The sequence below is a fragment of the Pleurodeles waltl genome, chromosome 7, assembly GCF_031143425.1.
Source record: "Pleurodeles waltl isolate 20211129_DDA chromosome 7, aPleWal1.hap1.20221129, whole genome shotgun sequence".
Taxonomy (NCBI): domain Eukaryota; kingdom Metazoa; phylum Chordata; class Amphibia; order Caudata; family Salamandridae; genus Pleurodeles; species Pleurodeles waltl.
Window position 1 is genome coordinate 918,931,013 of NC_090446.1, and position 72,089 is coordinate 919,003,101.

Consider the following 72,089-nt stretch of genomic DNA (forward strand, 5'->3'; position numbering starts at 1 on the left):
AATGACCGCCGCGGTCTTTTGACCGCGGTACGGTCTTCTGGCGGTCCCAGCCAGGCCGGCGGCTACCGCCGCCGGCCGGGGTCAGAATGACCCCCTTTATGTCAATTTTTTCCTAAAAGATTTAGTAAGGCAATTGTGTCATACCTACAGTCATCTCTTGTCCTGGATGCAATCAGTAAGTCATCAATGTACTGCACTAGAGTCGAGTTAAAAGGCAGTACTAAGGATTCTAGGTCCTTTTTCAATATCTGATTGAAGATGGACGGCGATTCAGAAAACCCTTGAGGAATTCTGCACCAACTGTACACCTTGTCCAGGAATTTGAAACTGAATAAAAATTGGCTGTCCTCGCGAAGAGGTATCAAAAAGAAGGCTTGTGACAGGTCTACAACAGTGAACCATTCAGCATCACACGGGACTTGAAACATAATCACTGCTGGATTGGGTACTATGGGGCAACATTTTACCACAATCTCGTTTATTTTTCTCAAGTCCTGCACAATTCGAACTTTCCCACAAGGCTTCTTCAGACCCATTATCAGTGAATTACATGGGCTGCTCAACACTTCCTTCAGGACTCCCTGTTTCACAAAGTCTGCAATTATTTGGGCTACTTGGATAAGAACGTCTTGTGCCATGTGATATTGCGGCACCTGGGGAAACACTGCATTTGGCTTTACCTGTACCTTAACTGGTTCCACTCCTTTTATCAAGCCCATTTCTTTTCCTGTCAAATCCCACACTTTCACTGTCACTGTCCCTTGTAATTCAGCAGGTAAGTCGATTACTGTAAGCATCGGGAATAATGTAATCAAAGGATAATCTTCATTTGCAGTTCCTGTCTCTAACTCTGAGAACTGACCATCATCCCCTTCATCATCACTGTTTGTCTGCACTTCGATTCCATCATTGGAACAGGTAATCTAACATTTTGTCTTGCACAGTAAGTCTCTTCCCAGTAAGGATACTGGACTCGAATCACAGACTAAAAACGTATGCAGTCCCTGGAAGTTGCCGATCTTAACTTGCACTGGATCTGTAATCAGATTTGTCAGGTACTGGTTTGCTACTCCGACCACCCTTGTGGTATGCCCCGAAAGTGGCAATTTCGGAACCTCTGCACTTCTGACTCTAGAGTGTGTAGCTCCGGTATCAACCAATAATGAAACTTTGTGACCCATTACCTTTCCCTCTACATAGGGTCCCCTCTGATCTACCTCTAGGGACGCAGCAAGCCTGCACTCTTCGCTATCTGAGCTGTCATCCGACCACTCTTCATTCATTCCATCTTTACCACGCAATGGGAATTGCTGTACTGTATTATTTTGACTCATCACCTGACCTGTGACCTGCTGAGGAAGCATCACCTGCTGCTGTCCCATCGGAGCCATTGGTAATCGCATTTGATGTCTAGGTACCATGGGAACCTGCTGTTGTACTTGCTGCATTTGCGCTGGTTGAACGCGCGGCATCTGCATTTGCTGCATGGGCTGTAACCCTTGCATCTGAACCATGTTATTTTGGAAGTTCGGGATTTGATTTCTCAACTTTGGACCTCTCATATTTTGCAATGTACCAACATTAGTGCTTTGTTGAACGACACCATCCTGCACCACATTCGGGTATTCCTGCTTCCAATGCCCCACGCCCCTGCACGCGTGACATGGTGACATCCTTTTCATCCCTTGTGTATCATTTTGAACCACAACAGTATTCAAGTCTGGACCGCGGTTCGCAAAACCTCAACCTCGACTTCTCGGTTGTGCCTGAAACACACCATTCACTTGTGGTTGCTGTTGTATGATCTGTTGAACTCCATTTCCCTGCATACCAGCCTGCGCTGCCCTTATCCGCATCACTTTCTCCTTTAACTTTTTATGCTTCAGCTCAATTTCATCACTACAGTATTTTGCATACTGCAACACCTCATCAATCGGCTTCGCTTGCCAACAAATCAACAAATCTGACTAACTTCTGGTCTTAGCCCTTCAACAAACCTGAACACAAGATGGTTCATACCTTCTGGCTCAATGGTCTCAGTACCACTGTAATGTTTGAATGCCTTCAACAATCTCTCATAATAAGCATGAATTGATTCTTTAACCGCCTGCAAGGTCCGGTCGATTTTCTGCCAATCAGTCACCTTCGGCGACACTTTCTGCTTCAAAAACTCAATCACCTTATGATAGTACTTCATCACCTCCTCAGAGGGTGCTCCAGTTAGCTTATCCCTTGCCGGCTCCTTCGTCGGCCAGTCTACCCCTCTCTTGCACTCGAGGCACAAATCAGGCGGAACAATGATCTCAAACAGGGTATCCAAGTCTTCCCAGAGACACTTTGCAAGCTTCACAAATCTGTTTGTTGATACCACTCGATCGGTTTCTCCCTCAATCTGGGATAATCATTTGTAAACAATAGGATGTCTCCTCTGGACCACGGCACATGAATTAAAACTCCACCAGCTGTTTCTCTCATTGGTAGTATTTTAACTGATTCCGTATCGGGTGAAGCTTTAGCCTGACTTGACCCCGGACTGTCACCTTTCTCCTTATCTCTTTTCTTTGCCCATCTGCCTTCCCACTTTTCTAATGCTCCCCAAATTTGCGCACTCTGCAGTATTTCTTTTAGATGCGCTTTCATTCCGGCAGACCTCATATGCTCAAAGCCTAACCTGTAACTTCTTTTCAAATGTTTAGTGTTCTCAATATCAATGTTGTACTTGTCTGCCAGGTTTGCTAATCTCTGATGTACCTTGCCTACCTCTTTAGTAATCTTAGGGCACAGGTATCTCAAGTCTGCTTCTGTGTATGACTCTAATCTGTTCACCCCCATTGTTCCTTTTACTAGTTCAGCAGCTTCCCCCCCCAGTCTCACAAAATGTAGGTAATCATCTTTCTCTGCCGCTATTGCAGCAAGTGGTGAAGGTTTATTATTTCCCAACCACTTGTTTAGTTGCTGCACAGAAAAACCTTGTATTGAGATATTTCTTGTCTGCATTATTGGAGTCTGTGATTTTTCCACACTCATTGTCTGAGGGGCTAACACGCTTGACCCTACTTGTCTTATCGCCTCGACAGGAGCCCCAATCGGACTAAGGCTTATCAGAGACTTGAGGTGCTCAGTTGTGATCTTGGTGATATTGATCGAGGAGTCCCTGTGAATTCCCCTCCCATTAGATCCTGGGTTATTGCTCCCTGATCACGTACACCAGTTTTACCTTGTGCATACAATGGTACCGGTGGACCAACAGTAATTGGTAACGATATTGCGGCAGGTGTCTAACCTGGTCCCAAGCTTCTTGGAGCTGCTGCTCCAAAATTATCCTCTGAAGCCGGGGCAGGTATTAATGGAGAACCTGCTACTGGGTTATATCCTGGTATCAGTTGTGGTTGCGGCTGGGGCAGCAATTGTGGAGTTGGCTCAATCTGCACTAACCTCGATTTTGTATATATCGGGTCTGGCGGCACTATCAGGTTCGTAGTAGGCTCTAGCACTGGGACGTCTGGATAGATTCTCTGTATCTGCGGTGGAGGTTGCAACTGTATCTGCATGTCTGGCGCAGTTGGTACACTGACACCATTCTGATCGAAGCCGTATCACTAGTCTGTGCCGTATCAGTAACTCCCTTCTCCTGCGTCTAGTTCCCAGGACCCGTGCTAGTACTCGGGACATTATCGCTTGCCGCATAAGGTGGCGGGCGATCATGTAATATCCAATCCATGAATTCTTCATGGTCTGAATCATCTTCCTCTTCCCAAGGTCTCTGTGTTTCCTTAGGCTTACTAGAGTCTTTGTCTGTTTTACAGGTGGCTTTCTTTCCCTGCGTCTCTTCTCCCTGTGTTATTGCTGGGAACAATTTCAACCCGTCAACTATTCCCCGTCTCCACATCTTGCTCTCATTATCCCACCTAGCTTCTGCATGCGTCTTTTCTGCCCTTTTTTATTCTTCTTTGGAATTTCTCTTGTCTCTGTTTAAGAGCCATTAGATCCCAAATCGCTAAAGCCTCATACTGAGCTGGCCTCGGAGGTGGTTTCTGTACGCTTAACATCCACCTCAAATTCTCTAGCACCCTCGTATTGAACGTCCCATGTTCTGGGAACGCTAAACATCCCTCTTTCTCTGTTAATTTGCGCCACTGTTTTATCCATAAACAAGGCGCGACACCTTTCTCCTCCATAACTATGTAAGGTGGAGTACCCTCAGGCGGTGTAGGCTCCCCTTCACTCGCCATAATGTATTCATCTCCTTTCAGAGCACCCTTAAAAGCTTTGACAAAATTCATCTTTGCGTTTTCTCTTATTTGTATTTAATCAGAAGTGACTTTAGTTCCCAGGACACTCTTCACCCACCTTTCTCAACCTATTGCCTCTCATGGACGGCAGCCAATCCGTGCGTGACCCCTCTCGACAGCTGACCTATCTCAGCGCGGCACCACTGACGTCACACTCACACACTGCAGCTAACAAAGTCTTGCGGCTCGTCCGCCCCTTACTGGATTCACACCAAACTAATGCAAAATTTGACTGCGAGCACCTTAACAACAACACAAATCTGCCGGTTTACTACAGGAAGGGTAACACATTCGCTTCAGAATTTTCCAGCGATTTAACTTGAAGCCTCGGCCGCTACTTTCTCCTTCTCAATTCCCACATACGCAAGCAGAATTCGACCCGCAAATCCTACTCTCGACTTGTCAATGGTTCGTCCTAGTGCACTTTAGAACTTGCCAAATCTCCATCGAAGGTTTCACACATACAATTTGACTCTAACTCAACTTGTCAACAACGCCCGATTGACCTATTAAACCGCACAGATTACAACACAAACCCAAGTGTCTCCTACACTTGTCAATATACTCCGGAGTCTTAGACCACGACGGGTCCGTACCTGAACAACCAACCACGTGGATATTTTTGAGCACAAAATGCCACACTCATATGAAGTACGCCTACTTCCCTACTCTCATACTGCGGAGTACGCCCACTCCTTCTAAAACAGCATTTACCTGGCCTAAATACACACAGATTTCACAATCTCCTGCAAAAAGGCATAGGCTGAGCAAGTGCAAAACCCTATACCACACACGCTATGACGCCGAGAACATTCCCAACTCACTTAGGCAGGCTCTGAGATCCCGGGAAAGTCATGGTGAATTTAGAAACACATCATACCTCCAATTTGCATTATCTTAGAAAAGCGATTTAAACAATGATTCTCCGTCCTAGGGCCCCAAAGGGCTAAACCATCCTCTGCTACCAGAACTGTTAACATGTCCCTTTATGATATTTTATTACACATCAGGACTCGTTTTAGGCCAATGAATCTTTTGACCAGTTGAGAGGCACCGTAGGACGAGATAGCTAATCAATATATCAATCAATACATCAATAATGTCATCAATATTTATCACAACAATGCATTTCACTTTATTCAAAGTCATTAATCATTTTGATGACACTACCATGACCTTTCAGTCATGAATAACCACACCAGTTTAGTAGAATTTTATGAGTTTTATTCCCTATTAATCACAATCTGAGAGCAAGTGCGTTAATCTCAATACCAAGAAACATAATAGCATAGTCACGATATGGCAATTTTGATAAGATTTCATTAAAGCGAGAATCACAAACATCAGAACATAACACAGCGTGAACATAGATCAAGTTGAGCAGAGTGTCAATACTGCGTCAGTTTCAACAAAGCATAGTCTCGGTCGTTTGTCTATTTGCGTCACTTTGATGAACCCCTGTCCTAACCACTGATTAGCATTCGCATGTTGGGCTTTGTAGTAATATAACCAAGTTAAGCCGAAGTTGATAGATGTAGAGTTTATTTCAATGACAAGGATCAGCGCTCCCTCTTGCCGGCTCCCTGTAACTGCCGCTGCAACATGGACTCGTCTCCGTGGCAACCCGGCATCGGAACCGTCAAGAGCTCGCGCTCCTCCAGAGCTCACGCGCCCCTCCCGAGCTTGCGCGCTCTACAATAACATTACAACATATCTTCTTCCTTTCATTGTTTAAGCTGAATTATTACAATATTGAATATTAAAACTTAATGAATTAACAACATAAACAGTAACTCACTGAAACACAGATACTACCTTAACCATACTTGAAAATAAAATAGAATACATTTTTTTTTAACTTTATATAATCAGCCAAATACGCTGGTGCTTTCTTAACTCTATGTGGTCTCTCCCTCACAACTTCATTCCTGAATTCACTAAACTCTTGTTTCCCACCATCCTTCATACAACCAGGCAGCACATCACTTGTACCACTTGAATACTGTGCAACAGGTTTCATTACAAAATCATCGAACATACATCCACTGCATCCCTCACTAATCTTATCTTCTGCACTCATATTTTTTGTATAATTACACTTTGCCACTCTCCTGAGATTCCATCTCTCACCATTGCTCAAAATCACATACAAAGGATGAACTTCCTTGACTTGAAACGGCCCTTGGAATTTATTCAACCCTCTAACAATTCTCCCAGACTTGACCTTCACCCAATCACCCGGACAAGCTCTTATTTTTTCCACCATCTGCAGAATTCTCAAATTTATTCTCACTCTCAAATATTCCTATATTATTGCTAGCAAGTTCTCTCAACCAAAACGGAGTCAATTTAGAATTCGGCCTTCTACCCCGCATCATAAAAAACGGTGAACATCCAGTAACACCATTAACAGTGGTGCGATATGCCCACACTACATCCGCAACCATACCTTCTACATCCATGCCACTAGTCTGTGCTTGTTGTATAGCCCCCTTAACCATCCTGTTGGCTCTTTCCACCATTCCATTTCCTTGCGGATTACATAATGCAGTTCTTGAATGTTTAACACCCATCAATAATAAAAACTTTCTCATTTCATGAGAAGTAAGTTGCGTACCATTATCCGTCACCAAACATACCGGGCATCCTTCTTCCTTAAATATTTCAGACAAAACTCTTACTGTGGATGCTGTGGTTATCTCTGACATAAATTTCACTTTAATCCATTTCGAATGAACATCTATCAAAACAAATGCAAACCTAGACGTGTGTTTTACTCCACCTAAAGGACGAATGAAGTCTCCACATACCATATGCCATGCTTGACCAGGATCCTCAATGTGACCCATCAAGGATTGTTTGCCTACTTTCAGACTCTTTTCACTGCATACACACACATCACATCTCTCCACCCAGTGTACAATGTCATCATCCATCCCTGGCCGCCAAAAATTTTCTCTGAGTCTCCTCTTCATCAACGTTTGCCCTAAATGTCCCTCATGTGCAATATTAAAAATTTTCCTCCTCACACTTACAGGAGGAACAAACTTTTCACCACGAACAACAATATGTTCACCCACACATGAGAGTTCATCTAATATCTTACCATACGTCCATAAGTTTTTTGGCAGTGTACTCTCTCTACGTCTACCACTCACAATCATATTGATCACTTCCCTCATCTCCTCATCACATGCCATAGCCTGACACCATTCCTCTTTACTTAATGCTCCCGATGACCATTGCACTACATCTCCGACACTTGCAACTAGATCCTCACACGCTTGAATACTACCATGCTCTTCATCCAACATTTCCCAGTCTTGTGATAGGCGTGAAAGACAGTCAGCTTGTACATTTCTCCATCCCGGTATATACTCTACAGTATAATTGTACTCCTGAGACCTCGCAGCCAATCTTATCAGTCTAGAAGAAACTTTTTCAGCTCCACCTGGGGTCAACACCTTCACCAAAGGTTTGTGATCGGTTCGCAACTTGAATCGTTTTCCCCAAATGTACATTCTGAAATGTTCCATGCTCCAAGTCGCAGCTAATGCCTCCTTCTCTATTACCGAGTAGTTGCGCTCTGTCGGTGTCAAAGAACGTGATGCAAACGCAATTGTACTTTCCTTTGAACCCTGTTTTTGTGATAAAATTGCACCAATACCTGTGGCGCTAGCATCTACTGTAATAATCGATTCTTTTTCCCCATCAAAAGGCACCAGAATGTCAGCTTCACAAATTTCCTTCTTGATTGATTCAAAACACCGTTCTTGTGCTGTGCCCCAATCAAAAACCACACCTTTTCTCAGTAATTTTTTAAGATCCTCCGTCTTCGAAGCAAAATTCTCCACGAACTTGGAGTAGTACTCTACTAATCCCAAAAACGATTTTAACTGGTCATTATTCACAGGACATGGTGCCAATTTGATGGCTCTCAATAAATCTCTCTTTGGCTTCACTCCATCTTGCGACAATGTGTGACCCAGATATTCCACTTCCTTGGCTAAAAATATGCACTTCTCTTTTCTCAGTGTTAAGCCTGATTTTAAAATTTTATCTAGAACCAGTCTCAGAGTCAAATTATGATTTTCCACTGTATCTCCAAGAATTAGTATGTCATCCTGAAAGTATATGACATTCGGAATTTCTTTGAGTAAGTCATTCATCACTCTCTGAAAGACACTTGCGGCTGAGCACAAACCAAAAGGCATTCTGGTAAACTGAAACGTGCCCTCCATTGTGATAAATGTTGTCAAGATTTTTGACTCAGGATGTAATTTTACTTGATGATAAGCATGCTTCAAGTCCAATTTTGAAAAAAACGTTCCCCCTTTCAGCATCAAAACAAGTTCATTGATGTTAGGTAGAGGAAAACTGTCCATCACCACATTCTGATTCAAGCTTCTCAAATCAACACAAAAACGAAGCTTTCCATCAGACTTCCTCGTTATCACAACTGGAGATACCCAATTTGATGCCTCAACAGGCTCAATGACTCCATAAAACAGCATTTCTCTTATCAAGTCTTTGACCTGTCCTCTAGCTAATATTGGTATTCTCCTGACTTTATGTCGTACAGGAATTGCACCGTCTTTGAGGTTAATTTTGTGACAATACCCCTTTAGTTGCCCCATTTCCTCTCGAAAAACATCATTCGCCTCTCTGAGAATATCTTGTAATGTTACTTCCTCTACAACTAATATTTGTGTTTTAGCTCGAGGATTGATGATGATATGAAGATCATATTGATGAATCCATCCCAGGATTGGTGGACCCGATTCAGCTACATACACTTTTCCTTTAGTGTTTCTTCCTCCAAATTTGATATCAGCCATCATATAACCAATAAGATCTATCTTCTCGCCTTGATATCCCCCAGGACTTATATCTCTAGGCAATAATCTTACTTGTGGCCATTCAGAAGTGAACAAACTTCTTGGAATAATGGTATATAAGGATCCGGAATCCACCATCAACTGAACTGGTTTTCCTCGAATCACAAATTGTGCCTTGGGTCTTTGTTTTTTCCATCCTTCATCCCCAACAGCCAATATTCTGTCTGAACTTATATTTGTCTCACACAGGCTATCATCCACCTCTTCTTGCAAGAGTGTTGCCACGTTCTTATTTCTCCTCAAACCCTGACACATTCTTGCAAAGTGACCCCTGAGCCCACACTTCCTACACTCCTTCCCAATAGCAAAACAAAACTTTGCTTCTGACGTGTGATTGAAACTTCCACATTTGTTACATCTTTTACTCTCTGCTTCTCTTATAGGTTTACTGTTGCCAATTCTGACTTTGCTTGAAAAACTGTCCTGTTGCTTGCTTATAGCTGCTACCTCATCCTTTGTCTCCCGTTTCTCCATTGCTCTCATACAATATTCCGATTCTTCCACAACTTTGGCCAAGTCAACTGCATCCTTCAAAGTAGGATTCCTTGCTGCCCATAACCTCTCTTGTATCTTCCTGCTTCTACATTGGACGATCAATTGATCACGAATCATTTCATCCTCCATCTGACCAAATTGACACTTGACCGCTAACTCTCTCAACCTAGATATAAAATCATCTATCGATTCTCCATCTCTTTGAGGTTGAGTATAAAATTTGTGTCGCCTCATCACAACATTTTGAGCCTTAGCAAATCTTAAATCTAATTTTTTCCTGGCATCTGCGTACACATCCACTTCTACTTCATCACCCTGAAGTTGTAAATCTGGCAGGTATTTATAAATGTGTTGACCTTCTTTTCCTAAAGCATTTAATAAAATAGCTTTTTTCCTACTAGGGCGGAATCTTTGTCCATCCAAGGCTTCTAAGTAATTATCAAAAATGTCCAGCCATTCCTCCCACTCTATTGCTGGCCGCCCTGGTATTGACAAGAATGGAGGAGGTGCTGTGATTGTTGGCATATCCATATTTCTTAGATCAATGTACAGTTTGCACCTTTAATCGCATTCACGACTTTCAAATCTCCTCCTTATTACTTTCTTCTAATATCTCTCTGAATTTTCCTTTTATAATCCTTTAATCCTTTCACTAGAGAAATACTTCACTGGGTACTTCCCTCTAAAATTAGTTCTCGTTCGAGGCAGTCGAGATATCTTCAGTAACCTGCACAGGTAATGAACGCAGCCTTTGTTACCTTTAAAATGAGAGCAACGCCGTCAAAGAGCTACAACACGCGTAGTTCACATCTGCTGATGCCTTGCCACTGATTTCCAGAGCCAGCAACTCGTCGCCAAAATGTAGTAATATAACCAAGTTAAGCCGAAGTTGATAGATGTAGAGTTTATTTCAATGACAAGGATCAGCGCTTCCCTCTTGCCGGCTCCCCGTAACTGCCGCTGCAACACGGACTCGTCTCCGTGGCAACCCGGCATCGGAACCGTCAAGAGCTCGCGCTCCTCCAGAGCTCACGCGCCCCTCCCGAGCTCGCGCGCTCTACAATAACATTACAACAGGCTTCATGCAAAACAATTTAGAACACCAATTTAGAAAACATCTAGCTATGGTCTCTGTCAAAAGCAAGCAGTTGGTACCTAGAAAGGAAAAGCAAACAGACAAATTACAAATGCATTGTCATAATTACCCTCCAAGGATTAGGTCAGCGCACAGGTTCAGTCTTCGTCTTCAGGACATCAGTCAAATCGCCATCAGTCAGGACTCAGCTCTGGGGCAAAAGGGCACTTCCCTCATAAGGAGGTAAAGTGTAAATGGACAAACTAAGGGCAAGGATGGTCTTAATAAAAATCTCAAGTCATCAAACAGAGTGACAGAGTTTCCGGATAAAATCAATAGCATTCCCTAACCCGCCTAAATGACCTCTCTGTGACATGGGTTTTTATCCCTTTTTCATTGTACATTCCCCTAAAATTCTATTGGACATTTGCTATACCCCACTATCTTTAACCTATCATAGAGTACATTAGGTAATCCTAATCTTCACCCCATATTATTTTACAAGTCTTTGATTGGTCTTTGTAATTGACGTCTTCAGAGGTGGCATGTCCGGTGTGACTTCATCCCTTTGTAATTCTTTGTACATCTTTTGGCCAGCAGTTCCATTGTCTTCACCTGTTTGAATGACTTTGTACATTATATTAATCTACACTGTTTCAATTTATTTTAATATTTATTTTTCAAGACGATGAGAAGCAGTGGGAAACGGATCTACATGGTTACATTCATCTTCCAAGTCAAAGAAAAAGAATAAACAGGGTCATGGCCCTTTGTGAGTCAGCACACTGAAAAATAGAAAAATGCATTTAATATGAGAGCCAAGCAGCTAAGCTGCAGCTCATGCTAAATTAAGGCCTATGAGGTTTTCAATACAGTTTTAATAACACAAATGTTAGTATAAACTTATTTAAACGTAGTAAAACATTTTAATTATCATTATTAGTTTGCGTATACATTGGTGGCCACTCTTCGTGGTCATAATTCAAGCGCACGTTTAAGCAAAATTACTACTATTATAGTTTCAATGCGGCAGCATCACACATTAATTCATAAACATTTCATGTTAACATAGATTATATAAGCAACGCTCTCTCACTACTATTGCTGATAAGTGATGGGAGGGGGGGCTGGGGTGAGTGGGAGGGCAGGGGGACGCGGTCAGGTATTGGCGTGCGTGGGTGAGGGCGGTGTTGGGAGGAGTGGGAGCAAATAAAAAAAGAAAGAAAGAAGTACTTACCTGCCGCCATCTGAGTCTTCATCTGCTCCGACCTGACTCCCGATTCATGGACGCCAATCACAACACTGCTCTCATGCTGGTAATACTGTTTACCAGCATGAGAGCTGTGCTGTGATTGGCCTGACCAGGCTGGTTAAACTCTCGCTCAGGGCCTGGGATCCTCTGCCTGTCCTCCACCCTGCTGTTCAGGATAGCTAGGTGGCACATATAGGTTTGGCTGACCTTACCCAGCCGGTCAGACTGACAAGCGCACTGCTCCGTCCCCTTCTTTCAAAATAGCCCCGCTCTAGACTCGGCTGGCACTAGCACCAGTAAGAAAAATAAAATGATAATAAATGCTTTTATTATCATTTTATTTTTCACGTTTCCCTCTGCTGGCTGTCATCAGGGGGGCAGACTCTCCTCCGCCATAATGGAGGAGCAGCCGTGCAGCCTACCAGGGATTACTCTTCACTAATGGCCATAGCTTTGAACGTGTCTCGTGAGGGATCCGAGGTCCGTTGCAATGGACACTCTGCTCAGAAGTTGAAGTGAGGATGACTGGACACAGAGCTGGCCCTTGCTCGGATAGCACCCTTGGCAAAATTATATTTGGAGCCCTTGCATTGGTGGACAAAATGAAGCAGCAGGATTTGTTTGTGGGGGGGGCGGGGATTTTGTGTTCACAGGTCAGTTTTGGGGTGATTACATCAAAGCAGTGACTGGCCTCTGAACACAAAATCTCAACACTCCCCCCTCTTATTTTCTCACAGCTTAGCACCAAAAAACTTGCAACAAGTTGTTGTTGGGTCCGATTAACCCCTTCGCTTCCAGGCCTTTCCCCCCTCAGGTGCCATGCCTTTTTTGGGCTATTTGGGGCAGTTCGCGCTTAGGACTCATAACTTTTTGTCCACATAAGTTACACACGCCAAATTTGCATCCTTTTTTTCCCCAACATCGTAGGGGTTCTAGAGGTACCCACAGTTTGTGGGTTCCCCTGAAGGAAACCAAGAAATCATCCAAAGTACAGTGAAAATTTCGTTTTTTTTTTTTATGAGCAAAAAGGGCTGCAGAAGAAGGCTTGTGTTTTTTTCCCTAGAAATGGCATCAACAAAGGGTTTGTGGTGGTAAAATCACCATCTTCCCAGCTTTCAGGAACAGGCAGACTTGAATCAGAAAAACATATTTGTCAACACAATTTTGGCATTTTACTGGGACATACCCCATTTTTACTATTTTTAGTGCTTTCAGCCTCCTTCCAGTTAGTGACAGAAATGGGTATGTAAATAATGCTGGATCCTAGAAAGCCAAGCATTTCTGAAAAGTAGAGAAAATTCTGAATTCACCAAGGGGTCATTTGTGGAGATCCTACAAGGTTTTCCTACAGAAAATAACAGCTGACATAAACAAAAATATTGAAATTGAGGTAAAAAAACTGCCATTTTTCTCCACGTTTTACTCTGTAACTTTTTCCTGTTATGTCAGAATTTTTAAAGCAATATACCGTTACATCTGCTGGACTCTTCTGGTTGCGGGGCTGTATAGGGATTGTAGGTTTGTCAAGAACTCTAGGTACCCAGAGCCAATAAATGAGCTGCACCTTGCAGTGAGTTTTCATTCTATACCGGGTATACAGCAATTCATTTGCTGAAATATAAAGAGTGAAAAATAGGTATCAAGAAAACCTTTCTATTTCAAAAATGGTCACGAGATACAGTGTTGAGAAGCAGTGGTTATTTGCACATCTCTGAATTCCGGGGTCCCCATATTAGCATGTGAATTACAGTGCATTTCTCAAATAGACGTCTTTTTTACACACTGTCTTACATTTGGAAGGAAAAAATGTTGAGAAAGATAAGGGGCAATAACACTTCTTCTATTCTGTTTTTCCCCAAATCTCCTCATAAAAATGGTACCTCACTTGTGTGGGTAGGCCTAGTTCCTGCGACAGGAAATGCAACATGGACACATCACATTTTTACACTGAAATCTGAGGTGTTTATTGCTAAGTGCATAGCTGTGAATTTTGGCCTCTAGCTCAGCCGGAACCTAGGGAAACTTACCAAACCTGTGCATTTTTTAAAACTAGACACATAGGGGAATCCAGTTTTGGATGACATTGGGGCTTTCTTCAGGTTCTGTTATCCAGAATCCTTTGCAAACCCCAAAATGTGGCCAAAAAATCACTTTTTTCTCACATTTCGGTGATAGAAAGTTCTGGAATCTGAGAGGAGCCACAAATTTCCTCCCACCCAGCATTCTTCCAAGTCTTCCAATAAAAATGGTACCTCACTTGTGTGGGTAGGCCTAGTGCAGTGAAAGGAAATGCCCCAAAACACTATGTGAACACATCAAAATTATCAAATACAAAACTACCTATTTATGCGGGGGCATCTGCGTTTTTGGTCCTGGGCTCAACAGCCATATAGGCAAACCTACCAAACCCAAATATTTCTGAAAACTCTAGGGAGTCCAGGGAGGTGTGGCTTTGCGTGGATCCCCAAGTGTTTTCTTACCCAGAGCCCTCATCAAACCTCAAATTTAGCTAAGAAATCACATTTTCCCACATTTCTGTGTGGGATCACCACACCAGCACAAATTTCCTACCACCCAACCTTCCCCTCAGTCTCCTTGTAAAAATGATACCTCACTTGTGTAGGTGGGGCAAGTGCCTGTGACAGGGAAGAGCCAAAAACATGTCAAAATTGAGGGGGAACCAAAGCGGGTCCAAAAGAGCAGTCTGAAAAAAAACATTTTTTGGCTGACAAGTGGGGCAGAATTTTTATTGGTATGAATGCGACAATGCTGGGTGGTAGGAATTTTGTGGACTCCTGCAGATTCCGGAAGGTTCCATCACAAAAATGTGTGGAAAATGTGTGATTTCCAGCAAAGTTGGAGGTTTGCAGGGCATTGTGGGTAAGAAAATTGTGTGGGGTGCATGTGAAGCACATCATCCTGGACTCATCCAGATGTTTAGTTTCCAGATGTTTCTAGGTCTTGTGGATTTTTCTACATGTCAGCGTCCCAAAGTCCAAAAAGTGCAGCCCTCACCATTCCAAATGGGACGATTTTGAGAGTTAGACAAGTTCTCATGGCCCAAATGTAAAACCAAACCCGAAAATAATCAAATGGCCTCTTGCTTGCTGTTGGAGAAGATGTTTTAGTGTGCGGAGGGGGGAGGTGAAACACTCTCACCCCTTCAGTTGGGGTAGGGGCATAACCACCCCCATACTGGTTGGTAGGCACCACGCCACTATTTTTTTTTTATTCCATGGCATCTAGTAGGCTTTCTGCCCCCCCTGGGGAGTGGATCGGGGGTAATTGCCCCATCTGCCCACTGGTGGGCAGAACAAATTTGGCCCGATTTATTTGAGGTGAGGGTATGGCCATACCCCTCCCTCTTTAAAAAAAAATATATCTTCCCTGGTCTCTGGTGGGCTTTCTGACCCCCTTTGGGCAGATGTGCCTTCCAAAAATAGGTTGATCTGCCCCCAAGGGGGGCGGATATGGCCAACAGTAATGTGCCCCCATGGGGAGCGACCCTTGCCCAAGGGGCTGCCCCCCCCCAAATAAAACACACACATTCACACACACCAATCCCTGTTGCCTAAGTGGTTTTGCCCCCCCCCCCGGGGGGGGGCAGAGATGGCCTAAGATAAATTTGCCCCCCAGGGGAGCGACCCTTGCCTAAGGGCTCGCTCACCTTGTGTGAAACTGACATAAAAAATTAAAATCCCTGGTGTCTAGTGGTTTCTGCCTCCCTTGGGGGCAGATTGTAGGAGGCTGGCCTGGCTTATAGTGGGTACCTGATGGTAACTACACCTTGTGCCAGGTCCAGTTATCCCTTATTAGTAGATAAGTAGTGTTCTAGCAGCTTAGGCTGGTAGAGGTAGCTATAGCAGAGCAGCTTAGGCTGAACTAGGAGACATGGAAAACACCTACTATACCACTTACGTCATATAGCACTATATCATAAGAAACACAATACTCAGAGTTACTAAAAATAAAGGTACTTTATTTTAGTGACAATGTGTCAGAAATATCTCAGAGGATATACTCCCTTAGGAGGTAAGTAAAATACACAAAATATACCCACAAACCAAAATCAGGTAAGTATACAGTTAGAAAAGTAGTGCAAACACTGTAGAATACAATAGGATGCAATAGGCCTGGGGCAACACAGACCATATACTCTAAAAGTGGAATGCAAACCACGAATGGACCCCAGGCCTAGTGTAGTGTGTAGAGGGTCGCTGGGAGTGTAAGAAAACACTAAGGGTGTCCAAGATACCCCACCCCAAGACCCTGAAAAGTAGGAGTAAGGTTAACCTACTTCCCCAGAAACACATTAAAGTCATGATAGGAGATTCTGCAAAGGCAACAACTGACTGCAAAGCACTGAAGATGGATTCCTGGACCTGAGGACCTGTAAAGGAAGGGGACCAAGTCCAAGAGTCACGCAAGTGTCCGGGGTGGGGGGCAGGAGCCCACTAAACCCCGGATGAAGGTGCAAAAGGGCTGCCTCCGGGTGGAAGAAGCTGAAGGTTCTGCAACAACGCAAGATGCCAGGAACTTCTCCTTTACACAGAAGATGTCCCATGTCGTGCTGGGGGATGCAGAGTTGTTTTCACGCATAAAGACCACAAACAAGCCTTGCTAGCTGCAAGAGTCGTGGTTGAAGAAAAGGGTGCTGCCCGGGCCCAGGAAGGACCAAGAGGCTGCCCCTTGGAGGAGGAGACAGAGGGGGCGCTCAGTAGCACAGAGAGCCCACGCAGAAGCAGGAAGCACCCACAGAAGCACTTGAACAGGTGTTCAACAAATCTGAGCATGGCAGTCGTCTCAACACTACAAAAGAGGGTCCCACGAAGTCGGTGGTCAACTCAGCAAGTTGAACAATGCAGGACAGAGTGCTGGAGACCTGGGCTATGCTGTGCACGAAGGATTCCTTGCAAAAGTGCACAGAAGCCCTAGCAGCTGCAGTTCACGCAGTACACAGGATTACTGTCTGATGGGGGGAGGCAAGGACTTACCTCCACCAAATTTGGACAGAAGGACCACTGGACTGTTGAGGTGATTTGGATCCAGCTCCTGTGTTCCAGGGACCACGCTCGTTGAGATGAGAGGTGAACCAGAGGACTGGTGAAGCAGAAGTTTGGTGCCTGCGTTAGCAGGGGGAAGATTCCATCGACCCACAGGATATTTCTTCTTGGCTTCCAGTGCAGGGTGAAGGCAGACAGCCCTCAGAGCATGCACCACCAGGAAACAGTCGAGAAAGCCGGCAGGATAAGGCCCTACAATGTTGCTGGTAGTTGTCTTGCTACTTTGTTGCGGTTTTGCAGGCGTCCTGGAGCAGTCAGAGGTCAATCCTTGGCAGAAGCCGAAGAGGTAAATGCAGAGGAACTCTGGTGAGCTCTTGCATTCGTTATCTGACGAGAATCCCACAGTAGAGACCCTAAAAAGCCCTCAGAGGAGCATTGGCCACCTAACCAGGTAAGCACCTGTCAGGAGGGGTCTCTGACATCACCTGCTGGCACTGGCCACTCAGAGGCCTCCATTGTGCCCTTACACCTCTGCATTCAAGATGGCAGAGGTCTGGGACACACTTGAGGAGCTCTGGGCACCACCCCTGGGGTGGTGATGGACAGGGGAGTGGTCACTCCCCATTCCTTTGTCCGGTTTCGCACCAGAGCAGGGGCTGGGGGATCCCTGAACCGGTGTAGACTGGCTTATGCAAGGAGGGCACCATCTGTGCCCTTCAAACATTTCCAGAGGCTGGGGGAGGCTACTCCTCCCCAGTCCTTAACACCTATTTCCAAAGGGAGAGGGTGTAACACCCTCTCTCAGAGGAAATTCTTTGTTCTGCCTTCCTGGGACTGGGCTGCCGTGAAAACCCCAGAGAGCTAGTTTGGCAGTACCCGGGGTCCATGCTGGAGCCCCGGGGATGCATGGGATTGGCACCCCAATACCAGATTTGGCATGGGGGGACAATTGCATGATCTTAGACATGTTACATGGCCGTATTCGGAGTTACCATTGTGAAGCTACATATAGGTATTGACCTATATGTAGTGCACGCGTGTAATGGTGTCCCCGCACTCACAAAGTCCGGGGAAATTGCCCTGAACAATGTGGGGGCACCTTGGCTAGTGCCAGGATGCCCTCACACTTAGTAACTTTGCACTTAACCTTCACTAGGTGAGGGTTAGACATATAGGTGACTTATAAGTTACTTAAGTGCAGTGTAAAATGACTGTGAAATAACGTGGACGTTATTTCACTCAGGCTGCAGCAGCAGTCCTGTGTAATATTGGTCTGAGCTCCCTATGAGAGGCAAAAGAAATGCTGCAGCCCATAGGGATCTCCCTGTACCCCAATACCCTGGGTACCTTGGTACCATATACTAGGGAATTATAAGGGTGTTCCAGTGTGCCAATCAGAATTGGTGAAAATGGTCACTAGCCTGCAGTGACAATTTTTAAAGCAGAGAGAGCATAAGCACTGAGGTTCTGGTTAGCAGAGCCTCAGTGACACAGTTAGGCACCACAGAGGGAACACATTTAGGCCAAAACTATGAGCACTGGGATCCTGGCTATCAGGATCCCAGTGACACAGGGAAAAGCAAACTGACACACAAGTAAAAATGGGGGTAACATGCCAGGCAATATGGTACTTTCCTACACAGATTGGCCTAATTAAAATAGGCCCATCTGCCCCTGAGGGGGAAGAAATGGCCTAATAACAATTGCCTGCCAGGGGAGTGACCCTTGTTCAAGGGGTGGCTTCTCCTGATTCTTAACGTAAAAAAACAAACTCCCTGGCATCTAGCGGCTTCTGCCCCCGGGAGCAGAAATGTCCTAATAAAATATTGCCCCCAGGGGAGCAACCCTTGCTCGAAGGGTCGCTCCCCTTAACTCCTAACGTAAAGAAAAAGAAAATTCCCTGGCGTCTATTGGCTTCTGCCCCCCGTGGGCAGATCGTCCTAATTAAATTAGGCCGATCTGCCCCCGGGGGGGCAGAAAAGGCCTAATAATATATTCCCCTTGGGGAGCGTCCCTTGCCTAAGGGGTTGCTCCCCTTATGCATAAATCATACGACAAAAAAATAAACAAAACATCCCTGGTGTCTAGTGACCATTTCTGTGCCTCCCCTAGCCCTGGGAATGAAAGAGAAATGATCGTGATTGCGCACTGATGTCATTAGACGTCACAGGGGTGGGTGGCCGGAGGTGGAAGGGGAAACGATTCCTGTTCCATCCCTGCCCATGGGAGTGGAGAGGGAGGCTAATGGATGTAACGGTTTTGTCCATGGCGCCTCATTACGTCCATGGTGGGGAAGGGGTTAAGTTGTTGGTGCATGGGTGGCAGAGGTGAGAGAGTGATGGGCGGGGAGAAAGAGGGTAAACAGGAAGTTAAAAATGTCACCTGTGGTAAGTAAAAACAATTGATAAAAAACAGTTTAATCTGAACCACTGGAGCCAACTGAGAGGAATGCTGCTGCTTGCAAGACATTAATGCAATCAGCTCTGTACGACATTCTGAGGATTGGCACCGTGGGCCTGTGCAAAGCACACCCATGTCAAAAGCTGGCCCTGACAGGACATTTCACTTTCTATCTCTTTGTTAGACTTTTCATCCTTGGCGTGGTCTCCCTTAAATTTTTGCCTCTGTTCCCCAGGTTGTTGATATGTACTGGACTTTGATTTTGCTGTTTTTGCTACTCTGGGCACTTTACCACTGCTAACCAGTTCTAAACTGCAAGTGCTCCTTTACAAAATGTGCATGTAATTGGCTTATCCATGACTGGCATATTTGGTTTACTAGTAAGTCCCTAGTAAAGTGCACTAGAGGTGCCAGGGCCTGTAAATCAAATGCTACTAGTGGGCCTGCATCACTGGTTGTGCCACCCACACGAGTAGCACTGTAATCATGTCTCAGACCTGCCATTGCAATGTGTGTAACTGTAAATTTGACTTGGCAAGTATACCCACTTACCAGGCCTAAACCTTCCCTTTTCTTACATATCAGACACCCCTAAGGTAGGCCCTAGGTAGCCCATGGGCAGGGTGCAGTGTATGGTTAAGGTAGGACATAAAGAAATGTGTTTTATATGTCCTGACAGTGAAATATTGCAAACTTTGTTTTCACTGTCCCTGTCATAGGTTAACATGGGTGGTACCTTTAAATCTGATTAAAGTGTAGATTCCCTTTGGGGGCGGATGGATATGTGGAGTTTGGGGTCTCTGAGCTCACAATTTAAAAATACATCTTTTAGTAAAGTTGATTTTAAGATTGTGTGTTTGAAAATGCCACTTTTAGAAAGTGGGCATTTTCTTGCTTATACCATTTCTGTGACTCTGCCTGTTTGTGGATTCGCAGTCTGCGTCAGTTTGACAGTTGGGCTGGTTGCACCTCACACTAGACAGTGACACAAAGGTGGTTGGGGGGTAGCCTGCATATCCTGATGAGCCATCTGTGCTAGGAGGGAGGGGAGGATTGGCCACTAACACCTGAAACGGCTGTGCCTGCTCTCACACAATGCAGTCTCCAACCCCCTGGTGAGTGTCTGGGGCCTGGCCTGGGCAAGACAGGATTTCACATTCAAAAGAGACTTTACTTTGAAGTAGGCCTACTTCAAAGGAGAAATTGGGTATTAGAAGGGCACCAAAAACCACAGACTTTAGAACACTTCTGGAAACAAGAGGAACCTCTGCCTGGAGAAGAGCTGAAGAGCTGAGGAAGAAGAGCTGCCCTGCCTGTGACTGTGCTTTGTGGAGCTATCCTGCAGTTGCTGCTTCTGCCTGTGCAAGGGGACAAAGACTGGACTTTGTGGAATATTCTTGCTTGAGAAGGACTCTCCAAGGGCTTGGACTGAGCTTGCCCCCTGTTCTGAGGTCTCAGGGCCATCAAAGACTTCCTTTACCAGTACCTGGACTCTCTGCTGAGACTCCTGCCCTGACAAGTGGTGCCCTATCCATTCCCAGGGCCCTTGAAAGGAAAAGCTGGTGAAAATTCAAGGAAATCGACTTCGGATGACTCCAGACCGACACCGCTGCTGAATCCGGTGACGCCGCCTGCAATCGACTCCGTGATCTTTGCTGGAACGTGACGACCTTCGCAGGCCTGACGCCGCTGCAGCCCCGCCGAAATCCGCATCTCCGTGGAAGTCCCCGCACCACGTTGTGACCGACGCCACCCGAAGTGCGCGGATTCAACGTTTCGCACAGACGCCACGATTCCCGACTTCGTGCATCAGCTTGTTTTCATTCTTCACCAAGGTACTGTACCTGGGGGTCTGCGTGACTCCGTGGCCGGCGCCGTTTGTGTCGGATTGTTAGGAACGACTCCGTCACGACGCTGTGTTAACATCTCATCTAAGCATTTTGTGTTTCTAAGTGCTATTTTTTAATTTAATCTTTAAAAATTCATAACTTGACTTGTGGTTGTGGATTTTGTCGTTTTGGTCTTGTTTTGTTTAGATAAATATTTCCTATTTTTTTAAACCTGTGTTGTGTCATTTTGTAGTGTTTTTATTAAGTTACTGTGTGTGTTGGTACAAATACTTTACACCCAGCACTCTGAAGTTAAGCCTACTGCTCTGCCAAGCTACCAAGTGGGTAAGCAGGGGTTAGCTGAGGGCGATTCTCTTTTACCCTGACTAGAGTCAGGGTCCTTGCTTGAACAGGGGGTAACCTGACAGTCAACCAAAGACCCCATTTCTAACATTGGTGATCAGCGGTTGGGATTTGGACTTGTATTTGTACTTGACATACAGTAATTAAGTGTACACTACTGTTTTGAGTGCAGACCACTACGTAACCACATACTGCTTGTTTGGTTATCTTTGATTTTTCTTTTATGTTTGGATTTTTCCCTACATCAATGTTCGTGGTAACCTTTGATTGACTTCTGAACTTCATTTGGGAAATTTCTGCTTTTTGGAACTTTGCACTTTTTAAAAACTTTTTATCATGTCCCAATTTAGAGATGCATCAGTTGGAGCTACTTTTGACCTGGAGAAATTGGATAGCTATATCAAGGATCAGTTAAAAGAGTTCTGTAAAAGCTTTGACTGTCCCATTAAGAGCTCATCAAAGAAGGAGGAGCTGCTAAAGGCGCTGAGGGCCTCAGTGACAGCCAAGAGCACTGGAGGGCACACAGAGGATAAGGAAAATGAGGAGGAGGAAGTGCAGTCCATACACAATGGTATTGTGGGTGAGCCTGTTATGTCCAGGAGAGGGTCTCCAGGGCAGGTAGCAGTCTCTCATCTAAGGGTCTGACCCCTGAAGAATTGCTGGACAGACAGGAGAGAGGGAGCACCAGATGGAGTTGGAGAAAATGAGGGTGGCCCTAGAAGAGAAAAAGATTTTGTTGGCTCGTGAGTGTAGCTTAAGAGAGCTGGATCAGAAGAGCTAGTGTAGTAGGGATGGTGGCAGCCACATCACAGTGCAGCCTGAAAGGATGGTGCACATTCCTAAAGATCTTGTGAAGGATTATAAAAGGGAGGACGGCATATACTTGTGGTTCAAGGGGTATGAATCTGCTCTCCATTTGAATCTGGTCCCTGAAGCTCATTGGAGGGGGGGTCTGTGGAAGCACTTTGAGGTAGAGGGGAGGGATACACTGACAGCCTTAGGGAATGTGATACACTGTTCCAAAGGAATAGGGAGAAGGAGTAAAAGAGTCCTGATCATCAGGAGCAAGAGTCCTCACACACCATACTTGGTGTCATGCTTCATCATCGGACAGCTCCTCGTCAGACCGGCGCTGCAATGTCTGACGGGCTCCCCCCCTAAGGGGGGCTCTTTGCCGGAGATCTTTTGTTTTGCCGATGATGCCGCGGAGCCAAGTATGGGTCCGTGGGGAAAGAAAACACAAGAGTAAAGGAAAAAATTGGCTCAGGACCCTCACTAATTATTTTATTCTTTGATGTTGGGAAATGGCCAAGATTAAAAAATGGCAAGGGAGTGAAAGTCGAGATAATGCTCAAACACTCACACAAGACAATCGAATAAAGGAAGTCGGTAATTATCCGAAATTCCTTAATATGCGGTCGACATGTTTCGCGTCTTCTTATGGTCCCAAAAGGATCCTATGACGCTTCTTCAGGACCTATTAAATAATTGGACTTCTTCAATTGAAACCAAGGTGAAAAGAAAATATATATAGACTCCTGCAATCTATCGTTCACAGTCAAGACGTCATCAGTCACTTACTAGGATGAAACAGGACTGGCTTTTTCCTATCAGTCACCCTGAATACAAAAAGAACAGAGGTTAAAATTGTATAATCTCTTCGTTGAACATGAAAGAGTAGTTCGATAAAGTCAATAATAAAATAGTGACAAACTGTGCAACACAACGTGATGGAGTGGAAGATAGCAACCCATACTGATAGTATATTGGTTGGGCTTACCATCTCCACTAGAGAAAGGGCTCCATGGGATCACGTAGGCCTGTTGCCCGATTCACAACAAATCTGGTCAAGGTAAACAGAGATACATAACAAGGAGAACACAAAAGTGAGTAAAAAAGTAAACAACAAAGTGTCTGTTGCTAAATAGTAAACCAAACCATTCGTACGGTACCTGAAAACAAGTAAGACGTACTTTAAAATGCAAGTCAGATGAAAAAAAGGCTACATAATATGTTCTAATATGTGCAGAGAAACAGCATTCACATAATCACGGAGTAAACAATGGTAGAGACAATTACCCCAGGTTCTAGATGCATGTGCGTGTACTCCGTATCGCAGTCACATTCAGGCAAATGCTCAAAAATAGTGAGATGTGTCCTCGAGAGGCCCTGGTCATATAACAGGGATCAATATGTCAGAGCTATTGTAAAGCGTAACGCTAAGGGCTCGGTGTTTAAACGCATACTCGGTCCCTCCCTCTTGTTGCCAAAGTCAGCCGAGCGGTTAAGCAGACAGATTCAGAGTAACTATCAGTTAAAGGATCACTTTTAAAAGTGTGCCGACGAAAGAGACACGCGTCCCCCCTATGGGACCGATATCTCGTAGTGAAAAAGACGGCATTATGTCCAGGGTTATTTATCAAGACGTGGAGGCACTTACTTGTATATGTATCGGTGTCCTAACGCAGCACCTACCCTCAGGCTCCCTTCCCGAATGAGGACGAAGCCGGGTGCTCAAGGGGCATAAATAGTACGCGTGCAGAGCGCGCGGAAGTCAATTATTCAATTTGTTGCCTAGCATCACCTCCCTCCACACAAGACGAGATCAGGACAGTAAAAATAGAAGAGGGGGCTTCCAAATACGTCACTAGGTCAGGAGATACATGGCGGCCATCTTAGGCTAGTATGAATGTAAAGAAAATAAGTGTTTAATCCACTCTAGGACAGCATAAAAAACTTCAAAAAAAAACCATCTGAGACGGTGACATGATCATAGCTAATTCAATCCCGTAATGAGCACTCGTTTCAATAATCCAAAGTGTTAAAAACTGATGTGGGGGATGTTACCACCGTAGCCCATATTGTCATAATCATAAGAGAAAAATTGTATACATTTTTCGGCCAAAAGCGGATGGTAGGTAAACCAACAGTTATCTACATTGAAAGGTTGAACCAGGGTATATCATCATTCAACCCTTGGCGATGGGTGTTAAGTCTGTACACCCAGCGCTGTTCAAGTTCAAAGAGTGGGCAAGTACCTTTTGAGGTACTAGTCTGTAATACAACCCACCACATATCATCTGGTGTGTGGTTGGACTCAATAAAATGGATGCTAAGTTTAGTTGTGACTCTACCGCAGCGAATGTTGCTGCGGTGTTCATTTATTCTTACTTTCACAGCTTGTGTAGACATCCCTACATATCGCAGATTACATGGGCAGGTGATCAGATAAATACAATTGCGAGTATTGCAATTAGTATGTTTCATCAATCGCCACGTTAGTATGGGTTCTAAATCTAGGGTGTCTGTCCATTTAGTGAGTGAGCAAACATTGCAATTTCCACATGGAAAATGACCCTTGACTGGGGGAAGATCCCATAGAGACCTTTGGCTGGTCGAAGTCATAATGGGTCTCGGTCGAGTGTGTACTAACATATATTTAATGTTAGAGGTCCTCTTAAAAGCAAAAACAGGTTTAGGAATGCTCTCGCCTCCACTGCAGAGAACAGACCATCTCTTGTTAATAATCTTTTTGACTGTATTAGAGAATGGTGTGAAGGTAGAAACACACGTCAATTTGGTTTCCGTGGATCTGGGAGTCAACTGTAATAGTGAATCTCTGTCACTATATTTGGCTCGTTTGTAGGCCGTGCTTATGACTTTATCAGGATAGTGGCGGTCATGTAGTTTTGTCTGGAGATCAGTAGCTTGGGTATTGAATAGCTTAAGATCACTACAATTCCAACGGAGACTCAAGAACTGCCCGTACGGTAAATTGTCTCTCAATGCCTTAGGGTGATGGCTGTCATATAATAATAAGCTATTCCGATCAGTCACTTTATGATAGGTTCTAGTCTTCAGTTTACCTTCCTCAATGCTGATCAATAAGTCTAAGAAAGGAATCTCAATAGTGGAGACAGAAGATGTAAAGTTCAGAAAGGGATCCAGACCATTTATCCAGGTCGTGAAGGAGTCAACTACTGAGATAGAACCATGCCAGATAACTAAAATGTCGTCTATATATCGACGCCATAGTTTAATGTTGTCAAAAAAAGGATTAGTCTCTGGCAGAATGAAGCGCTTCTCAAAATCATACATGTACATACATGCTAGACTAGGGGCAAAAGTGCTGCCCATCGAGGTGCCGCGGATTTGGTGGAAAAGTTTCATCTGATGATATAGATGGTGTATCCATCGTGTAATCCTCCTTAATATAAGGGTAGACTTTCTCTCTAGATGTTGAGGCTCTATATACCAACATCCCACAGGCAGCTACACTGGAGGTAGTTGAGGCAGCCCTTTTGTCAGCTAGATTAGAGTCAACTACCCCTGTTCATTTCATCATGCACTGTGCCAGCTTAGCCATGACAAGGAATTTTTTCCAGTTCGAGGAGAAACTTTTCCACCAAATCCGCGGCACCTCGATGGGCAGCACTTTTGCCCACTAAACGGACAGACACCCTAGATTTAGAACCCATACTAACGTGGCGATTGATGAAACATACTAATTGCAATACTGTCACGGTTTTCAATGGGCTTACCGTCGAAGTTGAGAAGAGTTGGGGAACGACCCCGGTTCCGGCAGGTTCTGCTCTGGCCGAGGTTGGGGCGACCCCTTCCGGTAGCCACGGTGCTGTTTGGCAATAGCAAGCCACTACAGTCCGTGCCCTCCAGAAGGAGTCTCAGAGGAAAAACCCCAGTAGGGTAAAAAACCTCCAACGGGAACTCCCTGAAACAAAAGGAGGACACCAAGGCGTTAGAGATGAAGATCCGGAGTGCAGGAAGACTGGAAACGAAGACAGGTCAGGAAAATACTGGATTCGCAGGAAGAAACCAGTCAGAGCGTGACTACCACCAAGGAGTGTTGCAACGCAATGAACAAGTAGCTGGATTCCCCTTATATACCTCTAGGCAGGAAGTAGGAAACAGGAAGTAGAAACACCACCATCTTGGATTGGGGAAAAGAGTATAATAGTGAATCAGGTACATGCGTCCAAACAAAGAAAAACAATGCATGCTGGGAAGAGAGGAAGTGGGCAGCATGCTGGGAAAGGAAAAGGCAGGCATAAAAACATCACCATGTGCAAGGGTTCGGCTTTTGCCTGGAGACATCGGTAAGTGCCCAAAGTACATGCTGTAAGAAATGTAAAGCGCATTAATGCGCTGTGCGCGACAGGATCAAGACCTAACTCGAGGTCTTTCTGCCGCCGCGTTTGTCTTTCCAATAGAGACAAAAGAAGGGGGCGCGGCGAGTGCCGCGACCCCTGAACGAACTCGCGGCTTTCCCCGCGGTCTGTACACAAGCCGCGGCTTCCCCCGAGGTCTGCACACAGACCGCGGCATGAAGGGAATGCCGCGCTGCGGCGACTCGAGCCCGCGGCTGCCGTAGGAGCTGCGGCGGCCGCGGCGTGACAGTATGCCCCCCCCCGAGGCCCCAGGTTTGTGAGGGAAGAGTCGAAAAAAGCGACGGACCAAAAGAGGGGCATGAACTGAAGGGGCATCCTCCCAGGAACACTCACTCATAGGGTAACCTTTCCAATGAATAAGATACTGGAGGCGCCCATGGAAAAGCCGAGAGTCACAGATTTCCTGGACCTCGTACTCGGGCACATTATCAACCAACAGAGGAGGGGGACAGGAAAATTGTCTGTGAAAAGGATCAGGAAGGTAAGGTTTAAGTTGAGAGACATGGAATACAGGGTGAATCTTCCACGTCCGAGGCAGGCGAAGACACACAGACACTGGGTTAATCTTTTTGAGAATTAGGAAGGGGCCATAAAAGCGGGGTTTGAATTTGTTCTGAGTGAGTCGGAGAGGTAGGAATCTAGAGGAGAGCCAGACTTTATCCTGGACCTGATATTGAGGAGCCGCACAGCGTCTCCTATCCGCTATCCTTTTCATGCGGGACTTAGTGGCCACAAGGTTGGACTGGATAACACGTTGGATACCTCGTAGCTGTCGGACATAGGAGGAGATGGCAGGAAGATTGGAATTTTCTCTCAGGGGAGATGGAAAGGCCTTGGGATGGAAACCGTAGGAGCCATAGAAGGGAGAGACCTTCGAGGCGCTGTGTATGGAGTTGTTATAGGAGAATTCTGCAAGCGGTAAATAGGTAGCCCAATTACTCTGCGGAGCATTGCAGAAGCTATGTAAGTATTGTTCGAGACCTTGATTGAGTCGTTCCGTCTGTCCATTGGTTTGAGGGTGGAAACCAGATGATAAGGCCACTTTGATTCCCAATGTCTTACAGAATTGATTCCAGAATCGGGAGATATATTGAGGACCCCTATCCGATATAATGACCTGAGGTAATCCATGAAGCCGAAAGATCTCTTGTGTAAAGATTTGACCCAATTCTTTTGCCGTTGGTAACTTTCTTAAGGCCGTGAAGTGAGCCATTTTGGTGAAGGAGTCTACGGTTACCATTATTACGTGATTTCCCATTTAAGAGGGTAATGCGCACATGAAATCTGTGGAGATAGTGTGCCATGGGCCTGGGGGAACTGGTAGTGGGCGGAGTAATCCTACCGGTTTGGTACGGGGTGTCTTGGCTTGAGCACATATAGGGCAAGATGATACATATTCCTCAATATCTGTCTTGAGTGTTGGCCACCAGAAGGAGCGAAGCAGAAGTTCTTGAGTAGCTCTCATTCCTCGATGACCCGTGATAGGGGAATCATGGCACATACGTAAGGCTTCAGTCTGTACTGTTTTAGTGGGTAAGAATAGGGCCTTATCATGATAATAATAGCCTTGATCTATATGCAGTTGTGGACGCAACTTATTCAGCTCTGTCTCTTCTAGACTGGCATATTCGGACTTGACTTGGTCTAAAAAAGTCTGTACCACCCCAATGATCTTGTTATCGTCAAATAAGTTCTGTACAGTAGAATCGTTACACTCAGGGTAACGTCGGGACAAGGCATCCGCCAGGATGTTCTGAGAACCAGGGATGTAAGTGATATAGAAGTCATATTGGCTGAAAAAGAAAGCCCATCGAGCCTGTCGGCTATTTTGACACTGAAAGTTTCTTAAGCACTGTAGATTTCTGTGGTCTGTCCGGGCTTAAAAAGGTTCTTTTGAGCCCATCAAAAAGTGTCTCCATTCTGTGCAAGCGGTTTTTAAGGCGAGTAATTCACGTTCTAACACGGAATAGTTCCGCTCAGAATCGGATAAAATGTGTGACAGGTAGAATACAGGGTGTTCTAAATCATCATCGTCTTGTCTTTGCATTAAGGCAGCCCCAATGGCTCTTTCTGAGGCGTCTGCCACAACAATGAACTGTTTGCTGGTGTCTGGGTGTCGTAGAATAGGGGCTTGAATAAAGGCTTTCTTTAAATCCTGAAAGGCCGACTCTGCGTCTTGTGTCCAACAAAAGCCTTTCTTTAGATGTTCTTTTTTAAGGGTTTGAGTAATGTAGCTGGTTCTCTAGGCAAAGTCTGCTATGAATTGGCGATAGAAGTTGGCTAATCCCAAAAAACACTGAGTCTCCTTGATGGAAGAAGGAGATGGCCAATTCAATATAGCTTGCACCTTGTCTGAATTCATGGCTACTCCAGTTTGGTTTATGCAATACCCCAAGTATTTTACTTCCGACTGATCAAACTCGCACTTTTCAGGTTTACAGAATAAATGGTGTTGTCGGAGTCTCTCTAAAACTTGGCGAACATGCTTAGAGTGTTCCTCTGGATGCACAGAAAAGATTAAAATGTCGTCGAGATACACCACTACTGTTTGTTGCAAAAGATCAGAAAAGATAGAATCCATGAACCTTTGAAAAATGGAAGGGGCATTGGTGAGTCCGAATGGCATTACTCTATATTCATAGTGACCAAAGGGTGTTCTAAAAGCGGTTTTCCACTCATCACCCTCTTTAATTCTTAGAAGATGGTAGGCTCCTCGAAGATCCAGTTTGGTGAATCTCTTTGCCCCTCTGACTGCTTCTAGGATGTCCTTTATGAGGGGTAGCGGGTACCGATCTTTAATAGTGATCTTGTTTAATCCTCTGAAATCAATACAGGGACGCAAATCTTTAGTTTTCTTAGGCACAAAAAAGAGAGGAGCCCCTGCAGGTGAAGAAGAGGGAGTAATCAACCCGCTTTGTAGGTTCTCATCAAGGTATTCTTTAAGAATCTGCTTCTCCGGTTCTGTGAGAGAGTACATTCGCCTGAAAGGAACCTCTGTATCTGGTTCTAAAGGGATGGCGCAATCGTATTCTCTATGGTGTGGCAGTTCAGGTTTTTCTGGCTTCTGGAATACATCGGCATATTCCTGATAATGCCTGGGAACTCCCTGTAGGACGTTAATAGAGCATCCCACTTTAGGGGGTGCTGCTAAGAGACTTTTTAGAGACCAATAATCCCCTGCGGGATAGCAGTGGTGTTGGCAAAAGTGAGAGGATAAGGAAATAGTTCTTGTTTCCCAGTTGATATAAGGGTTGTGCCGTGTGAGCCATGGAATTCCCAGGATCATGACGTGGTGTGGTGATGAAATTAAATCAAATGAAAGATTTTCCTGGTGTTTCCCAAACTGTAGACAGAAGGTAGGGGTGGTATATTGTACGGGTCCTGAGGCCAAGAGTGATCCATCCACTGTGTGTACCTGTTCTGGTACTTCCTTAGGTATTTGTGCTATCTGTCGTTTCTTGGCCCAGGCTTCATCTAAATAGATGCCACTGGCTCCGCAGTCCAATAAGGCCAAGGTTCTTTCTTCCCGGCCATCAGTTAAATGAAGGATAACTGGTAAAAGAAAAAGAGCAGTTCCTTCCTCTCTGGAAGAACAAATGGAAGGTATTTCACGATATCCCGTCCTCACCCTTCTCACTGAGGATGGGAGTTGGCGTTTCCCAAGGGTTTGGTTGGACGAATGGGGCAGGTGCGAATGAGGTGACCAGCTGTACCACAATATAGACAAAGCCCCTTTCTTCGTCTATGTTCTCTTTCACTAGCTGATAAAGGTCCTCGAGCCGTGTCAATTTGCATTGGCTCTTCCTCGGTATTCCCCTTAGGTTCAGGACGTACTTCCTCGGTACGATGAGAGAAGGTGCGAGACATCACTGAGTGAGATGGCAAACGACTCTTCTTTTTCTCCATTCTTCGTTCGTTCAACCGATATTCTATTGTCAGAGTCTGATCCATCAATCCTTTAAGGTTCTCTATTCTAGCAGAGTGCACCAATTCGTCCTTAATGTCCTCTCTGAGTCCTCTACGGAACAGTGTCACCAAAGTACGTTCCACCCAGGATGTTTCTGCTGCTCATTGTCTGAAACGGGTGATGTATTGTAATACATCTTGATTCCCTTGTTGGATTTCGCAAAGAGCTTCTTCTGCAGATGTCTCGACTCCAGGGCGTTCAAACATCTGTTTAAAAGCAGTGATACAGGTGGAATAATTAGATAGGCAAGGATCATTTCTTGTCACTAAAGGAGTGGCCCAAGCCAATGCTGGCCCGATAAGGCGCTAATCAAATACCCCACCTTGGTTTTGTCTTGAACGAATTGCGAGGGGCGAAAGGCAAAATAAACCGTTAAGGCATCCAGGAATTCTTTTAATCTGTTAGGATCCCCGGAGAAATGGGGTGTAGTGGCAGCTACTGAGGGTACATCTGTGGTCCTGGATGCAAAGGCTTGTCGATAGATGGCATTTTCAGTACGTAGCTGTTGGAGTTCTTGAGCCTGTTGTTGTATCGTTATAAGCAGGGTCTGGCTCGTAGGTTCCGTATTTGCCACTGGATTATCCATGGTTCCGGACTGCAACTGGATTTGTGGGCGTTGCAATCTGTCATGGTTTTCAATGGGCTTACCGTCAAAGTTGAGAAGAGTTGGGGAACGACCCCGGTTCCGGCAGGTTCTGCTCTGGCCGAGGTAGGGGCGACCCCTTCCGGTAGCCACGGTGCTGTTTGGCAATAGCAAGCCACTACAGTCCGTGCCCTCCAGAAGGAGTCCCATAGGAAAAACCCCAGTAGGGTAAAAAACCTCCAACGGGAACTCCCTGAAACAAAAGGAGGACACCAAGGCGTTAGAGATGAAGATCCGGAGTGCAGGAAGACTGGAAACGAAGACAGGTCAGGAAAATACTGGATTCGCAGGAAGAAACCAGTCAGAGCGTGACTACCACCAAGGAGTGTTGCAACGCAATGAACAAGCAGCTGGATTCACCTTATATACCTCTAGGCAGGAAGTAGGAAACAGGAAGTAGAAACACCACCATCTTGGATTGTGGAAAAGAGTATAATAGTGAATCAGGTACATGCGTCCAAACAAAGAAAAACAATGCATGCTGGGAAGAGAGGAAGTGGGCAGCATGCTGGGAAAGGAAAAGGCAGGCATAAAAACATCACCATGTGCAAGGGTTCGGCTTTTGCCTGGAGACATCGGTAAGTGCCCAAAGTACATGCTGTAAGAAATGTAAAGCGCATTAATGCGCTGTGCGTGACATGATCAAGACCTAACTCGAGTTCTTTCTCCCGCCGCGTTTGTCTTTCCAATAGAGACAAAAGAAGGGGGCACGGCGAGTGCCGCGACCCCTGAACGAACTCGCGGCTTTCCCCGCGGTCTGTACACAAGCCGCGGCTTCCCCCGAGGCCTGCACACAGACCGCGGCATGAAGGGAATGCCGCGCTGCGGCGACTCGAAGCCGCGGCGGCCGCGGCGTGACAAATACTCGCAATTGTATTTATCTGATCACCTGCCCATGTAATCTGCGATATGTAGGGATGACTACACGAGCTGTGAAAGTAAGAATAAATGAACACTGCAGCAACATTCGCTGCGGTAGAGTCACAACTAAACTTAGCATCCATTTCATTGAGTCCAACCACACACCAGATGATATGTGGTGGGTTGTATTACAGACTAGTACCTCAAAAGGTACTCGCCCACTCTTTGAACTTGAACAGCGCTGGGTGTACAGACTTAACACCCATCGCCAAGGGTTGAATGATGATATACCCTGGTTCAACCTTTCAATGTAGATAACTGTCGGTTTACCTACCATCCGCTTTTGGCCGAAAAATGTATACAATTTTTCTCTTATGATTATGACAATATGGGCTACGGTGGTAACATCCCCCACATCAGTTTCTAACACTTTGGATTATTGAAACGAGTGCTCATTACGGGATTGAATTAGCTATGATCATGTCACTGTCTCAGATGGGGGTTTTTTGAAGTTTTTTATGCTGTCCTAGAGTGGATTAAACACTTATTTTCTTTACATTCATACTAGCCTAAGATGGCCGCCATGTATCTTCTGACCTAGTGACGTATTTGGAAGCCCCCTCTTCTATTTTTACTGTCCTGATCTCGTCTTGTGTGGAGGGAGGTGATGCTAGGCAACGAATTGAATAATTGACTTCCGCGCGCTCTGCACGCGTACTATTTATGCCCCTTGAGCACCCGGCTTCGTCCTCATTCGGGAACGGAGCCTGAGGGTAGGTGCTGCGTTAGGACACCGACACATATACAAGTAAGTGCCTCCGCGTCTTGATAAATAACCCTGGACATAATGCCGTCTTTTTGACTACGAGATATCGGTCCCATAGGGGGGACGTGTGTCTCTTTCGTCGGCACGCTTTTAAAAGTGATCCTTTAACTGATAGTTACTCTGAATCTGTCTGCTTAACCGCTCGGCTGACTTTGGCAACAAGAGGGAGGGACCGAGTATGCGTTTAAACACCGAGCCCTTAGCGTTACGCTTTACAATAGCTCTGACATATTGATCCCTGTTATATGACCAGGGCCTCTCGAGGACACATCTCACTATTTTTGAGCATTTGTCTGAATGTGACTGCGATACGGAGTACACGTACATGCATCTAGAACCCGGGGTAATTGTCTCTACCATTGTTTACTCCGTGATTATGTGAATGCTGTTTCTCTGCGCATATTAGAACATATTATGTAGCCTTTTTTTCATCTGACTTGCATTTTAAAGTACGTCTTACTTGTTTTCAGGTACCGTACGAATGGTTTGGTTTACTATTTAGCAACAGACACTTTGTTGTTTACTTTTTTACTCACTTTTGTGTTCTCCTTGTTATGTATCTCTGTTTACCTTGACCAGATTTGTTGTGAATCGGGCAACAGGCCTACGTGATCCCATGGAGCCCTTTCTCTAGTGGAGATGGAAAGCCCAACCAATATTTGTCACTATTTTATCATTGACTTGATGGAACTACTCTTTCATGTTCAACGAAGAGATTATACAATTTTAACCTCTGTCCTGTTTCATCCTAGTAAGTGACTGATGACGTCTTGACTGTGAACGATAGATTGCAGGAGTCTATATATATTTTCTTTTCACCTTGGTTTCAATTGAAGAAGTCCAATTATTTAATAGGTCCTGAAGAAGCGTCATAGGATCCTTTTGGGACCATAAGAAGACGCGAAACATGTCGACCGCATATTAAGGAATTTTGGATAATTACCGACTTCCTTTATTCGATTGTCTTGTGTGAGTGTTTGAGCATTATCTCGACTTTCACTCCCTTGCCATTTTTTAATCTTGGCCATTTCCCAACATCAAAGAATAAAATAATTAGTGAGGGTCCTGAGCCAATTTTATCCTTTACTCTTGTGTTTTCTTTCCCCACGGACCCATACTTGGCTCCGCGGCATCATCGGCAAAACAAGAGATCTCCGGCAAAGAGCCCCCCTTTGGGGGGAGCCCGTCAGACATTGCAGCGCCGGTCTGACGAGGAGCTGTCCGATGATGAAGCATGACACTGAGCATGGTGTGTGAGGACTCTTGCTCCTGATGATCAGGACTCTTTTACTCCTTCTCCCTATTCCTTTGGAACAGTGTATCATATTCTATTATTAGGTTCTTTGGAGGATATACACTGGACCATTAATCCTCCTATCCCCTCCTTTTGTTTGAAGCCTTAGGGAATGCTCAGAATCTCACCTACTCTAGCATGAAGGATGCCTTGCTTGCAAGGTATGGTCTTACCCCTGAGCAGTGCAATGATAAGTTTAGATCGTACAAGAAGAAGGAATCCCAAACATGTTTGGAATGTGTTGATTCTTATTGCAGGTCACTGGATGATTGGGTGAAGGGCAGTAAGGTAACTACGTATAAGGGGCTTTACAATCTGATTGCTGGGGAGCACTTGTACAGTTTATGTTTTCCAGAGCTGCGCCAGCACCTGATTGACAGCAAGCTGACTGACCCCAGGAAGCTTGCGCAGGAAGCGGTCCACTGGGAGAGCACCAGGGTCCAGAAGAGGTATGGGGGAAACCATGTCAAGGGTGGGCAGGGTCCCTCTCAGAAGAAAGGGGGGGTAAGGGTAAACAGGGGGAGTGAACTGATTCCCAGGGTAAGGATTCCAAACTCCCCAGTGAAAAGAAGCCATGGTTCTCCAAAGAGAAGCCAGTGGCAGGTGGTCCCAACGTAAGTGCTATGCATGTGACCAGGTGGGTCATGTGAGGGGGGACCCCAAATGCCCCAAAAGTACACCGGCACCCACTGGTGCACCCTCCCAGGGTTTGGCCAGTGTAGCGCTCGGGGAGGAGTTGGTTTCAGGTAGGTGGGAACCAGCTGAGATGACCCTTGTCTCACTAGGGGACAGTGAGATGGCCCAGAGAACCCTAGTGCCTGAAAACACTAAGAAGTACAGGCAGTGGGTGACCATTAATGGACAGAGGGTGGAGGCTCTGAGAGACACAGGAGCCACTTTGACTACAGTGAGGAGTCAGCTGGTGTCTGAAGAGCAGATAGATCCCTGGGTACTTCACCAAGTAGTTGCAGTGGACAACTCAGAGCGTCTGTGCAGAGTGGCGCAGGTTCCCTTTGAATGGGGGGGGTCTCAGGTTCCTTGAAGGTAGCTGCCTGTTGATTGTTTGCTAGGCAATGACCTGGAAGATTCCCCTTGGAAGGAGGTGGAACACAGGTCTCACTTGGACATGTTGGGTCTGCCTGGGTGGGTATGCGTATACACTCGGTCAATGGCAGCCTGTCAGGGTAATCAAGAGCCCCTGGAGCCTGAAACAGTGGCCCAGGGGACCACCAAGAAGAGGAAGGGCAGGGGGTGTGGGGAACCGGCCCCAGAAGTTCCCACAGTCCGGGAGGAGGCGGAGCCTGAGGGTGACGCCCCGGAGCCTACATGGGAACAGGTGGCTGAACTGGGGGAGGTCCCTGAGATGTCGCAATGGCAGCAAGAAGAGGGACCCACCAGGGAAGCATTCTGTGCAGCACAGAAGACATGCCCTACTTAGGAGGGTTTGCAGCAGCAGGCTGCAGACCAGGCGGCTGGCAAGGAGCCAGGATCACACCTGATCTATTGGGAGGATGACCTCCTGTATAGCAAGCCTAAGGTTTCTGAGCTTGGGTCAGCCTGTGTGCTGGTGGTACCCCAATGCTTCAGGGCCTTCATACTGGGGTTGGCTCATGATGTGCCTTTATCTAGACATTTGGGGCAGGACAAGACCTTTGAGAGGCTTGTCACCCACTTTTACTGGCCCCTAATGCGCAGCCACTCAGATGCACATTGCAGGTCTTTTCAGACTTGCCAGGCAAATGGCAAGAGCGGGAGGAAATGTAAGGCTCCCCTCCAGCCTTCGCCTGTTGTCAGTATTCCCTTTGAGAGATTAGGCATTGACATTATGGGGTCTCTGTATCACAAGACACCTATGGGCAACAGGTTCATCCTGGTCTTGGTGGACCATGCCACCCGGTGCCTAGAAGCCATTCCTTTGAGATCAATCACTTCCCCTGTGGTGGGTCGTGCTTTGATCAGGGTTTTTACCCATATGGGGTTCCCCAAGGAAGTGGTATCTGATAGGGGTACCAACTTCATATCCATGTATATGAAGTCTCTGTGGAAGGAGTGTGGGGTAACCTACAAGTTCACCACCCCTTACCACCCCCAAAGTAATGGTCTGATTGAGAGATTCAACCGTACCTTAAAAGGCATGATCATGGGCCTGTCAGAGCCTTTGAGGCGGAAGTGGGACATTATCTTGCCATGCCTTTTGTTCGCCTACAGGGAGATGCCTCAAAAGGGACTTGGGTTTAGTCCCTTTGAGCTGATTTATGGCCACCCTGTGAGGGGAACTTTGAGTCTGGTTAAGGAAGCTTTGGAGAAAGCTCCTAGTAAACCCCCCCAGGATGTATTCAGTTACATGCTGGCTCTGAGAAACCAGACTGCCCGCTTCAGGAGTCTCGCTCAGGAGAAGCTGGAAGCAAGCTAGGAGGACATGAAACGCTGGTATGACCAGAATGCCACTCTGGTCAAGTTTCAGTCTGGACAAAAAGTGTGGGTGATGGCACCAGTGAGCCTAGGGTGCTCCAGGATAAGTGGACTGGGCCATTTTAGGTGGTGGAATGCAAGACTGAAGTCACCTACCTGGTGGACTTGCGGTCTCCAAGGAACCCTTTAAGGGTCCTGCATGTCAACCGTCTCATACCTCACTTTGAGTGGACTGAACTGTCCATGCTCCTTGTGACAGATGATGGGGTAGAGGAGGAGAGTGAGCCTCATCCTGACCTCCTGGCTGCAGGAGAAAAAAATGGGTCTCCAAGGAACTCTTTAAGGGTCCTGCATGTCAACGCCTCAAACACTTTGAGCGGACTGAACTGTCCATGCTCCCAGTGACAGATGATGGGGTACAGGAGAAGAGTGAGCCTCTTCCTGACCTCCTGTCTGCAGGAGAAAAAGATGGGTCAGTGGAGGGAGTGATCCTCTCTCCCTCCCTGACTGAGGAGCAGCAAGGTGACTGTCACCACGTGTTGGGACAGTTTTCCTCACTGTGTTCCCAGATCCCAGGAGTTACACACTTGTGCACACATGATGTGGACACTGGGGACAGTACACCCATTAAACAGAAGGTTTACAGGGTCACTGACAGGGTCAGGGCATGCATTAAGGATGAGGTATCCAAAATGCTTGGCCTGGGGGTTATTGAGCACTCCAGCAGTCCTTGGGCCAGCCCAGTGGTATTTGTCCCAAAGGCTACTGCACCTGGTGCCACTCCAGAACTCAGGTTTGTGTGGACTACCGGGGAATCAATGCAGTCAGCAAGACTGACGCGCACCCCATTCCCTGAGCTGATGAGCTCATTGACCGGTTGGGAGCTGCCAAGTACCTCAGTACGTTTGATTTAACATCTGGGTACTGGCAGATTGCCTTAACTGAGGGGGCCAAAGAGAGGTCAGCATTCTCTACCCCAGATGGACACTTTCAATATAAAGTGATGCCATTTGGGATGAAGAATGCCCCTGCCACCTTTCAGAGGTTGGTCAACCAGGTGTTGGCAGGACTGGATGAGTTCAGTGCCGCCTACCTGGATGACAGTGCTGTGTTTAGTTCCACATGGGAAGAACACCTGCAACACCTCTGGAGAGTGTTAGAGGCCCTGCAGAAGGCAGGTCTCACTATTAAGGTGAGCAAGTGCTAGATGGGGCAGGGTTTTGTGGTGTACTTAGGACACCAGGTGGAGAGTGGCCAGCTGGCACCCCTACAGCCTAAGATTGACACAATTCTAGCTTGGGAGCCTCCCAAGACCCAGACTGAAGTGAGAGCCTTTTTAGGTCTTACAGGATACTACAGGAGGTTTGTTAAGGGATTTGGTACCATTGTTACCCCCTTAACTGAGTTGACTTCTAAGAAGCAACCCAGGAAAGTGATCTCGACAGAGGCTTGCCAGAACACTTTTGATGCCCTGAAGGCTGCCATGTGCACAGCACCTGTGCTGAAGGCACCTGACTACTTCAAGGAGTTTGTTGTGCAAACAGACGCCTCAGAGCATGGTATTGGAGCAGTACTCTCAAAGCTTAACCCCTTCGCTGCCAGGGCTTTTCCCCTCCCGTGCCGAGCCATTTTTTGGCTATTTGGGGTAGTTTGTCCATAGGCCCTCATAACTTTTTCAACACATAAGCTACCCATGCCAAATTTGCGTCCTTTTTTTCCAACATCCTATGGATTCTAGAGGTACCCAGACTTTGTGGGTTCCCCTGAGGGAGACCAAGAAATTAGCCAAACTACAGAGAAGATTTTTTTTTTTTAAATGGGAAATAAGGGCTGCAGAAGAAGGCTCACAGTTTTTTCACTAAAAATGGCATCAACAAAGGGTTTGCGGTGGTAAAATCACCATCTTCCCATCTTTCAGAAACAGGCAGACTTGAATTAGAAAACCCCATTTTTCAACACAATTTTGACATTTTACTGGGACATACCCTATTTTTGCTATTTTTTTTGCTTTCAGCCTCATTCCAGTTAGTGATAGAAATAGGTGAGAAACCAAGGCTGGATCCCAGAAAGCTAAACATTTCTGAAAAGTAGACAACATTTTGAAATCAGCAAGAGGTCATTTGTGGAGATCCTACAAGTGTTTCCTACAGAAAATAACAGCTGAAATAAAAGAATATTGAAATTGAGGTGAAAAAACAGCCATTTTTCTCCACGTTTTACTCTGTAACTTTTTCCTGCGATGTCAGATTTTTTAAAGCATTATACCATTACTTAAGCAGGGCTCTTCTGGTTGTGGGGATATATAGGGCTTGTAGGTTCATCAAGAACCCTAGGTACCCAGTGCCAATAAATGAGCTGCACCTTGCAATGAGTTTTCATTCTAAACCGGTTATAAAGTAATTCATTTGCTGAAATATAAAAAGTGAAAAATAGGTAGCAAGAAAACATTTGTATTTCCAAAATGGCCACAAGATAAGCTGTTGAGAAACAGTGGTTATTTGCACATCTCTGAATTTCGAGGTGCCCATACTAGCATGTGAATTACAGGGCATTTCTCAAATAGATGTCTTTTTTATACACTGTCTTAGATTTGGAAGGAAACAATGTAGAGAAAGACAAGGGGCAATAACACTTGTTTTGCTATTCTGTGTTCCCTCAAGTCTCCTGATGAAAATGGTACCACACTTGTGTGGGTAGGCTTAGCGCCTGCGACAGGAAATGCCCCAAAACACAACGTGGACACATCACATTTTTACAAAGAAAACAGAGCTGTTTTTTGCAAAGTGCGTAGCTGTGGATTTTGGCCTCTAGCTCAGACGGCACCTAGGGAAACCTAGAAAACCTGCGCAGTTTTAAAACCTAGACACCTAGGGGAATCCAAGATGGGGTGACTTGTTGGGCTCTGACCAGGTTCTGTTACCCAGAATCCTTTGCAAACCTTAAAATTTGGCCCAAAAAACAAGTTTTCCTCTCATTTCGGCGACATAAACTTCTGGAATCAGAGAGGAACCACAAATTTCCATCCACCCAGTGTTCCCCCAAGTCTCCAGATAAAAATGGTACCTCACTTGTGGGGGTAGGCCTAGCGCCCGCGACAGGAAATGCCCCAAAAAACAATGTGGACACATCACATTTTCACAAAGAAAACAGAGCCGTTTTTTGCAAAGTGCCTAGCTGTGGATTTTGGCCTCTAGCCCAGCCGGCACCTAGGGAAACCTAGAAAACCTGTGCACTTTTGAAAACTAGACACCAACGGGAATCCAAGATGGGATGACTTGTGGGGATCTGACAAGATTCTGTTTCCCAGAATCCTTTGCAAACCTCAAAATTTGGCCCAAAAAACACTTTTTCCTCTCATTTCGGTGACAGAAAGTTGTGGAATCAGAGAGGAGGCACAAATTTAATTACACCCAGCGTTCCCCCAAGTCTCTTGATAAAAATGATACCTCACTTGTGGGGGTAGGCCTAGCGCCCGCGACAGGAAATGCCCCAAAACACAACGTGGACACATCACATTTTTACAAAGAAAACAGAGCTGTTTTTTGCAAAGGTCCTAGCTATGGATTTTGGCCTCTAGCTCAGCCGGCACCTAGGGAAACCTAGCAAACCTGTGCAGTTTTGAAAACTAGACAACTAGGGGAATCCAAGATGGGGTGACTTGTGGGGATCTGACCAGGTTCTGCTACCCAGAATCCTTTGCAAACCTCAAAATTTGGCCAAAAAAACCTTTTTCCGCTCATTTTGGTGACAGAAAGTTCTGGAATCTGAGAGGAGCCATAAATTTCCTCCCACCCAGCATTGTTTTTTTAAAAAAAAATTCCCTGGCATCTAGTAGACTTTCTGCCCCCGGGGGGTGGATCAGGGGTAATTGCCCTATCTGTCCACTGGTGGGCAGAACAACTTTGGCCCCAGTTATTTGGGGTGGGCGTATGGCTATACCCCCACCCTCTTATTTTGGAGAAAAAAAAAAAACTTCCCTGGTCTCTGGTGGGCTTTCTGCCCCCCCCACCCCCCTTGGGGGCAGATGGGCCTTCCAAAAATATGGCCAACAGTAATGTGCCCCCCTGGGGAGTGACCCTTACCCTAGGGACTGCCCCCCTAAAGAAAACACACCCATACACACACCAATCCCTGGTGCCTAAGTGGTTTCTGCCCCCCTGGGGGCAGATCGGCCTAATAGAAATACGCCGATCTGCCCCCAAGGGGAGCAGAATGGCCAAAAATAAATGTGCCCCCCCAAGGGAGCAACACTTGCCTAAGGGGTCGCTCCCCACCTCCAAAAAAAAAAAAGAAAAAAAAAAAAGACATTGATCCCTGGTGCCTAGAGGTTTCTGCCCCCCTGGTGGCAGATCAGCCTAATAACAATAGGCCGATTTGCCCCCGGGGGGGGCTGAAATGGGCTAAAATAAATTCTGCCTCCCCCCCCGGAGCGACCCTTGCCTAAGGGGTCGCTCCCCTTGCCTAAGGGGTCGCTCCCCTTGCGTGAAATTGGTGCAAAAAAAAATCCCCGGTGCCTATTGGCCTAACAAAAATCGGCCGATCTGCCCCCAACGGGGGCAGAAATGGTCTAAGTACAACTTGCCGCCCAGGGGAGTGACCCTTGCCTAAGGGGTCGCTCCCCACCTCTAAAAAACAAAACAAAAATAAAATGATCCCAGTCCCCTAGAGGTTTCTGCCTCCCCGCCCCCAGGGCGGATCGACCTAATAACAATAGGCTGATCTGCTCCCAGGGGGGCAGAAATGGCCTAAATAAATTTGCCCCCCCCCCGGAGCGACCCTTGCCTAAGGGGTCGCTTCCCTTCCGTGAATTCGCCATAACAGAAAAACTCTCTGGTGTCTAGTGGTTTCTGCCCCCCTTGGGGGCAGACTGGCCTCATAAAAATCGGCTGATCTGCCCCCAAGTGGGGCAGAAATGGCCTAAATAAAATGTGCCCCCCCTAGGGGAGCGACCCTTGCCTAAAGGGTCGCTCCCGAACTCTAAAAAAAAAAAAAAAAAAAAAAAAAAGATCCCTGGTGCCTAGTGGTTTCTGCCCTCCCCCCCCCGGGGGAAAATTGGCCTAATAACAACAATTTTTTTCAAGGCCTTTTCTGGCCCCCCTGGGGAGCGACCCTTGCCCAAGGGGTCGCTCCCCTTATGCCAATTTCTAAAAATGAAATAAATCGCTGGTGTCTAGTGGGCATTTCAGAAGCCGGATCGCTTTATGATCTGGCTTCTGAAATGCTCTGAGAGACTTCAAAGGGAAGGAAATTCCTTTCCTTCCCTTTGAAGCCTCTCAAGCCCACATCACACGATCGCACTGGAAGCTGTGCTTCCAGCGCGATGGGGAAGTGGCCTCTGATGAGGTCAGTGCGCAAATGCGTGCTGACATCATCAGACGTCACTGGGGGGATCGTGAGGGTCGGGGTGGAATGGGAAGGGCTTCTCCTTCCATCCCTGCCTTTTAAGCCCACAAAGGGAGCGCTAGCGCTCCCTCTGAGCTCAGTGCCGAGGATGTAACGGTTACGTCTTCGGCACAGGAGCACTGTGCCGGTGGATGTAACCATTACGTCCACGGCACAGAAGGGGTTAATGAAGAGGGCCTAGATCAACCTGTAGCCTTCATTAGCAGGAGATTACTACCCAGGGAACGTAGGTGGAGTGCCATAGAACGTGAAGTGTTTGCTGTGGTCTGGGCACTGAAGAAGCTAAGACCCTACTTGTTTGGGACTCACTTTCGAGTTCAGACCGACCACAGGCCCCTTAGATGGTTAATGCAGATGAGGGGTGAGAATCCTAAACTGTTGAGGTGGTCCATTTCCCTACAAGTGCTGGACTTTACGATGGAACACCGTCCTGGTACAGAACACGCCAATGCTGATGGTCTGTCCAGGTTCTTCCGCCTTACTGATGAGAACTCCCATGAGGTTGGGTAGTTGCTCCCCACTTTCAGCTGTGGGGGACACGTGTTAGACTTTTCATCCTTGGCGTGGTCTCCCTTAACTTTTTGCCTCTGTTCCCCAGGTTGTTGATGTGTGCTGGACTCTGATTTTGCTGCTTTTGTTTCTCTGGGCACTTTACCACTGCTAACCAGTGCTAAAGTGCAAGTGCTCTTTTACAAAATGTGTATGTAATTGGCTTATCCATGATTGGCATATTTGGTTTACTAGTAAGTCCATAGTAAAGTGCATTAGAGGTGCCAGGGCCTGTAAATCAAATGCTGCTAATGGGTCTGCAGCAATGGTTGTGCCACCCACATAAGTAGCTCTGTAATCATGTCTCAGACATGCCATTGCAGTGTCTGTGTGTGCAGTTTTAACTGTAACTTTGACTTGGCAAGTGTACCCACTTGCCAGGCCTAAACCTTCCCTTTTCTTACATGTCAGACACCACTAAGGTAGGCCCTAGGTAGCCCAAGGGCAGGGTGTACTGTATGGTTAAGGTAGGACATACCGAAATGTGTTTTATGTGTCCTGACAGTGAAATATTGCTAAATTTGTTTTTCACTATGCCTCTCATAGGTTAACATGGGGGCTACCTTTAAATCTGATTAAAGTGTAGATTCTCTTTGGGAGCGGATGTACATGTGGAGTTTGGGGTCTATGAGCTCACAATTTAAAAATACATATTTTTGGTAAAGTTGATTTTAAGATTGTGTGTTTGAAAATGCCACTTTTAGAAAGTAGGTATTTTCTTACTTATACCATTTCTGTGACTCTGCCTGTTTGTGGATTTCCCGTCTGGGGCCGTTTGACAGTTGGACTTGTTGCACCTCACACTAGACAGTGACACAAAGGGAGCTGGGGTGTAGCCTGCATATCCTGATGAACCATCTGTGCTAGGAGGGAGGGGAGGAGTGGTCACTCACACCTGAAAGGGCTGTGCCTACCCTCACACAATGCAGTCTCCAATCCCCTGGTGAGTGTCTGGGGCCTGGACTGGGCAAGACAAGATTTCACATTCAAAAGAGACTTTACTTTGAAGTAGGCCTACTTCAAAGGAGAAATTGGGTATAAGAAGGGCACCCAAAACCACAGACGTTAGAACACTTCTGGAAACAAGAGGAACCTCTGCCTGGAGATGAGCTGAAGAGCTGATGAAGAAGAGCTGCCCTGCCTGTGACTGTGCTTTATGGAGCTATCCTGCAGTTGCTGCTTCTGCCTGTGCAAGGGGACAAAGGCTGGACCTTGTGGTATATTCTTGCTTGAGAAGGACTCTCCAAGGGCTTGGACTGGGCTTGCCCCTGTTCTGAAGTCTCAGGTCCATCAAAGGCTTCCCTTACCAGCACCTGGACTCTCTGATGAGACTCCTGCCCTGACAAGTGGTGCCCTATCCAGTCCCAGTGCCCTTGAAAGGAAAAGCTGGTGAAAATTCAAGGAAATCCACTTTGGATGACTCCTGACTGACGCCACTGCTGAATCCGGTGATGCCGCCTGCAACCGAGTCCGTGATGTTTGCTGGAACGCGACGACCTTATCAGGCCTGACACCGCTGCAGCCCCGCCGAAGTCCGTGACTCCGTGGAAGTCGCCACACCACGTTGTGACCGACACCGCTCGAAGTGCGCAGATTCAATGTTTCGCACATATGCTGCGATCCCCGACTTCGCGCATCGGCTTGTTTTCATTCTTCACCAAGTTACTGTACCTGGGGGTCTGCGTGACTGCGTGGCCGGCGCCGTTGGTGTCGGATTGTTGTGAACGACTCCGTCACGATGCCGTGTTAATACTTCATGGAAGCATTTTGTGGTTCTAAGCGCTATTTTTTAACTTAATCTTTAAAAATTCATACCCTGACTTGTGTATTGTGGATTTTTGTCGTTTTGGTCTTGTTTTGTTTAGATAAATATTTCCTATATTTCTAAACCTGTGTTGTGTCATTTTGTAGTGTTTTCATTAAGTTACTGTGTGTGATGGTACAAATACTTTACACCTAGCACTCTGAAGTTAAGCCTACTGCTCTGCCAAGCTACCAAGGGGGTAAGCAGGGGTTAGCTGAGGGTGATTCTCTTTGACCCTGACTAGAGTGAGGGTCCTAGCTTGAACAGGGGGTAACCTGACTGTCAACCAAAGACCCCATTTCTAACACTCTTCTATTAACTTGGGGGTGAGCCATTGTGTAATAATCACACGCCATTTCATCATTTAGCGTAAAAGCCCATTTATTACGACAGGGTTGCAAAAACATTTAGGGACAGATGTAGCAAAGGATTTGCGCCTCGCAAACGGCGAAAATCGCTGTTTGCGAGGCGCAAATGCCTCTTTGCTATGCAGAAATGCATATTGCGAGTCGGGACCGACTCGCAATATGCATTTCAGAATCGCAAATAGGAAGGGGTGTTCCCTTCCTATTTGCGATTCTGCGTGGTATGCAATACCATTTGCGACCGCCTACGCGGTTGCAAATGGTGTCGCAGTTACCATCCACTTCAAGTGGATGGTAACCCACTCGCAAATTGGAAGGGGTCCCCATGGGACCCCTTCCACTTTGTGAATGGACCCAAAACAATTTCTTCAGGGTAGGTAGTGGTCCAAGGGACCACTACCTGCCCTGAAAAAAAAAAAAAACTAAAGGTTTCATTTTTTTTTTTAAGTGCAGCTCGTTTTCCTTTAAGGAAAACGGGCTACACTTAAAAAAAAAAAAACTGCTTTATTGAAAGCAGTCACGAACATGGAGGTCTGCTGACGACAGCAGGCCTCCATGTTTGCGAGTGCCTAAACTCGCTATGGGGCCGCAATTTGCGACCCACCTCGTGAATATTGATGAGGTGGGTCATTGCAACCCCATAGCGAGTCGCAGTCGGTGTCTGAGACACCGTATTGCATACCAATTTGCGAGTTGCAAATTGCGAGTCGCATGGACTCGCACTTTGCAACTCGCAAATTTATTATTTGCTACATCTGGCCCTTAATCCCCTACAACATAACATTTAGATAACATGAAAACATTTGTAAATTGCCATTCCCCTTTTCACCAAACACTTCTTGTTTCTCCTCAAATTTTCACTAGAATGCCCCATTCCTTGCATCATTCCTTCCCCCTTTTACTCACTGACCTCCTTCCAATCTCCAATCTCTCTTTCACTTCCGCTCCCAAAAATCCTCCAATGAAAACTCTTTAACATGTTTGAAGAGATCCTACGTACTGTCTTCCTTTGCCTGTGCTCCCGTCACCCCTCCCTGAGGGGTGGATCCACCCGCATGTGACTCTCCACCTCCCATAATACCACCTACTCCCGTGCAATCTGTCCTATACTGGAAACCATTGTAAATCTAATCCCCAGCCCAAAATTTGCAGGGTGGGTGGGTGGACCTTTTTTTCTTTTTTTTACTTCCCTCTCGCTAGTGGTGCTCAGGAGTCAGGAAGAGGCCAAACACGCCTCTCCTGACCCCTTTATAACTAAGCTAAAACCTGCACATTTCTCCCAAACCTACCTATCCACTGTATGATCTTGCTCTCCTGGCAAAATTCCACAGGGGAAGATTAGTCTCAGACTTTCACTTCCCCTGTAGCCCATTCTCCTAAGGTCACTGTACCACTTTCTTCTGTTTTACCCCATTACCCAACTACTTGATTTAATCATGCAAGGGGCTCATTTAGAGGTTGGAACATACAAGGCACATGGCAAAAAATGGGAGATGCCCATCCACCAACCTCGCTGTTTTCCAGCCCCACTAAAGGGACCATCCATTGTAGATGAAAAATGGTTCTCGTTGACCAGTCCTGCAGCACAAACAAGCAACAACAGGCATGCCTGAATGCTTGTTTGATGATGTCATCTAGGATTTTGAGATCTATTGTGACATCACTCACTGAATGGCCCAATTTTAGAGGTCAGGGAATCACCATGTTTCTGCAGCAGTAGCCTGAGATTTCTACCCCACTAGAAATGGTTGACACAACCCTTTGTTTGCCACAGGACTGCTGGGTCACAGTGGTGAGAGCCCTGACTTCCTGAGGGCTGGGAGATTGTCATAGGATTTCCCTGCCCAGGACCATTTTGCGACAGATGGGGTTACGGGCAGGGAAATGAACCAATGGCCATGGCGTGCAGAGAGAACCCTAGCTGGCCTTAGGGCTATTGTTTTTTTTGATTGCCTGAAACAACCCTTTGCTTTGAGACTTTATTTTAGAAAAAAACAAAACAAAATGAGCAAGGCCAAAAAAAAGTGGATCCTTTCTCCATTTTGCTCTGACTTCAGTAATCTACCTCCCTACCATATGAACTGAAGGCCTAGAGATCCCAGCTATATGAGAGGGTCTTCATCAATGGGCTGAGGCTAAGTTATCTGGGTGCCAATTTATAAAAGACCCATTAATGCAATCAATGGTGTATTGCCTCTGCCCCCTGCTTGCCATTCTACAATCTTTTACAATGATTCTTGTTTCCTCTAATTTTGTCCTTTGCTTTTGCTCATTTTCCAACTGTGACATTTTCCTAATGCATTTTAAGCTGCATTATTTCCCATTCCTCTTTGGTCCCACCTCCTCCTCAGTAGGACCCTCCTTTACTTCATCATCTTCCACTCTTCTCCCATTGTACCTTTACCATCCCATCTCCGCTGGGCCACCTGACTACTTTGTTCTTTTTCATCCACCCCCTGCTCTTCCTTGGATTAAAACATCTCCCTCTCTCCTCATATCTTCCTTCCTCATTCTTTACATCCACGGTTCCTTCTTTTCCACTCTGTCCCCAGGGATCTTCACTCTCTGTCTCCTTCCATCTCTCCAACTGCACGTCTATCTATCTCTCTGTCATTCTTCCCTTGCATCTCAGCTAGGGCACACTTGCTGAAACAGATTTGCATTTGCAAAGCCAGTGACACTAACATTTCAGATTCATAGGCAGAATTTGCAATGCACTGTTGATGCACTGTGCACTTTAACTCATAATTACCCTTTCAAATCTCACTGCATACATTCCACGTCCCAAGGAAAAAAGTAATGACAAACAGAAGCCTGCCTCCTTGTATTTCACAATGGCGTGCACAATTACTTTATGTTGGAACTGATCATATTTTGTGTGGAATTCCCCCAGATTTTTGCTTTCTTTTGTTGAATACATTTTGGCCATAAAACTCTGTATGCTTTACTCATACTAACCAATGGTAAAATGCGTGTGTTCTTGTTTTTAACCTGGTAAGGTAAAATTGGCCTAAATATTAATGGGCATGTTTAATTTACTTATAAGTCCCTCGTGTCTGTACCCAAAGCCAATAAATGATATGCTACTGGTGGGCTGCAGCACCCATTGTGCCACTCACTAAAGTAAAATTGTAAAACATTTCTCCAGGCCTGACTCCCCCACACTGGATGTGCAGTTTTAAACTGCCATTTTAACGTAGCAAAATTAACCTTTTGACAGATTTAATTCTTCCTTTTTAATACTTACAATGCATATACATCACACTTAGGGTAGGTCCTAAACAGCCCTTGACTGCAGTGTTTTCAAAAAGTTGGACGTGTACTTATGAGTTTTACATGTTCTGGTAGTGAAAAACTCTTAAATTTGTTTTTCACTACTGCAATGCCCACCTCTCCTGCAGGATAACATTGGGTTACTTTATTACATTTATAAGTGATAACTTTTAATTGAGAGCAGGTAGAAATCTTGAGTTTGGTGTCTACAGAAATATAATCTACAACCCTCTTTAATGGTACAGTTAGATTTTAAGTCACAATTCTGAAAATGCCACTTTAAAGAAGTTGGCATTTGTTTCCTAACCATGGGACAGCTCCAGTCTGTATCCTGGATCACATGGCTAGGTGTAGCTGACAGTTTGTGTTTGTGTATTGCTTACAGACAGTGAGACAAAGGAGGAATAGGTGTTGCAGGATGGGCCATCTTTGACTTGATAGGGAGCAGGAGCTGTCACCTACCAAACTTGCACATCACAAAGGCTTTGCCTCAGTACACTCACAAGGGTTTCACACTAGTATTTTGTGCCCCTAAGACAAATCGCGGCCAGGGCATAGAGGCAGGAAATTCCTAACACCTCTTGGGATGGAAACAGACAGAACCTTCTCCTCCTTTAAAGCTGGCACCAGGTATAAATATTGCAACCCCAGACCCAACTCTTCAGTACACCTGCGGACCTGTGGATGACTTAGAAGGGCTATTGTGCTGCTCTGCTGTAAGATGGACTGCTAATTTGCTGCCCTTCTGCTCTACTACCCTGCAGCCTGAGTGAAAAATACTGGATCTGCATCTTGAACCCTGAATCACTGGAGTGACTCCAAGGGCTAGTTGGCTTGCCTCCTAATCAGAGCTCATTAGCAGAAAAGGCTCACACCTCCCTAAACCCAGCAAATTGACTCTGTTTGGTGTGAGTCTTGCCAGCCAAGTAGTGTCGTTCCAGTCCTGGACCATTGAAAGTGAGTTTTAAGGTGTTCTGCCAGCCATGCTGTGGTCTCTTGGGCAGAAATGATGCAGTGCTACACATCCGGTTGCAGCTCTTCATCAGAACTACCACTGCTCGATGCAGGACTTCGCATTGCAAGCCTTTGTCAACGGCATCCTCGACACTAATGCAGGACCTCACATCACAAGCCCTATCAATGGCTGCGTGTCACATCTATGATGCAGGACCTCACATTGCAGCTTCTCCAGAACCAGCGCTGCAAGATGCCTCCTCGACATGTGGTCTCACAACACTCAGCAACCAATTAAGGTACTTTGTTCAGTGGATCTAACTATGTCCCTGTATCCGACTCTCACTCTATCATGGTTGGCCTCAACTTGTTACTTTGACCAGATAACCACAGTTGGTGACTTGTGCTTCTAGGCACTATCTTTACCTAAATCTTCAAAATGTATTACATTTTACTCTAGTTTTCTAAATTTGTATGGGAGCTTTCGTGTGTGATGTTTTTTAACTTAATTAATGTTTGAAGTATTGTGCAATACTTTACTGAGTGCCTCTAAGTTAAGCCTGACTGCTTTGTCCCAAGCTACTAGAGGGTTTATGCACAGGTTAGTTTGGGGTTGCTTGTGACTTCACCCTGACAGAAATTGTGGTTGCTGCTTAAGTAGGGTTTCACCGCTCTCAACCAATAACCCAATTGACCCCACCGGGTCCCTACTCTTCATCATCCCCCCATCGTCGAGCCCCACTTCGGATCCAGCTTGCTGGTTGTCCTTCCAACGACTCTTAGACAACAACTTTTTTCCATAAAAGGTTCTAAGTCAGAAGGTTAACTTTCCACCAAAACACACCTGGTCCCTATATCAAACCCTCACTTCATCACGGTTGGCCTTGACTTTGACCCAGTTTAGTGAAACCAGATAACAGTGGTTGGTACTTCGTCTTTTTTGGGTTATTTTTAATTCAAACCTTAAACATTCATATCACCAGTTCTACGGTTTGGTATTTTACTGTATTGCTATTTCAGTAGTGCTTAAAATAATTTACACATTGCCTCCATATTAAGCCTGACTGTTTTGTGCTAATCTACCAGAGGTTTAAGCACATTTTTATTTAGTGACTTTAGTTGTTCACCCTGACAAGAATTGTGATTAATATATGAGGTGTATTCTCACTCTTCTCAAATAATACTGCAAATTCTTATAGTTTGTGACTGCTTTTGCAGTAGGAAATTATAGAATGGTTAGCAACTGCTGAGGGCAGATGGAAAGCATAGACAGTAAGTGATGTTATTGGTCTGAGGTAGCAGTATTATGAGAAAGTGTATGAGAAGGGAGGGAGACGTGGATTGATCTCTGGAGCCAATATGTGAAGATGATCAAAAACAACAATAAAAAGTATCTTTATGATAAAAATCCGTCAGCAGCAGAGAGATACCAGCCAGGCAGGAGGATTGCCTAAATATGGAGGGTAGTTCTCTGCGAGTGTGGTAAAAGTCTTAACTTCTGTCCCTCTGGTGGCCATTAGAGCGTTCATACAGGTTGGCTAGACTGGACACAAATATTTGCTTTGATAGAGTTTCACTGACTGCAGCTAGGTGGCTGACCTTCAACAACATTTGAGCCGAAGGATGGACAACTCTGTAACTTTCAAAGAGTACAACTACTGGCTTTAGTGCTTCTTGTTTACCTGAACTGTGAAACTTTGGAAAAGTGTAATCACTGGCATTAGTGATTCATCTGTGCTCAAATGAAGGGAGTACAGTGGGTGAAGGCTAGACAGCGTCTGGTGTCAAGGAATTTTAGACTGATTGGCAGCACAATAAATCCCAGACACATTAAAGGTTCAGTGGAAACAAAGAAGTCTCATTCTTTCCTCCTATAACACAACCAAAGGCAAAATAAACATAAGCAGGCAATCAACTTATTGGAGTATCCACTCCTGTCAAACCATTATGTTATCCATGTCACACACAGCTAAAAAGTTGCACAATACTCCAATCACATTGATATTTTATAGTAGGCCCTGTGCAAACACAGTACATGGATCCCTCATCTTGTCTCAGGATTCATTGTTATGCTGCAGTGGTGTCTGGCTTGTATTTACAGTGGGGGTGCAGGGTGTACAATATTTATAATTTAAAAAACGGTACTTACCTCAGGGTGTCCTCATCATCTCTCCTGGAAGCACCAACGTGGGACCCAGGAAACTGCACTAATCAATCCGGGGTCTGCTCTAATGCTGTTAAACAGCATTAGGGAAGTGTCAGGATTGAAGTGAGTGGCCTCTTTCAGCGCTCCTTACAGCGATGGATCCCTGGCTTTCTCTGTCCCAGCTGTCTTAAGACCGTTGGGTTAAAAAAAGTTTAAAGTGTGTATGTTAGGTTGGCTGTCGCAAGACGACAGGCCAAAGGGACATGCACACTTTAAACTAAAGTGCAGAACTCCTTGCTGCCACTCAGCAGCAATTGCCCCGCCCCGTCCTGACACTCTGTTCAGGAAGGGGTGCTGAAAAATAAAGTGGTAATAAGATTTATTACCATTTTATTTTTCAGTTCTGTAGGGCTTTTTTTTTAGGAGGGTGACGCTCCTCCACTCTCGTGGAGGAGCCGCCCCTATTACGCTGGCTGATCCAGCTCTGATAGCACAGTCAATGTATTAAGGATACTAATAGATGAGAACAAGCTTCCTATTATTTTCTGAGACATAAGAAAGAATATTTAAGACCCTGGACTGGAACTGGTTTGTGTGAACTACAGTCAGGTACCATATGGAGTATAAACTGGGTTTCGAACCTAAAGTGAACCAATCATAAGCAACACCTAACACAATGTTCTCATACTTTTACAACAATGTGACTTCCCCTGATTCGTGTGAGAACTGCTTTCGTGTCATGGAACTTTAATTTGTTGGTTAATGTAATTCTGAGAAGAAAGGGAGTTCAATGTTTGGGCGGGGTCCTTTTGTCTCTGTCTTCTCATTCTCCTGACATTTCCTAGAGATCTGAAGGGGCCTCACAAGAGCAAAGGGAGGGTCCCTATGCAGTGTATGAGGCTACCCGATTCAACCTGTTTCTAGTGAGAAAAAGGCTTCCTGGTCTACCTGCCCTGTGTGATGTAGCCTTACCCTCGGTGAAATAATTTGTGTGAAGCACACTGAATATTTTTCATGTGGACTCAACAGCAGATGGTTCTCATATTCATTTATTTCATGGAAAACTAAAGGAGAACCAACATTGGTTTTTGTATTGTCAGGGTGGGGCTAACAGAATAGTTATGCATGGCTCTCATAGAGAGCATCTATTGTTTATTTCATGTCATTTTCTAAATGTCATAACTCAATGCTATGACATAGCAGCAGTTGATAACAAAACTGGTTACCCACTGTTGTGATGTCATTGATGCCTTCCAACCAAGTTAGCAGGCCTTCCTAAGAAGCCTGATTGCCTGCTGTGACTAAAAGCAGAAAGCACAGCCACAGGAGGGGGAAGGAGGAAAGGGAAGGTGGCCGGGTTTGTTATTTATTGCAGGAAAGTTGTTTTTTTTTATTTGGGACAGTGAGTAGAGGCTCTGTTATGTATGTCTCCCCCATCACTCATCTGCCACTGCATAACAGTTGAAAGCAGGGGAAGATGATTTTGGGGCCATATTAACATACATTTATAGATAGGTAAAAATTATATTATGAGGATGTTTTTCACCTCACGTTTTGAATAACATCATAGTCAACTCAAGCTTCACTCTCATCTATTTGATGTCCCTCAGAACCCCTCAGCGAAAAATATTATCCATAATTCACTGTTACCTTCTAGAATTCTACATATTATCTAACATTGTATACGTGCTTATAAAGTAAGGATATATTAGTATTACTAAAAGTAGCGCATACCTTTCAAATGTTATCAAAATATTTGCTACCAGAGGATTTAATACATTTGTAAGAAAGTATGTCTTTAACTATCTGTGAATTTGCTACCATGTATTAGCAACCTTTCACAAGCTCTATGGTTAAATGTTAGACTTGGTGTAGTTAGAAAAGTTTTAGCTTTAATATATTCATATAAAAAATAGCGACATTAAACAGCAGTTTAAGTCGCATATGTCATTATTCAGTGCTAAACAAATGTTTGTACAAAAGGTACTTTGCAGATATCAGGGTCTGATTACAAGCAAGGCTGTAAATCCAGATCCTTGTACAATCAAAAATTTGGACAGGGGTCAAAATGATGAATCTTTATCACACCCTTGCAGTTTTCTTCTGGCATATGGTGCCAGGAAACTCTTGTAAAATACACTTGGAAAAATGCCTGGAAAAGAGGCAAAACATGCAATTTGGTTGCAATAAATAACACAACTCCGTCTCGTTCCCAGGGCAGAAACAAGTCATAGGAGGCATCTTCTGCACCTCCCCTATGCCTTACCTCGCTGTAACGGTATTTACAAGGTGAAGTACATGACTCCGAGTCAGGGAGGGGCTGGCCGTAGCGGGCATCAGGCGTTTTCCCGGTGTGCTGGAAGGGTGGGGGCGGTTTTGGAGCAGTGGGGGCCGGTTTTGTGACTGGGGGCCGGTTTTGCAGCAGACACACACAGATTTAAGACCTCACTGTGCGTACAAAGGTAACGCTCCCCACCCCTACCCGGGGAGGCTGATCAGAAAAAGTTGCCAGGTATGCCTTGGGTTTCCAGTCCGGCAGTGCTCTGAGTTCCACACAACGTGTAACCAGGAAAATACGTAGTGTCTCCTTTGAAAAACGCAAACTTGGAGCAGAACATTTCTGCATGCATTTTCTGTCGTTGAATTATGATTAAATATGCAAGTAGCATGCATAATAGTTCAGGAGTTGTACAGAGTTTCACTGGTCTCTATCAGTGTGAAAATTAACCTGTTAAAATTGTATGTATTGACAAAAAATAGTGTACACTCAACAAGGCAACAGAAAGACAGGAAGAATTTAGAACTTCACAAGCGGAACAAACCTTTGCTAGGGTTAAAAAAAACAAAATCAAACCTTTGACATAGATACACTAACCTCAAGGCATTGTGTGCACACTCGTGTTTGATAAAAGACAAAACGCTGACCGAAAACAACGAGGACCAAGACAGAAAAACACGTATCTCTAGTTCACTTTTAATAGCTTACATGCACTAATTGAATTAATTAGGCATTCTGATATTAAAAATGAAATCTTTATGAACCCATCAGTAGGCCTGACCTGTGATAGTCTTCACTCGCATTAGCAGTGCGCCGTGCATATATTAGAAGGGTAAACCAATTGAACCGAAGCCCGCCTGTTTTGAAGATTATTTTGCCTTGCCTTGTTTGATCTTTAGAAATGTTGAACCTCAGATATATATGACTGAACGCAAATGTACAGACTAGAGACTTCGGTGGGGTTAAACTCCTATGCAGACCAGTCAAAAACGGAAAACAGACGGGGTTGAAAATATCATTTTCCTTCCTCTTGTTCGCTTTGCCCATATTTATACTTTTTAGCGCCGCATTGTGCCATTTTTTTACACAAAAGCGGCGCAAACTTACGAAATACAATTGTGTTTTGTAAGTTTGCGCCACTTTTGCGTCAAAAAGCGGCGCAAATGCGGTGCTAAAAATAAGTATAAATATGGGCCTAAGGGCCAGATGTAGCAAAGGGTTTTACCCATTCTATGTCTATGGGAAAATGTGTTCGTACATATGGCCTATAGTGTCTTCCTCATCCAGTGAAAGACCTCGACAAATAACCCCATGGGTCTCTCCATCATCCTCTGACTCTTCTGGGCTCCACTGATGTACCCTGTAACCCACAGGAGCACGTCCTCACCTGCCCCTCAGCACAGGTAACGTCTGTGAAGCCACGGCGCTCTGACTGGCTCCAGAGGAGTAGTCGAGCTACTTCCTCACTCATTTTCCCTAATAGACCCCAAAGATAACTCAGTCTCCATGGACCGAAACGGTATCTCTGACTGTGCAGTCTGACAAATTCATCAAAACTCCTTTAAAAAGAGGAGCTGTTAGCGTGTTCCAGATCTGTCGCTCTTACAAAAACCGCGACGCGTCATGCTGTGGTTGAAGCGCATATTGCAGGCTAGGGCCGTGTGTTGATGCTGCCTAGTTTTAATACGTGCTTAGGGCAGTCTGTATTCTCGGGTCAGCCAGCCTGGAGACTGAAGATGGGGCAGATTCGAAGGCACGGACCTCCCCTTTCAGGCGGTGTCTCCGTGAAGCGTGTATGCAAGGGTTAACATCGGCGCTTGGTGTCTCTTAACAACCAAGATGAGCTATTGTTCCCCTGAGAAAATTACGCAGAATCTGGGTCTATTTATACTCTGAAGCTGTTAGCTTTATGTTATTAAACCATTTAGCATTAAGAGTGCCAGAGGCGGAAATGCCTGCTGGGGAATCTGGGGACTAAATGGCACGCCAGTAATACTAAAGGGTGGAAGCGCTGTGGCAGAGTCTGCCTCGTGTTTGCCTGACGTGAACTGCACCGATCCACCTTTTGGAAATGCGCTGATTTCCCTGTAGGTCAGTCTGTCTCTCGAGAGCACACGACTCTTGTTGTCCTCTCATATGTCCTGATAGAGCCATCCTCCACCAGTGGTAAACTGGGAGCTAATAACTGCCCTAGAGAGTCCGTTCATACCATCCCCTAGTGAAGTGGTTCTTAACCTATTGACTTCCATGGACCCCGATTTAATCATTACTGGAACCTGGGGACCCCCTACTGAAGCATTTTTAGAAGCTGGGGAATCCAACTGAATTATTATTGGAATCCGGGCCCCGTACTTAGTCATTACTGGAAGCAGGGGACCCCGAAGCAGTGAACTAAAACATATACCAAAAATGCAGAAAAAAGAAAGAATTAATAAAATATATACTCAGATTATGAAATATTTTATTTAATTTACAAACAAATTCAATTAAGGCCACTTATTGTCCATTCTATGTTCTATTTGATGCACTTGCACTGCACCCACAAATCACTCTGAGGATACACACTTCAATTGTAGCCTCCAGTTTCAAATTTCTTCACATTTGAAAAACGTTTTAAAAATGTCAGTTTTTCAGTTTTACGTTTTTTCTCTTTAATTATTTACAGTTTTTAAATCTGGTAATATTTAATTTTCTCAGCATTTGGACCACCTGAGTAGGCTTCCCAGACCCCCAGGAGTCCCTGGACCACAGGTTAAGAGCAACTGGAGTGTAGTGCGTGGGTCCCTCCACCTCCATGAGGGTTTGGAAGGTGGACAAATTGGATACTTTTAAAAGAACATTTTTGGTTCTCTCACTGCTCTTTGCTTAGATGGATACATGTTGATTTCTCTGTCAAGCCACTTCCAAAAGCCGGCTCTTGTCCATAGGATACCAGGGATTCCCCATATGTCTCATTCAGACGTAATGGTGTAGTCCCTTTCACTTTCTTGCCAAGAATGCAGATATGTCCTTGATGGAAAACCTCAGTTGTGTAGAGACTCGTAACATGTTCTACATGCGGGCAGCGCTATATATACATGCAAAATAAGTACCAATGGAGGTGATTGTGCTTCGAATCTCTTGTAGATGTTTAGTTTATCCATCCCACCTGGAACCTAATACCCTTGGTCCCATTCTCTGCTCTGAATTTTCTGGAAATCCAATTTCTCTATTGTTACATTTTATTTATTAATTTCTTCATTCATTTAGTCATTTATGTATGTGTTTATTTATTTTGGCGTGTACATAGTGAAGAGCATGCCACAAAGACAGAGGATCACTTTAAATACAAAAGAGATAGACACAGCAACATAACGCAAGAGTAAAATGACAGAGACACAGCAGTGTTGTTTTTGAACAGCTATGACAGTATTGGGACAGTAGAGGTCGAGTAATTACAACTGTCGACTGAGAGAAAGCTATACAATGTGGATGAGGAAGAGGAAGTGGGGTAACATTTGAATGTAGTAGGTGAAGCTCGAACAGTTGAGTTTTCTGCTGGTATATCAGGCTGAGTCTAATACATTCTGGGATCTGGTTTTGCATTTTAGGGCCAGTCATGGAAGGTTTGCTTTAGTTGTTTTTTGTGATTTCTAAAATGTGGAATGATTTCCCCTTGCCATATTTTTTGCTTCCTGTGGCTTGCAGTATATAATTTAGGTAAGACTGGTGTCCAGAGGAGATAGTATTGCCAGGTAAATATCCCATTTTAAATCTGATGCATGACTCTAATGGTAACCACGTAGGTCCTTGAGAATAGGGGTGATGTGGGTGGAACTTGTCACATTGGATACCAGACGTGCAGTGGTGTGGAGGAGGTCCTTGGGAGGTGCCATTGCTTAATTGTTTATTTTTAGAGTCCTGCTAAGAGAACGTTACCTCCATCAAGGTGTGAAAAAGGAGGCATTTGACTGTTGTCCTGAGGTCATTAGAAGTTTTGTAGATTTTATTTACCTTAAGAGGTTGGCGTTCTAGGAAGCAGCCTTTGAGTGTTATTGACATGCTTGGTAACTGGTGAAGCTGAGAGATTTGGTGGATGGCACTAGTAAAGGTGGAATGTCAATAGAGGAGACGATGTTTACGTATTTTCTGAAGTGAGAGGCAGGATCTCTGGAGTAAAGGAGTGAGCATACTGTCTTATTTGGATTCGGTTGTAGACATAATGCATCCACCCAGTCTAATATTTTCCATAGAAAGATTTAAAAAGTTGTTTTGTTAAATGGCTTGAAGGCATTACTTTATAGTGGAGTGTATTGAGGTGTTTTGTGATGAGAGGACGGAGCCTTCAGGCCTGCAATAGTTTAATATTGAAATGGTGCACTGCTTACACATCAATAAGTTGGAAGTTGGAAGGAGACCCATTAGGAGATGTTTCTTCCAGGTCGGTGTATTTTTTGGAGAGATTTAAATGTTCACACTTTTTGTATTTTTTTTAATTAAAAACATTAATTGAGAGTGACAAAGCATGTCTCACTTGGCAAAAATCTATCATGCCATAACATGTTTGCAATGTACATATACAGGCAAGCCTCCTACATTTGAGACCGGTTGAAGCCTGATGATAGCACAGGTTTGCACAAACCACATGGTCACCACATATACATAACAAGTGGGTACTTAAAAGAGCAGACAAAGAAAACGGAAGATGCCAGGGAGGGCAAACGGCTTTATGTGTAATGTGTTCTAGAAAGAGGGAGAAAGGAAAGTGGCTAGTCATGATTTTCAAGTAGACATATACAATTATCATATAAACCTATATCAGAAATAAACTTTTGGCATCAGATTGTAATGCTCAAAACACCATAACAAAAATATAATTTGCGACAGATTGGAGGGTGAAAGGAAAGAGGGAGTTGGGAGTAAAGATGGAGAGGACAAATGGTGTTGTAATGGTGTCATGGGCCTTGGAGTAAGAAAGGAAAATGGTTGACTGCAATTTTGGTAGAAAAATACAGTAGTAATTAGAGTTGAATAAAGTTCATAGGTCTCTGGGCTACTGCACCTTTTGCTCCATTGATAATTAGGCCTCAGGAGAGGAAGCGGATGGGGCAGAAAAGGAGAAGCGAAAGAAATACAACAGACAAAAGGAAACAAGAGAAGGGGTCACAAAGAAATAAAATAAAGAAGGGAAAGAAAGAATGAGAAAATGAAAACACAACTAAGGGAAGAAAGAGCAAACATGTGAGAAAAAAGGGAAGGAAACTAGCGAACAAAAGATAAAGAGAAGAAAATAATGAAAGAAGAGTGAAAAGAAAGAGAAAAATTAACATTATAGAAAAAAGAGAGATGGTGAGAGAAACAAGCAGCGAAAGAACCAGGGCATATCTGTACTGACACATTTCCTACAGACACAGAATGGGAAAACCACTTTGATGCTTTGGGGTCCAACAAGTAACTTGTGGCTTCCACATACAGACAGGAAAAAGAGGGATTTATAGTAAAATGTGAATTGATAGATAAAGATAAGAAAAACACCAGAGAAAGGAAGGAAGAAAGATCTAAGAAAAAGTGAAAGGATGCATTCCGAGTCAAAGGAGAGAGCAAATAAAGAAACAAAGAAAGAATTAAGGAAAGAGAAAAAAAGAATGAACGCCTTATGAAGAAAAAAAAAGAAACAAAACAAGGAAGGAAATAACCAAGTTTTTGTGAGTTTGAAAGAAGAGGTAGCAAGAGGAAGAGGGAAAATTAAAAAAAGGGAGAGGAGTAGAAATAAACATTTGAAAAGAAAGATCAAAACTGTTAATGTGTGGATTTTAAGAGATGGAAAGAGAAAAGTGGGGGAGAACGAAAACATTGAGAGTAAACAGAGAAAAGGAAAGAACAGAGTGAGATAGGTGAAACAGACCCTCCCAAATAAAGATGGCAGCTAAGAATAGCTTAAATTGTCTCCCCCATGTCCTCAAACAGAAGTCAGAGTGTGGAACAGCAGGGGGCACTGCAGAACAGCAGAAGGGGCATTAGCAGAGTTGTATGTGAACCCCAATACAGCAATATTGTGCCGCTTCAGATCAGGATTATAGGTACAGACAGAGCTGTGTCCCAGCCCAGTGATGGAATAACAGAAAGGCAATGGGTGAGGAGTGAGAAACGGAGTGCAGTGTAATTCCTGGTATTCGAATAATGGGGCGCTGCAGATTAGGGTTGAGGTGCACTGACAGAGTTGTATGTGGGCTGCAGTACTGGACTAGTAACGGGTACACAAGGTCAGAAGTGAGGTGTTTTAATAGAGCTATGTGTAGAACCTAGTATTGAAGGTGCCCTGGTGAAGCTGCGACTGGGGTCCAGTAAGGGAGTGGCATTGTCTCTGAACCACAGAAGTGAGGATTCCTGAAGGGCATGTGAGTGAGCCTTAGTACTGAGAAGAAATGCGCACTGAATGTTAGAATTAATGGATTCTGGCAGAGCTGTGGTGATTCCCATCAACAGTGGAGTTGGATGTCAGACTTGAGGTGCTCAGGCTGAGCTGTGTTTTGCTCTTTTGGCTCCAGTATTGTCTTGGCAGTGGGACTTAATACTAGAATTGAGCTGCTGTAATGGAACTGTATGTAAGTGGGTTCCAGTATAGGAAAGGTAGTGACCTCGTGGAGGTAGAACTAAGTGCACTGATGGAGCTGGTCCTAAAGTCCCATTACTGGAGCAGCAGAGTGTACTGACTGCAGGAACTGAGTGTGTGGTGTTCTTGGCACTTGGAAGGCTGAGGGCTTGTAGTGTGTGAACTCCAGTGCACTGATAGAGCTGCGCCCGAGGTACTAGTACTGTAGCATCAGAGTGTACTGACTGAAAGTACTGAGGTGCTCTGGCAGACAGCGTGTGTGGGGCTCCTTGCACGGGCACAGCTGAGGGCTTGGAGTGTGTGAATTGAAGTGCACTCATAGAGCTGCGCCCGAGGTCCCAGTACTGGAGCAGCAGAGTGTACTTACTGCAAGAACTGAGGTGCTATGGCACACCGCATGTGTGGGGTTCCTGGCACGGCTGAGGGCTTGGAGTGTGTGAACTGAGGTGCACTGAGGGAGCTGCGAGTGGGATCCCAGTATGGAGCAGAAGTAGGCACTGTCTCTAAGAATTGCAGAGCCCTGGTAGAGCTGGGTGCCTAGGCTATAAGCAATTACAAGCGATCCTGCGCCCATGCTCTCGACACACAGGCAAGCACACTTGGTAAAGAAAATCCAAACCAACGAAGGACGGTACCCAGGCAGCTGAGAGAGGGTCCAGAGAGCCCAAAAAGACCAAATGTGACCAAGCTAACAGGAAGAATGCTCTGCAAATGAAAAGGGAAGCTTTCTTGGACAGGAGCATGAAACAAACAAACAAAAAAGTCCCATATAGACTAGATAAACAGGACAAAGCGTAATTATACAGTAGTTGGTCCCTACTCCCACACAGAAGTAGGAGGGACAAAGGTATGACTGACCTCTAACAAGCAAGCATTTTTAAATGACACTGAAACTAATAAACTAAATAGCTGGAAGCCCACAGAAGAATTATACTTAAAATATACAAGAGGTCGTATGCTTACGCTTGATAAAGATATGGTGCTGTCATCTGAGAATGTAGGCTATCATCTCTCCAGTTTACAAGTTCAGTACGATAAAGCTAGACCACAATTATGGCACCAGATTTTATTACAGGTTGCAGATTGGTTGTTAAGCCTACACATTAAGCTCCAGTGGCCTACCATAATTCCGATCTAGTTGAGCTGCTCTTTGCTGAAATGGTAGCGCAGATATCCACTGCCTTAAAACGCATATCTTTGCTTGAGCAGAGATGTTGCAACCCACCATCTCTAAGGAGAAGTGAAGTCTGCAACTTTGGAGACATCAATCAAATCGACTAGAGCAGCTGTCTTGTCTTTTGGGAATCATAGCCACAGGAAGTCTTCGTGTTCCATGGTTCTGGGACTAGAACATGGGGCATGTCTATAAAATGTTTAATTGATCACATTCTGCATATCACATTTTGAACAGTTTAAGTAGGGCCCAGGCAGGTTGGCTGAAATATTTGAAGGGTCAAGTTCCATTCATGCACTGTCTTAAGAAGCTTAGGTGTTGATTTAGAGTTTGGAGGATATGGGTTGTCACAACAGGGACAAAGGGGGTCATTATGACCCCGGCGGACGGCGCTAAAATGGAGAAAAGTACTGCCAACAGACTGGCGGTACTTTTTCCCATAATATGACATTGGCGGTTTGGCTCAAGCGAAAAGGCCAATGTACCACTCCGTCTGCCATGGCAGAAACATCCGCCGTGCTGGAGACTTCAGTATCCAGCCAGGCAGCCGTCACTAGGCCGCCTGCACGATTATCACCCCACCAACCACAATGGTTTTCGTGGTCTCCTTACCGCCACCAAAACCATGGCAGTAGGCACTATCAGTGACAGGGAATCCGTTCCCTGTCACTGATAGGGGACTTCTCTGCCCCCTTCCGCTTCCCCTGGTTTCCCCGCCATGCCCGCTCCCACTCCAGACCCACCCCTCAATATACACGCACCTTCATGCACCGTTGTACACACTCATATACAGACTCTTACCCACATTCACCACGCATGCATACATCCATTCACAGACATCCACACTCACGGAAATAGATATAAGCACACACGCATTCACATCACACAACATACACGCACTCACACATCCATACATGCACACACATACAACACGCAAAACACACCCGCATTCACGCACACACAAACATTCACACACGCCCACACACACACTCACACAACACCTCCCAATCCCCTCCCCTGTCAGAGCACCCGACTTACCTGATTTCAGGGGGTCCTCCGGCAGGAGACGGGATGGGGCGCTGCTGCCAGCAGCTGCGTCTGCCAGCAGAACACCGCCAGGCCGTATCATGTGTCATGATACGGTGTGCAACGGTCTACTGCCAACTTACCACCATCCGCCGCCATGGCTGCAGACGGAATTCCGCCATCCTTCTGGTGGAATTCTGGCTATGGTCATAACTTGACGGGTGGGTGGAAGCTGCAGCAACGGTCTTTTGGCAGCCGCTGCCACGGCAGTAGGCGGTTTTTACCGCCAATATTATAATGAGGTACAAAGTATTCTCTCCCCCAAACTCATTGATCACCTGTTCGATTTAGAGGTGGCAGACTGAAAGTATGTTAAAAACAGAGCCTACTCAGGCTCCGTTGCTTACTCCTCAGACGGCTGAACAGAATATGGATATCCAGTGTTAGCCATCCGACCACTCACCCAACATAGAGTGGACAATCATATGAATGTTTTCTGCTATCACCACCAGGTTTTACAGTAAAAAAAATAATGGTAATGACAGCTCCCATGATGTAGGGGTCATTAGGTTTTCATTTTTCAAAAACAAACTCTCATTTTGGGTGTTTGGTCTTGAAAAATGAAAAACTGTCTTTTTTTACAGAGCCATCAGACTTTTACATTAACAAGAACTTCTGTGATGTTAAGAGTTGTTCATTGGACATATGCAAAGTTCTGCCACACTTTAAATCAGCCCCGATGTTTCAATTGTGCTTCTCTTTGATCCTTCTTAAAATGAAGCAGGGCAGTAGATCACTCATCATCAGTAAACTTCAGTGATATCGCTCCTGCCACTATAGCCTGAGCGATTCCACTAGGGGAGCACAGGGGGCAGAAGTCAGAGAAACTAAAATAGAATCAAATGTACCAGAGACCACCACTCTAAACTGTCCTCAAATATTCAAATATGCCCAGATTACCAACAGTCATTTATTAGGAGGGATGCAATGCTCAATGTAAGCAGCGTGATAGATGAACTGAACTCCATCTTTGGAAATTATGATTCCCAAATCCAATTTGTAGTTCAGTAAACATTTTGAGAAGATACCAAGGAACTGAAGGCCAGATGTACCAAAGGATTTTACCCATTCTGTGTCTATGGGAAAAAGCTTTTGTACATATGGCCCTAAATCCTTCATTTCCTTGACACCTGATTGATCATCCTGCCCAATAAAAATATGTGCCTCCCAAATCTGATTTTTGGGTTTCTCCATATAGGTGGCACTGCATGTTGATGCATGTGCACCATGAGTAACTTAAGTATTGCTCACCCCCTTTGTGTTGTGAAGTATACGACCAGATTGAAGACCCTTGTGTTTTTTGCATGCCATTATTCAAAACAAAAATCCCTTTCCATACAGAGAGTATTTATTTATACATATCTGTCAAATGATAGGCCACACACCTCAACATGAAAAATGCATGAAAGTAGTGTCATTCAGTGCTTTAATTAATTTACTTTTCTTTTATTTATTGATATTTGTATAGAATAGCATACACCATTACAAATAGTCCAATAAGATTGATAAAAAAAGCCAATAATGCCATATATTTAATATGGTCTCATGCAAGCCGATGGAGGTGATGCCCTGTTGGGTACCTTGGCCCTAGCAGAAATCCCTATCTTTAATCCTGCAATGCTATGCAGTTAATCTATGAAAAGCCAGGACTTCATTTGCTTCCTAAAGTTGAAAAAGTCGGCATCCTTCCTTAATTCTAGAGGGAGACTGTTCCACAACTTGGTCACAACTACATGGGCGTTGATTCACCAAAATTCCACGTGTAGCAGAAGTGACATCATATGCCCTTTAACCCACCTCCAGTGATGCCACAGGAAATACAAGACCTTTGACCTGACAACATCACAGGAAGAGACATTATGTTACCTTCGGGCCCTATGTCGTCACAGGAAGTGGTATGACAGAGCCTTTTGACCAGGTGCCATCTGACACATGACCTTTGTGTTTTTTTTGCACCACACAAAGAGGCTGGAAAATCTTTAGCAAGTAAAAATGAAACACACTATCCACAAATATACTTTACTCAAATCCTGTTGAAAAGGCTTCCATATACATTGTTAGTGTCAGACAGTATCTTCAGATACACATTTGAGATAGTACAGCATGGTTTTAGAACCTTTCAAATGGTGCACAACATTGGACAATATGGAGGCCAAATTTAAATCACCATTATCAAATATGTTTTATATAATGGATGGTCAAAGGGCACATAATGTTCAACATACGTTTACTTGCTTACTCAAGGCGGGTAAACATTGCATCTTCAATATTTTCTTCTACAGATAAAAGTACACATCACTGGTAGAGTACATATGTCCATCTGTAGTATGCTTGGTCCCCATTAGTGTACTGACAGTATTTCTAAGTGTTAAGAAAAGGAGGACACCAGATTCAGTAGCAAAGAGTTGACCTGAGAGTTTGAAAGGCAGATGCTACTCACATGGAAGATACCTACTGTGATGTTGATACTGCATGAATCATGAGAAGAGAACAGTGGCTGACATGTAGTATTTTACTTTATGGAAATCAAGAGTTTGACAGCCACAGTTGCTATGAAGCTGCTGTTTGACTTCCTTCAAATGAAGATGGCACTGAATGGGCAGTAAATGCTGAGTGACTGTAAGGAAACAAAGAGGGCAAGTGTTCAGATGCCATGAGCAGGTGCTGTTCTGATTATGATTAGGCATTCTGCTAGGAAGAGACTGACCCAAGAGCAAGTTGATACTTGAAGACTATGAAATCTAGACAGTGGCTTATAGTGCAGCACATATGGTTTACCAGTATTGAAATAAGATATTAGCAGCTAGACAAAGAATAGTTGGTGAACGTATCCTTAGCAGTCTACACGACAAAAAGAAGACTAGGTATATTACATGTTTCACATTTTGCTTGATTAATAGGAAATCAAGATGAGGTCTTCAATGCTTGGCAGCATGAGCTGTTGTTTGCATGTCTTTGGATACATTTCTGGGTAGTGTGACAAGTGGCAGTGCCTTTGCTACTTATACAATAGGCAATTGACTGGATGGCAAATTATTGCATGGTAATCAGGAAACAATGGAGAATGACAGCAAATGGATGAATGGAAATTCCTGTATTTAAGTTCATAACTAGATACTGGATTCTGCTTTGAATAACTGCAGTAATGATGCTGGTAGGTCATTGTAATAAGAGACGGAAGAACAAGTAGTTGCTTGGCTAGCACACCATCCAAGAGGAAGTGGACAGCACTGCAAGGTATAGTATCTGGTGTTCACAAGTAGGCTGCTGCAATGAGTAGCTATTGAGTAGATGCTATTTTGATGTCTTGATGAAGATATGATACAGTACTGGACAGCATGTGTTTGCTTGGCTCGTACAAAATCAAGAGGCAAACACTGCTTAGAATTGCGTTTTTCATATTCATACATTTGACAAGCTAATGTGGAGATTCTGCACAGGGTACTGGCTTCTGCTATTACTGGAGGATGTGGTCATGCAGCATGTGGTTCAAGGTGAAAAGACTCTGTCTAGAAAGCGATTGTTGCTTGTCTTGCATGCACCGTTTGAAAGATAGCTCATTGAGTTTTGTGCTTGCTGCAGAACTATGTGCTCCATCTGCAGTTACAGGGTTGAATTCCAGTGAACTTCCACATCTTCACACCCTTCAAAGTAGATTGGCCATGCTCATGCCTGGTAGTGGGGAAGTTAAACAAAAATTCAAAGTCCTAATCTGAGAAGGAACTTTGTTGTTTTTTATGAGCAAAAACAAACTCTTCTTCATGCAGGAAAAACCTGAAATTCAAGCTGACACAGTTGAGATACCAGTTGGATACTTTTCACTGTCTGTCCCCTTAGATCTCTGGAATAAAAGTTTTAAAACAGTTCCAAAACATCTTATGGTGCATACACAACCACAGGAGTACACTTCTAAGACCCTTGGGACCCCTGGGCTGCACTTAGAGACTCTCACGGGGTCAGACAGAGGGAAACAGCGAAGTCCAGTCCAGGTCTAGTTCCCACTGGTTACCTGGGATTCTTCATGGGTCCTCTGCAGCTTTTTTTATGTTCCTAGACCTACCCAGTGGATAAGCCTTATGATCCTTGGAGATCTTTCTTTAATTTGATTTCAAGTGGTGTGTGGCACAACGTCCTCATATCCTTCTCAGAGGACAAAGATGCCAAGAGCGGCTTCTTCAATCCACCTGGTATCCTTTTGAAAGTCCAGAAGTTTTCTGAGGAAGGCTGGCGCAGATCCAGCTTTGTAGGATTCGTCAGGTTTTGAGTGGATGGCACTATAAGACACTCCTAGTTCTTCTATGAACAATTGAGTGAAGGTTCCTATGCCCTGACCTACCCACCTTTGCAGTAGTTCCTGATTGGTTTACTGCAGTCACTAAATGAAATGTGTATGGGCTAATCCAAGATGGTGAAGGTCTTTGCCCACACTAAACCTCTGCTCTAAGGCTTGGGGTGTGAAATTGGAGTGCACTATGTAGTGTACTATGTTAATCCTATTGTCCACACACATTTAACACTAAAATCCAGTTTGAAGCAGGCACTGAAACCACAACAAACCCAAGACAGAAGTCTGTTAGGACAAAAGCAGGAGCCTCTGGCAACCAGATAGGGAACAAATAAGAAGTGCCCTGGAATTCTGTTCTCTCCATTTCAAGTGTGTCCTAAGTTTTACATGTGGCTCAAATGACTTGTTAAGTAGGAGTTGACAGAGTGATGTCAACAGGATGCCCACAAACTCCATTCAGAATATTCTGTGGCATTCAGAGGAGTCATTGCACATAGGAGGCATTTAACACCTTTTTTCACACCTACTCCCAGGCTTGAGCACAGACTGGGAGTTGGCAGAGGCTTATGCTAACTAGCGTTTGGACAGTTAAGTCAGGTAAAGGGTGACTTTAAAAAAGTTACTTTCTACCCGGGAATCATATTTTTTATAACTTTAAGAATGGTAGCTTAATTATTTTTCTAGCTTTCCCCATTTCCAAGATACAGTATTAGTATTTTAATCTGTACTTTGGTTTTCTACAGAGGACAGCTAGGCCTACCAGAATTAAAATTTAGGGCCTTGACACTGTAGAGACTATGGGCCAGATGTACGACCCCAAGTTTTGCGACTCACAACTTGAGACTCATTTGCAAGTCGCACATTGGGAGCCGCAAAACCATATATACAACAGTGTACTACACACGATTTGCTATTCCCAATGGGGGTCGCAAATTACCTACCTCATTCATATTCATGAGGTAGATCGCAATTTGTGACTCCATTGGGAATTGCCACACTGTCAGGGATGGTGGCCTGCTATAACTGCTTTTAAATAATTTAAAGGAAAACGGGCTGCATTTCAAAAACAAAAATGAAAATTTGTCTTTTCATTTTTTTCAGAGAAGGCAGTGGGTTTTACCTTTAAAAAAGAGTTTACACTGCAGCCATCAGGATACAATGGCAAGCCTGAAATCATGTTTTCCTTGTACCATGAGTGGATGGAAAAATAAGTGCTGCAGTCCACAGGTGACCATTTACATTTTATGCCATAAATGTATTTATGCCCCATATGCTATTGTTGTATAGAAAGTTAAATAAGCCAATCATGGATTTGGCGATTTCCATAAGTTTTAGAGATCAGAACATATACACTGAGCACTGAACAGCAGTGCCCAGTGTGATAGACTACAAACCAGCAACAGACCACACAAAAAGCACATTTTCTTCCGTGCTAAAACTGATTCCTAAACAAAATCAATACATGGTTATGAAGATGTAAAAGCACTCACTAGTGATCAGAGCAGTGGAGAAAAAAATATATTTGGTGTGGAGTTATGCCCTGCGGGGGTTTGACATTTCACAACTTTAGTGGAGCCGAACAGACAGTGTGCTCCTCTTCCGGAGCTCAGTGCAGTCTGAGGTGAGCAGGGAGAGAGAGATAGACAGAAAGAGAGATCGAGAAAGAAAGGTCCCCTTATGCACAGCAATCCCTAGGGCCAAACCCTGCACTGTAAAGACATCGCCAAGCCTGAGAGTAGTAACCATTTAAGAAAATCAAATAACAAATTCTTCCCAAGCTCCCTTGATCAAACATTTTATTTTCGAGTGTAGTTAGGAGCCCAGACTGAACAGTGTGGATGTGTGAGTATTACGTAGGTCTGGGCGGAGTTCACGGAGTTGCAGTCTAATGGAATTCGATGGAGTTGATTAAAAACTCTGGAATTCTGCAGCGGTGCGGTTCTGTGAGCCAATGAGAACTGAAGGCATCTGATTAGCCAGGCCTGACCCTGCTGAGTACTTCCAAGATCGGGCGCATTCAGGAAAGGGCCGTAGAGAGTGAAAGCTGCAGTTTCAGGCCTCTAGTGCACCAGCCTATCCCGTGTGCACTGCACACAGGGCAGGCCGGTGCACAAGAGGCATGAAATGGCAGCTTCTTTTCCTGCCTACTGCCCTGGCCTGAATTCAGGCCAGGGCCGTAGGTATCAAAAGCTTCCAGGCCTCTTGTGCACTGGCCTGTTCCATGTGCACTGCACTGCACATGGGAGAGGCCGGTGCACAAGAGGCCTTAATTGGCAGCAGGGATAAAAAATATAGGTTGACTCTAAGAGGAGAGTGGCTGAATAAACTTAGTTAGTGATCCTAGCAGCATATAATTAAGGGCATGACTTATAACATGTGAAATAAAATCCTGTACTTCACCAACCAGGAGACTTGGCCAGCATGTGGGGCTGCTTGTGAGTTTTCTGTCATTGCATTCAAATACATAAGACAACAAAAAAACCTAAGCATAAAACAAGCTAGACCTATTGGCTTTGCTAAGCAGAAAAAAAAAATAGTAACAACAATGATTAGGCTTGAAAATGTTTCAATTCTGAAAATAGGACACTTAATTAAGTGTCATAAATTTTCAAGTAAGGGGTAGTGATCTTCGGTGTGCCTCAGTCATTCTCACTCTCTCCTGTACACCATTTTGGTCTGCAATCTCTCACTCTGTGAGACACTTTCAACCTTTATGTCCTCACTTCCTTTAGATATCCTTCAGCTGCATACCTCAGACATCAACTCTTTTCCCTTCAGCACCATTTTCTTAGTCTCCCCTTCTGCAGGTACTCACTTTCATCACTTCACTTCACCATCCCCCTGCCCAGAACCAACTTATTAACCTGTTGACTCAACATTTCATTTTCCTTTGGCGTGTCCATATTTATACAACTTTGTACCTTCTTTATACACTTTCCACCATTTACAGTTGGCGCATATGTGACCATTGCTTTTTGCAATCTGCTTGGAGACCAAGAAATGTATGTGACAAGCTTGCACTGCCATCATTATCTGCTCCACAGCACTCACCATATACTTGAAGATGAATTAGGTCAAAGGCTGAACTTTAGAAAAAGACATGTGTTGCATGAAAGAACAAAACTATAGCAGCTGAAAAAAGCAAATACGTTTAGTGAAGCCAAGGTTAGGTGAAGTAAAACGTAAAAACTGAAGATAAACTGCATCTCAACATTAATTTCCTTAAATTCACTACAGAGAAATCAGTCAAACAGTGTTTTTGCCTGCAAAGTTAAGGATGTGAAAATAGGGCCTCATAGGGGCCCATCTGAAAGTTGTCCTGCTTAAAGCACTGCTAGCAGGAACGAGGCACTGTATAAAGGAGTGTTATACAGTGCAACATTTCCTTTACCTTGTTACGTCTCTGGGAAAAAGAATGTAAAGGGGTAATCATTTTCTGGTGGTCACAAGATAGCGGTCACATTTTATGTAACATTTAATTCCTTAATAGAACTTTTTCATATACCCATCTGGTATGTTCTCATAAGTAGTATTTAAAACTCCTGTAATTTGAAAATATATTCATGTTTTATTAACTTGGCTGGGGTGAAGGCCAAACATATAATTTTCTTTTTCGATTTTATGTTAATTGTGGAGTTGTTTTTTTCTTAAATGTTTCTTTCAAGACCCAGGTGTTAGAAGCGGAGACTGAGTCAAGAAGCTCATTGTGCATGAAAGATAAGAAAGCCTGGAACAAACTATGTAAAGGTTAAAAGCAGAGTCTTCTGGAAGCTTGGCAGTCATAACTCTTTTGAATTTGCTGAGAACCATGACTATCAAGATGGTATGCTTCAGGGGCTGGAAATTGTAACTTCCAATTACTTTTAATTAGAGTTTCATTCGAGAAGCTTTGAGTGTGATTTAATCATCCTGGGAAGTTTTGATTTAAAGAGGGTTTAGTTAGCAGAGATTCAGACCCTTTCCTATATTTAAAGCTGAACAGACCCTTCTAAGGTATAGAACCTCATACTTTGTGTGGCCTCGTGCCATCACACCTCTCTTAACAAAATATTCTACTGAATTTCTGTTTGCAGACCGTTCTCAAATATATTTAGTATTAGGATGGTTAGAGTTTAGCTTAAATGGTTAGGCTTGAAAGTTTGGTTCTAGTGACCAAGAATCATATGCTTTTCTTGATTTTTTGCACTGTTACAAAATAAGTTGTAGTTTTCTATATCTGAACTAGGTTTAACACTGTGCAATGCTTTAATTCTCCTTTAGTGATATTATATGTTTATACTAAGGTTTTGAAATTCATTTAAGTAACATTGCCTTTGAGTCTGTAATAAACCCATTTAACCCTATGAATTGACTCCAGTTTTGACACTTGAGTTATAAAGAAATTGTTTGACGAAAATGAAATGTGTTACTCTTCCCCCCTCAGAACTGAGAAGAAAAGATTAATCGAACCCCAGAATTAGTGAGTTGACCCCAGTCTCTATCACAGGCAAGTGTTTAGGTGAAAGGTGCTATGTTTGTGTATGTATGTGCTTAAATGTTCCTCTTAAAAGGAAAATGCTAATGTATACTCACAAAAGGTATTGTGGATTTCGGTACTAACTAAATCCTTTTATTTATGTCCTTCCTAAAACTCAAGCCAGTCATCAGTGACCTTGCCCCTATAAATCCCAAATGTGCATTCTACACTACTTTCCTGTTCTACACTTCTGCAAGTGTCACAATCGTTGTGCAATTTTGAGATATGTAATTTGCAACATGAGAAGAACAGGTATCCCACGTCCATGTAAAACTTGTCAACATTAAATCCAAGGCATTTAAAACCAGCTCTGTATTTACTGAGAGCTTGACTTTAACGGAATTTCTTGCAGCAGGATACTGAAAAGTACAAGAATGGGCTTCAACTTTACTGTAAAGTAGAGATGGTCTACCTGTGGGAGCCTTAGCAGAGCAGCACCAATATCCGGGACTGGGTGCAGACACTTCTGCAGAGGCAGGCTAGTACAAACATGCCACATCAGGGTCCCTACTGTGCTCCAGATCTTATTGTGTGCAAATCCTAAATGTACGGCCTCGGGCGACGACAAGAGGTCCCGCCTTTACGCAATTGTGAACCCTGGTGACCTCTAATTGACATTCACGCTCAGCTAGCAAGAAAGAATGCGCACCAAATGTGGATCTTTTAAATTTCAGTACATTACTCAAGACCACATTGATTGAGCACAAAATTCTTTTAGGCTCACACCGAGAAAATCTTTTGGACAATTTTTGTTTTTTATTTTTATCGAAGATAACTTTATGTAGCAAACATAGCGATTTAAACTTGACCCTTATATTCAGTGGTAAAAATGAAGTCCCAAAAGCCCTTATGAGATTGAATCACATGT